Source organism: Labrus mixtus, chromosome 18, assembly GCF_963584025.1.
Source record: "Labrus mixtus chromosome 18, fLabMix1.1, whole genome shotgun sequence".
NCBI classification, from domain to species: domain Eukaryota; kingdom Metazoa; phylum Chordata; class Actinopteri; order Labriformes; family Labridae; genus Labrus; species Labrus mixtus.
Genome location: NC_083629.1, coordinates 12574063 through 12646151, shown reverse-complemented (window position 1 = coordinate 12646151; position 72089 = coordinate 12574063). Strand labels below are relative to the sequence as shown.

Sequence of the window (72089 nt, the reverse complement as noted above, 5' to 3'; positions counted from 1 at the left end):
ACTGTGAGAGCGGTCCTACTCTCAAATGCATTTATCAAGACTTCGACTTTTTTTTTGTCACACTTCAGAAAACGTGCTTAATGTTTGGTTATTTGTGATAGGGCAAGACGAGAGTGCTTCACAAATTAAGAAAGCACTCAGACTGATTTGTTAAATAAACATTGTTGTTTTCTTTCTTTTTAGAGGAGATACTACAAGTTTGTTGTTTTTGTTTGTGTTTTTGTGCACGAACACAATCAAGCAAATCGTTATGCTGAGTGTGCAAAAAGTGTAATCATTTAAGGACCATGACAGACTGGAAATGGTCATACGTTTTTTTGTAAGACAAAAAAATCAACAGTATGAAGACAATATTGACCAAATCCAAGACAAAATCTTGGAGGAAAATCAAATGCAAATGGAAGGCCAAAGTTAACAAAGGAGTTCCTGAAGGTGCACTGGGAGCCCAGTCAGCTGCTGTGGTCCCCTAGCGGATGCTACCGTTCACTTTCTCCTCATATCATAAATACGTGCAGCAGCGACATCTAGTGGGCATCGTGGAAAACGTCAGGTCACATTTTCCTTCCCATTCCTTTCTTGCCCTGCTGCAGCTGTCTGTGCATAGTGACAGTGGTAGGCCAGTGCAGCAGATGAGATAATGTGAGGGGCCCTTTAGTTGATTAAGGATGAGGGAGTTGTGGGAAAGATGCTGTTTGTTTGGTAAAAGGCAAACTCTGACTCGAATTGTTTAGATTACATCATTTTTCACTATCCCCAAGTGCCCGAGCTCATCTTTTACTGACCCAGTTCTGAGAGAGTATTTGGCCCACCCTTTTAATGCAACTGTAGGCATGAGCTTTCAGATGTAGCCTAGTTGGACACCAACTTTTGTCCAATATTTTTGGTTTTATCTTTTTTTTATTGAAAAATTATGAAAATATTGATTTATTAATAGTTAAATATTAATTAAAAAAAAGACAAAACCACTAATATCTCACAAAAGTTGGTGTGTCTTATTCCTCCAAGAGAGTATTAGTTATACATATTGATTTGAGGACAGTCGGTCATAAAACATGGAAGTTATTGAAGAAAAATGATTAAAATATGGATTTTGCCCCTATGAAACAGTAATTTGTTGATGGTCCCTAAAGTCGGTCTCTGTCGGCTAGGGCTCCGGGAGAGGATGTTACCGAGTGAGAGGTTTACGTAGCTGGCTCCAGCGTGAATGTCTGTCGAATATCCGACTTAAAACTAACTTCACCGCAGTTAAACTTTGGCATTTATAATCATTAACACTGTCAAAAGTTTCCAGCAACACTAACGTTAACTGGTGTCAATGTGTATTACACTTAATCATCCTCTGTAGATTTGTATTTACCCGACGTGGACTGGGACATACATGTTCCATGGCATGACGTTCCTACTGTTAATGCTTCTGATTGGCGTTACCATGGAGAGCGTTGCCAAGTGACGCTTGGTGATATCCAGAATGGCGTTGTCCTTGTGCTAGCACGTAGCACGAGAAATGGACGATAACTTTCAGTTTAGAGATGCGGGGTCGGTAAGAAACGTACGTGACTTGTTCAAATCGCAGAAAATGCAGTGTGCAATGCAGCAAGTGCACGGGGAACGTATGTTTGTTGTGCTGCTCATTATATTAAGTAAGAATACGTTCCGACGAAGTGCAGCTAATGGTAGCCGCTAAGCTATTAAGTTAACATAAACGTACTTTTTTAGCCAGTGAGTAGTTAGGATAGCTGTTTAACCTGTCCGTTACTAGCAATGGGACATTGATTTGAGTTACAGAAGTAGAAAAGTGTGTCTACTTGTCGTCTAGCTAGTGTGTCTAGCTACTTCTCGACATGTACATATCAATGTTTTGATGTGTAATCTGTTAGGACCACATTTGTTTTCGCTCTTCGAGATCAAAAACTTATATAAAACGCCCATAACATTTCACATTTACTGTATACATGCCATCATGTATTTTCTCTTAAAAATAACGACTTTCTAATGATGTATTTTTACTCTCGACTTATGCAATGGCATGCTTTAATTGCTAGGAAACTTGAGGGTACATTCGCTCCCCTATTCGTGGGATTAGTGGAAGTTCGTTCCCTTTATTGTCATAAAACGTTATTTCTGGTGCACATTTAAATAATGTTGACCAAAGTGCTTTACAGAGGATAGTGTAGTGTTGGAAACTACTTGCAAAGAAAACTATTTCATGACCTAAGAAGAAATTTACTAAAACCAACTACGGTTCTCATCGATGACAAAGAAATATTACTTCATCTGTGTTGACATAGAAGTAACCAAATGTGTATTTTTTTCAAAGGTATAGAGTAGAAGGTCTGCTGAGGATTCAATGTTTTCTTGTGCTGCCTGCCCTGGCCTTAATCAGTGGTAGAGTCAATTGCTACTATAATGTGTATCTTAAGACAACATGTTTTCATCTCATCAGATGACACAGTCCAAGCAAAGCAAACCCACAAAGTCCTTGACAGTTGTTGGAAATGCCAGCTTCTGACTTTAGGGTACCAGAATCAATTTTCCATTTTTTAATCCTGAACATTTCTTAGGTCGTTAAGTCTGGACGAAGAGCACGCCTGGCAGCAGACCAGTCATCGTTTGAAGATTCCAGATATGTAAGGAAGTCCTCCACCTCAGCTGCAATGGGAGAAGTATGTGATCATAACAAAGACAGTTGATTGTTAGTTACATGTTATAATTTACTCTTTCAATAAGCTTCATCAATATACATTTTTTTTCCTAATACATGAATCACAGGATGACAACGAGGTAGGTAGCATGAAAAATGCTCAGATGACTTTGCATGGCTTCTGCTGCTCATGTTTCAGACATTATGTTTTTATTGATAAAAAAAACAACTGCTCTGTTAATACAAGTTGCCAGACTTTTGCCTGAGTTTGTCTGGTTGAAGTAAATATCAAGGCCTGTTAAGATTCAGCAGCTCTCATGTTGTAGCTCACACACCAACACCATCTTGATACACATGATTCTAAGTTTTAATTGACTGATTATTTAGGTAGTGACTTTGAGTTATTATATATTATGTTAGTGTGTTTTACAGCATAATCAGTCATTGTTCTAAAACTGTGACCGCTCTTCATTATTGTACTGTGTGCATTGGATTTCATGTGCTTGCATGGGATGTTTTGAAGTGTTCCTTCATAAAAGTTCTAAAACTCTTTTATACTTTACAATCACACAACACTACAGTTGATCTCTTAAAAAACTTATTTTTTTTAAAATAAGCAACATACATCACTGATGTCTCTATAACATTTTCAACAACTTTCATAAATTCTGTCCTTATTTTGGAATCATGTTAAGTCTTAACAGAGATGTTGCCATGATGTTTTCTCAGTGATCCTTACCTCCTAAAACAAATTTGAGTAAGTGTTTCTAACTTTGGATTGAATATAGTGCACAAAATATATGAGCGAGGTCAAATTAGAGGTCATCTTTCAAATAGAACAAATAATTGCACTTCACTATCTTTGGCATTTATGGAATCAGTCACATATCCTTGATTGACAAACCATAAACGATCCAACATTCCAAAAGCAAAAAAAATGCAAGCTATTCTTTTGCTTTAGGCTACTTTTCCCAAATTAGGTAAACTTCCCAATGTATGAACCAGCATTCTCGCGCCCTCTCTGACCTGCTGTGCACATGCAATACATTTTTTCAGAGTGTTGTGCGACTGGGTGGGTTTATTTGCAGTCTTAGTTTATCAACCCTTGCCTCTTTGGCCTAAAATACCCAACTGATTGGTCACATTCCTGAAATCCTTTTAAACAAAGACTTTAATATCTTTTATAGGCTCATAGGGTTGGGCCACCACAAGTTTTGTTGCCCTAGGGACTATCAGAGAATCCTAAATTAGAAAGCGAGAGGGCTGATCTAATTACCTTAACAGACATAAACATTTTACTACAACTGTGAAAGTCATATTTGGTCATGAAGAAGTGGAGGCTCAAGTGTATTTTGTTTCCCGTGATATTCATGTTCCTCTACAATTTTGTAGAATGAAATAACTATCAGGAGAAGAATGTTTAACGCTCAAGGACACTGGACCTTATTTTCTTTTCTCATGTGTCAGAAATACCAAACACTAACTGCAGAGGGATTTCACATCACTTGAAGGAATTTTTGTAATGTTGCTGAAAAGGACTCAATTGTCATTATTATAATCCCCCTTGTTGTAAATAAAGAGACAGTTACTAATTACATAAAGTTGAGGGAGCCAGTTCAGCCTCAGCTCTCTCGATTAATGGTAATATACAACAGAGCAGAGTGGCTCCCCCTCCCTCTGGCCTGCTTAATGGTGACATTCAGATTTATAAATGGCTTTGCTGAAGGAACCAGCCATGAAAGATTATTTCCTCTTCCATCATAAACGAAGGAAATTCTTCACGAGCACTTTGTCCTCTGCAGACCCAAGTTAGTAATGAGAAATGTTGTGCCTTTCCCCCCCCCCCCCCTCCTAATTCATTTGTCTAGTGCTCATGCTCGTGTGCCTTGAGGAATTCAATTCATTCAAGTGCTGCTCTCAGGGTCCCGGTCTCAGGATCGAAATGCATACTCAGTTTACTATTTTCAGAATCAAAGAATGAGAGGGAGAGGGTCATTTTTTTCCTGGGGATCTATTTTCGGTATGGACTCACGAGTCCTGGCAGTTCCCACACTCTGCTGCATATGTTCAGCTGAAAGGAAATTGATAGTATTGAAAGGTAAAATAAACAAAACAATGGAGTGCAGTGCATATGGATGACTCCGCTGCATAGACCAGACATATTGTTCATTGTTCAGGAGCTTTTTGGTAGCTTGTTGATTGGAGTATAGGCTCAGAGTTGAACTTCAGATAGAATTGTCCCTGCAGAATTAGCGGGACAATTATACTTGTTATATTACCTTTACATTACTATTATGGCAAGTTTAGGGATGTATTTATTTTCTGACCATTGGAAAGAGAGTCAACTACTTCTTCATTTTCACTTTAACTTTCTTTTTAGGTTTTTGAGGTCTAGACTCTACCTTTATATTTTACACAATACAGGCAAATTGTTACACATAAAACTTGTAAACTTAACAAACCTTTCAGCCATATCTTATAAAAACATGGTATTTTTGTGCTTTATTTCCAAAATTATAGCCTGATAACTCATAGAATGCTTAACAATCTGATTTTTTTTTTTTTATATGTAACTGAGTAATCATTTGAAGAAGCTGTTTACAATCATAGTCATCTCTTCTTTCAGGGCCCTCCCCCGAAACCAGCCCGGCGTCAGGGCGGCTGGGCAGAAGAAAGCTCTGGATCTGGTTCTGCCAAGTACGTATCCTCACCTTTCCTTCCGCCTCCAGTGGCTGCACTGAAGGCGACGGCTGTGAGCCGTGGTCTCGAGTTATATGTTATTAATGAACTCTCATGCTGTTGAATGAGCTTATTTATCAGTGCATATTTGGCACTACGGCTGTGTATCAACAAGGTTAGAGGGAGCCTGTCCGAGCAGGCAACTCTCCATTCATCTTCATCTGTGAGCAAGGCGGTAATTGACATGGTTAATGCATCAGCCACAGGAGGGCACTGTTAGTCAGCTAGCCACTTCATCACAGGGGTACAAGCCACTTAATCAACCCTTACCACCGCACTCTGCTCTTTACACAGGGAGCACAACATGGAGAATTTATAAAATATTTGGAACAGATGGAAAGTGTTTGGCCAAAGCTTGCCTCTACAAATAACTGTTTCCAAATCTAAATGCTTTACATGTATGCATCAGCATAAGACTTTATTGTACTCTGGAACAACCTCTCTTGTTTTCTCTTCCATCTGCCACTTCTTTATAGGAGCTTCGTTGAAGTGAACAGGCTGAGTCAATTGTGCTTATTTGTGTAGTTTACTGCACCGTTAGTGCAAGTAGGGAAAACAGCAAACTCAATAGATCGTTCCTTTCTCACAGAAGGTCAGTGTGTCGCTTTTCTGCTTTTGCGAACCAGCTTGATTCCCAGTCTCAAAGCGATTGAAATACAGGAGGTGTAAAAGGGGTTTGCACGCGCATTGATCCTCTCTAAAACAAAGTAAGTAATGGTCCCCCCTGGAATCGGCAAGGACTTTTCCCTTCAATGTCACCCCTCATGCTCAATCACCGCCGCCCTCCTCCCACTAATCCCAGCGCAGAAATCCCGGGATTTGTCGATCTATCACTTCTAATTGACACTAAATGATCTGTCAGTTTATTGATGAACCTTTGAAACCAGGTTGTCACAATATATTTTATCCCTAACAACTTTTTCCAGACAGTTTTACCATGTCTATCGCTTTGCCTTACATGAGTCTTAATCAAGGGGTCTGTAATGTGTCTTAAGTGTCGCCACCCCCACCCACCAGACAGGACACAGTCCAAGGGCAGGCAGGTAGGCTCTCTCAGCTCCTCTCCGTCCTGCTTGGTTGTACTCTGGCACCTTTTAGGTCATTTGTGGTTAAGACAGAAAATACAGGAGTAAACATTTTTGGCTGTCAGTTAATTGTATTTTTATATCATTCTCTCCTCCTTGAAATAGACCAATCAATTGATAAGCTTCCCCCCTTTTCTGTTGCACATAACAAATACATCTTAACTTAAATGTCTGCATGTATTTAGATTAATGACAGTTAATGTGATGATTATATTCAGATTTACCCGTGTACTCAAAAGGGCATTTCTCTAAGGATTTTTTTTCCTGCTTTTCTTTTGGACTGGATTACGTTTTCCCGTCCAAATTGTTCTATTGCTTGCACTGATAATGAAGTCATTTGAGCCTTGATGGCCTAAAGTCCTGGATAAAAATTCAACAACAATGTAACAACAATAACATAGGGCTTAATAGACTTTGTAGCACAATCTTCAGCAAATCTATGACCAGAAAAAAGGAAGAAACAAAAGGTAACCACAACCTCATCAGAAATAAGGTAGTGGTTTTTGGTTGGTGTACAGGTATAACTTTGGATAAAGGAGCTTGAATTTACTTTATGGCAATTCCTACTTAATTGTGTTGTGAGAAAAAATAATGACATCACAAAGTCTTCAAAAATTTCTTGTTTTTTTTCCCCTGTATTGCCTTGTACAGTATGACAAGAATGCCCTGATGTGCATTGGTTTGGAAATATATATATATACATATATATATATATATATATATAATTTTTCTCATTTTTATGTTGAACTGTATGATCATACAAAATTAACCTATTATATATAAATGTACTTGGCAGGTTCTATGTCTTAATAATTGGCAGGATAAAATGAAAATGACAGCAAGAAAAGAGTGTTGCAATGCTGGATCTCTCCATTTTTACACCAGTAGGGGGCACTACTTAACCAGGAGAAGTTGTAAAACCTTTTTGCGTTCTGAAAAAAGATAGAACCTTTATACACTTTTCAGAAGGTTATTTATTCAAACATTTTAAAGTGTATTGTGCTTTTTTCCCTTACTCATATTATATGGTTATTGATCTGGATAAATACTTAATACTCATATAATGATGTGGTAATGTGTTTTATTTTTCCCCTGATGTCAGGTGTTATTACTACCTTTCCTGAAACAGACACTGAATGCTAAAAATACTGTGCTGAGGCAGAGACGTGTCAAACACAGTATTTTGGTGTCTGGCATGCTCTGCTCAAGCTGAGCTGTGTAAATGAGAAAAGTCTGAAAATAGCTGCATGATCCAGCAGGAGACGAGGCTGAGAAAACAGAGAGGAGTGAAGAAACAACCATTGTAGACCCCAATTTGTCTGATGTAGCAGAATGACTATCATTAGATATAGAGGAGGAGGAGGAGGTATTCATCAAAATACCTCTGTGCCTGGAATACAAAATTATATATGTATAATTGAGTACTGTGCTTTCATGTATGGTATATTGAAGGACTGAATACTGCAGTCTCAGTTTGATATTGAACTTTTTCTGTTCCCTTATAGATCATCGAGGAGGCCTGCAGCTGAAGACCTTGAAGAGTACGTTCACTTGACTTCACGTCTATACGTCTTTGTATTCTTGCAGTTGTGAATAGTATGCAACGACAGTTATATTTTTGCATGCTTGTATAAAAATAGTTTAGTTAAAATGTTTGTTCCTTTTGCAGTAAAGTGGAAATAGCGCTGTGCTTTCCGATTGTCCTTGGTTGCAGCTAATCCTTGCCTTCCAAGAACAATCACTTAACATGATTAAAAAACAGTGTGACTGAGTTGTCATCACTTTTATTGCTATTGGGAGCCAAGTTTTCCTGTTATTCCAGTTTTTTCCCCTTGCCCCCACATCACTCTGAGAATAGAAAGACATCACGAGGAGAGGCAGGTAGAGGACGCAGTTGTCTGTGTTTTACTCATCATCGCAGTCGGGGTCTGGTGCCTGAGTGGCCGTATAGTGAGCCACTGACTTTGTGTCCAAAGTTGTGCCCCTTCAGAAGTCCCTTATCTTTTGCTTCTGTCACAACTACCTTGTCTTAGTTAAACTTATTCAGACTGCTTCTCCAGCTGGGAATATAAAAACAAACAAAAAAAAACAAAACACAGAGGTGATCTTGTCTAAGGCCGCTGGGCTGGAGACCCATACAGCTCAACAATGTCCCGTAGCCCCGTCTGAGGAACCTGTTCAGACTGAGCAAGCAAGTATCCTAACTATCACAGAGACAAGACACAAAACGAGAAAATTCTCGAGGCAAAGTAGCAACCTCACTCACTCCCTATGATGACCTCATTATTGAGCTACATTTTGAATGTATTAAATAATTCATCCTCTCTCACTTCCTGTTTCTACAGCCGCCGCCTTCGACCACAAACACCCCAGGGATCAGATGATGAAGGAGGTAAGAGTCACCCGACTATCCCCAACTCTGTGTCTCACCTCATGGGCAGAGAGCCCTCCGGTGCCTCCCCGCCACATTTATCCTGTGGAAGTAGAGCAGATAAGCAGGCAGTCAGCTCATCACTTTCCACTGATGCTCACACCATATTTCTCCTTGAACCTTTTATAGATTCATGTGTTCGAGCTCTGCCTTTGACCAGTGCTCTTCCTTTTGACCAGTGTGTGACACCATTTAACAAGGCCCTTTTTCTGCAAATGACATTGAATATGCTCATTAATTAAGGCAAGGTCTTTAGTGAAATGAGAAGTGTATGGCACGATTTAAGTGTTCCGTCACCACCCAAATTGTCACAGTTAGTCAAACACATACACACACACACACACACACACATATACACACTCTCACAGGGAGTCAGACAGGTGCTGTTGAATACAGATGTAGCTTTAACTGCATCACCTGAGGGCCCAACTCTGCACACCACAAACAATGTCAGGACTTATGGGGGGGAAATCTAAGGTAAACGCTGCCTAGAATAATTGTTCTATTTTGCAGCAGCAGGCAGCTGGGGAAATAGGGTCAAACTGCCTCAGTAAAGATAGTTTAGAAGCATAAAACGCTCATTCGACAACACTGAAAGACTTCTACACATCAGCACCTCAGGTAGTATTAAAGAATTCTGATTGTGAACAAATGAACAAATGCTGTATTAATCAAACCGTTTGCATACTTATTTTAGCTTATCTTAACTTGACTTTAAAAATATGTGCTCCTGTTATTTTTTTTTCAGAATTTTAGCATAGGAATAGCAAGAGGATAAATGAAGATAATTACAACTCAAAATAAACCTACATGATGTATTACTACCCATGAATTTGAATGTTTTATTTTTTTTATGTAACTTATTATTCTTAATTTTCTTATAAGAACTCTATGTGAACTATTTTAATACTGTCAAATTATAATTTGAGGGAGATATAGTTTAAGTACATGTTACAAGTTAGAAATAAAAATGACGTATCAGTCAGTTCTTGTTGCTGAAATGTTGCCGTGGTTACCAGCAACATTAACATTTCTTTCTGTATTTAAAGTCGGCTTTGCCGGTGATTTCTGTTGAAATGGGAAAATATCATTTAAAAAGAAAAGGTATCATTGTATTTTTATGACTTTCAATAAAATAAAATCTGTTGATTAATTAGAATGAATTGTTCAGTTTAAGGTACTGTCAAATCCATTTATCTGTGTTGTGTGTGTCTCCGTTACAATTATGTTCACCTGCACACAGACATGTTGCCTGTCGCTGTGTAGCATGCACTGGCTCATATGGCCAGTTGAATGAAGAATCCAGAGGTTTGGTTCTCTCGCAGTTAATGCCGCCGGAAAGATTATTACTCTGTGGAGGGAGACCTCTTAATACAGAGCCCGAGGCAGGGGCAGTGGAAATTACAGTGCTGAGGGTTAGTGAGATAGCCCCTGCGATCTTGATTATGTCCCCTACCCTTATCCCTTATGTCCACTGGCTACAAGCACAGAGAGAAAAAGAGAGAGAGAGGGGGCTCACCCAGTCCCCTGCTCCCATCTTCCCATTAGCTGCCCCCACAGCCTCCTGGCTGCTCACTTAAAATAGCACCAGTATCGCAAACACACTCATCTGTTACATGTCTTATTCTGTAGCTGGTGATGTTTTGAATATTATCCCACAAGCCATTCAAATCGATTCTGTGCTAAGGTAATCATTTGACCGGACCCCACGCAGATTATTGAAGTGATGTGGAGAGACGCCCTGTTCCCTAAAGTCGCTGACTGGCAGGTGCCTGCCGGGAGTATGTCCACGCTCACAGCAAATTATCCACTTTTGATATTTACATGCTTCAGCGAGGAAGCTAGATGGGGCTGTGTAATAAGGATACACGTGGCCTGCTCACTTCCAGACTAAAGCCACCTTGATTCATGTCCAGCCAAGGGAAGGAAGTCAGTGTAGGTGATGTGTGTATGGCTGAGGAGAGACAGTGTTTTCTGATGGAACTGCCCTCTGTGTGAAAAGAAAACACTTGCTTGTTTTCAGCGGCTTGGATGCCCCACTTGACCTCAAGTAATGGGTTGCATTTAAAGCTCATTTAAAAGTGTTGTTTCTTCTTCACTAAATAATAGAGTTTGCATATAAACAACATTTGACTCTCTGCTTCGCATTGAACTCTCATGCAGTGTGTTAATAGTGTATTACTGGCTGAAATGAAAAAGGGTGAGCGTGGACGGATAGACAACCCCAGGAATCTGTTTGCAAAGAGCCGGATGGCAAGGCTTTTTGATGTCATTGCACTAAGACCATTAAATTTGATTGGGGGTCCAGGGGGGACGGATTCTGCTGAACGCTGTGCTTTGTAAATGAGAGGACAAAGTGTCACCGGGGCCTCATGAATATGAAATACCAGCGCCCGCATTTATTTGGATATCAGAAACACAGATGAATCTTGTCAGCGGCTAAACGAGCGTGGCATTTTTAATTTGGTTTAATTAAAAAAGAGAAAGAAATAAGTTATCAACAGAGGCTGAGCTTTTGTTATCTACTGAAAGTTGATGGGTTAGCCTTTGAACAAGTTGTATTCAGATGTTTTTTGTCCATCTAAAATATGTTTAGAATCAAAATAACTTTCTTTTCATGTCAAAGTCCTTAACTTTTAAACTTTAGAAAATGTATTGTTCCGTCAAAGATTAGTACTTACCTAACTATGGTTTATTCTCAGGAGTAATTTTCAAGGAATGGTGATAAAGATGCCAAGATATTTCCTCCCATCAGATGCAGACTTCCATCTCTTCACCTCTATTTAGCTCCTCTATTGACTTTCCCCTCAGGGTGCAGTACTGTGGTTAGAGATTACTGACACCCCTCTACAAGCAGTCCAGCTCTCTTTTTTTCTCTCTTTGTCTGTCGGTTCCTCTCTCCCTCTCTCTGTCAGTACTCAGCTGTAGAGTTATTATGGATGCTCAGGCTGTTTTACAAACAGTAAAGATTGTTCAGGGAAACTACATCACAACCAGTGCTACACATTTCATTTAAGAGAAGCCAGTAAAGCAAACTGTTGATAAAACTTATATAATTTATCTTCCTCTTTGAAGTTGTATCCTTCATTCCTCTTTTGTTTCTGTCACTTGTGATGATAACTTTCATCAGACCAAAAGTGAAAGTCTTTAAATATATTTGAATAAGTGTCTATTCAAATTCAACTATTCAGCTCATTTTCATCAAATCTCTCTGCGTTGCTTATTCAGCCTCTCTTATACCCTGCTCCAAAAAATGTCTATCTGAAAACATTGAAAATTTGCCCTGTCCTTCTTGGGAGAGGAGCCATCCTCTGTCCTGTTGTGTTTTGCCAATTAAAGCGGGTTCCCACTGTTAAAGCAGCGGGTTGGCGGCTCCTGGCACCGCAGCTCCTGCCAGGCCGCACTTTGACTTCCGACCCCACACAGATGGGCCCACAAGCAAATACTCTTGCACATGGCTGGATGCCGCCCCAGTCGGAGTGGCAGAGTGGACATGGAGGTCGGCCTACCGGCCACTGCAGGTCCTGGGGGTGGGCGGCGCTGACAGGGCCCAAATGCTAAGGTAGCAGGGGGTGCTTTATGGGGAGCCCCTGGCCAGCGCCCCTCTCACAGCAGGAAGAGCTGCCGCCTTGCCTCCTGAATATTCATGGCCGCATGGCTATTGTGACAGGGCAGCTCTTAAGAGGATGTAGCAGAAGAGAGGGAGGGAGGAAGTGCAACACAGACATGGTCACACATACTCACACAAAAATATGCACTTCTAGCAGACACAGGAGGTTTGCTTTATTTTTCATAAATGATCCTGTCATTTGGCTACCAATCTGGATTTTGATAAAAAATTATGTTATTGGTTTAATGTTTTGGTCTCTCTCTATTTTTTTTTTTCAGATATTCCAGTGATTCCAGACCTTGATGAAGTGCAGGAAGAGGATCTCACCATGCAAATTGCAGCTCCACCAGTGTATAGTAGTGAAAGCTTTTAACTCTTTTAGTTCGTTCTTATTACTAGAAGAACACACACACACACACACACACACACACACACACTTATCCTGACCTATTTAACCTATGTCCGTGCACAGGACACTAGATCAGTAGCCTTCTCAGGTGACTTTGATACTTACCTGTCCTCCACTGGTGCCATTGCAGAGTGTCTTGCTTTATTGGGCTGAAATGGAGAAATAACAGTAGGATGTGATTTATGCAGCTCTGTTACAGGGTCCTGTGTAACCGGGCCCTTTGATTTACAGGGCAGTGAGAGACACGCCGACATGTGTCGAATATGTAGCAAGGCTATGACAGCGGTGGAGGTTATTAGGCTGGGGCTTGCTCTCTGTGCAAGATAATATCCACATTGAACTCATTGCGGGGGCAATGTAGCGTGTAATGTGCAGTAAGTAGGACTGGCATGCACTGCTAGGCCCCGGCCACTTTGAGAGCCCCCCCCACTTAATTCTAACCCACAGATAAGCAGCTGGGTTTCAATTTGAAGCGTTTACCACTTGGCAACCATCTCCTTCTCTCTGTGGTCTTTGCTTCAAGTCTTGGATCTTCATTTCACACAATTTAAAACTTCTGGAAAGCCATTTTTTTAATTCTTGGTTTGCATGAAAGTATCTCAGTCAGGCTGGCTACTTCTTTTATGTGACAAAGTTCCTTAATTGAAATATTAATCTGCAAGTGATTCAGAATCAATTTCTGCCTTTCTGTCATCCTGTCAGTGTCCAGGTGAATCGAGTAATGACCTACAGAGATCTGGACAACGATCTAAAGTATTACTCTGCGTTCCAGACCTTAGTAAGTCCAGTACATTCATTTTTACATACCTTTTTTTAATATTCCTGCCTCTTTCCTCACCAAGGTGGTCCATTTAATTTTGAATTTTACTGCTATCTTTCTTCAGGATGGAGAGATTGACTTGAAGCTCCTCACCAAGGTTTTAGCGCCGGAGCAGGAGGTGAAAGAGGTGAGTCAGTTTTTAGTAAATATAGCTTGTGAGCTCCCAGAGAAGACCTGTCCAGCTGTTTCTAGAGCACCAGGGGAGGTTGCCACTCTGTCTCCCAGGTAATCAAGATTTATGATGTGTACATTAACACCCTCTGCTCTCCTTCCCCATTCTGCTCTCAATACTCCCTCTGTTCCCTGTGCTCTCTTTCTTGGTCTGTCTCCCTCTGCCTCTTTAATTCTTCTTCCCTCCCTCTTCTGTGTCTCTTTTGCTCTGCAGGATGATGTGCGCTGGGACTGGGATCATCTGTTTACAGAGGTGTCCTCAGAGCTGCTGATGGAATGGGATCAAGGAGAGAATGAGGAGCAGGCTGGGTTGCCTGTAACATGAGGAGGAGTTTTGGACTGAGACTTTAAATTACTCCAGTGGGAACTTGGTGAATGTCCATAAAACAGAATGGCCAGTGACTTTGGTTACAGTATCCTTAATTACTGTTTCTTATCGTGAATTTATATCATGTAAAGTGTGTCTTGTATTTTCTAAATAAAATTCACTGTGTGATGAACAGTGTTTCTTTGTTCAGGTGTGTGGTATTTTACCCTCTTTTGTTTGAGAGTTCTGAACTTAAAACAGCTGAAAGGCAAACTGATATTGTGTGGAAAGCTCCTCTAAAAGAAGCTGTCACAGATAAAGAAAAAATAAATAAAAAAGCCCTCCTTGTACTGCCAGCATTATCAACAGCCTTGTACAAGTCCAAGGTTGATAATCAGCTAAGCTGAAATCCAGTTGATTGTGTTCAAATTAACATTCATCATTAAAGCCTACAACCTTATTGTTATTGACTGTGCCATTGACTTTATCTTCCAGGTCTTCGATAGGAGCAACCCCTTCTTCACTATTATCTCAAATGCATTGAACAGAGTTCCTATTGACACCTGGGGGATTAGCATACATTATACCTTTTACTGGATAATGTGGAATGGATGTAGGTCTGAAACAAGACAGAAACTGTTGTCAGGTGTGAGTTCTTTAAAATGAAGGTACACACATTTTTCTCAACAATGTGAGGACACTGAATATAAAGCTGACAGGCTACAGGACGGGATGTGTTCTCAGCTCTGAATATAAAATCAACATTGGCTCAGGCAAATTTGCACAGAATTTGATCTCGTATGAAATGTGTTGTATACTGTGGCCTCAGCTCGTGCTTGTCACATGTATCAGCATTCAGTTTTGTCTTCAGTTCATGTGCGTGAATATAAATGCTGGCCTCCAATGCTGACCAGGTCTATTAGAGAAACAGCTGTAACATTTACAGATTGTGATTAGGTTTATTTCAGAGGCAGAGAGCAATCTCATGACATTTGGAGATGCACAGCGAATAGTCCTCGAGGACACATAATCTTTGCATTTAAAAGCTCAATCACAGCCCATCACAAATAGATCCTGATTTTTTCGTTTGTTGGGCCTTGAATCAACTTCATTAAGTGTAGTTCCTCAGGATGAAGCTATCACATGGGATATTTGTACTCAGAATAATTGTGTGTGTGGAGGAATATTTGAGCTCAGTGCTCAAACGCTGTGAGTGATCTCTGTTTGTTTTTCCATCAGACATACAAACGCACACTTTTTACCGCCTCCACAATTGGCTTATTTAGCCAGACTTAATGAATTCTGCCCATATGCCCGGAGCAGCTGCTATGTTGCCCCTTCCTCCCGCCCCCGCTGAGCTGCGAAGTGCCCATCCATGTAGAGACAACCTCTAGCTGTCTCTCTGGAGAAGGCTAAGCCTGCCACTCCTCTGCTGGCAGTCAGCCGGTGCTGTCTGAGGTGGACTGCGGATGGGCCGAGGGCTCAGATTAGGGCCCAGTGATCACGGGTTGCGTGCCGCCTCAAATGATTGGCCCAAGCGTCGGTGGATCAGAGAGGGGATTAGAGGAAGAGAGAGAGATCCAGAGACGCTGTTTGGCATGTGCTTGCATCCAGCTTCTCAAAGTGACCTCTCTCTACTGCCTAATCCTCTCCTTTATTCCCTCCATGTCTCTTAGTGTATACAGTACATCCTGATGCTGCAGCCAGGCTTCAATGACCTCTCACTGCCTGGGTGCAGTAAATTCAATCAAGTCAAAGCACCTACAATATATACAGTTTTGTTCTTCGAAAGCTTTTTGGTTATAGCGTTAGCTCTCAGATGAACAGAGTCAATGGGAGGTGAGTTGATGCTGTGGATATCAGATCAGACGATACAGGCCTCACATGGGTTTGGGGTGTCATTTGTTTTTTCATGACATTTTTCTATTAAAATAATGGAGCCATTTCTGCTGCAAGAATCCACATAACCACAAAGCATGCATCTATAATCCGATATTTCACCCGAAGTGTTCCAGTAAGGACACAACGCTTGTAACCGTTCGGTTTTGATGGAACACACGCAGCCGCATGTTGCAACAAATCTCAGAAATATGTAGGGAAAGAAGTTTCCACTCGTGCTTATATTTAAGGCAGTATAGTTTGTTTTTGAGGCCCACTGTAAAACCTCAAGGCCATTTAGGTTCCGCTGAGCACAGCTAATTCAGGCCACTGAGTGTGAATGGGTAATTTATCTGTGTTTTTATCAAGTCTCATGGGGGAAATGACTTTTCATGTATTGGCAAAGTAAACATGTCCAAGGAAGTTATTAAATTTAATTTTTAAATTAAATAAAGAATAATAAAGAATTACGCATGCATCATTTATATAATGTTTTTCCTGCTCCTGGTCGACCTGGCTCGCCTTAATGTATTTTGATATTGGGCGCTAATTGGAAGGATAGAATAGAGATAATGTGTTTCCAGTTCCAGCCAATATGATGTGGTGTTGACAGAAGTTTATACATCTTATCTGGTCTCAATATCTGCCTTCCATATGGCCCAAAAGCAATATGCTGAGGTGTAATTAAAGAAAATGGGGAGATGTGGAGATAGCTGGGGCCCAATGACAGGGCCCCGTGGACACAGAGTGAGGGGTGAGGACAGACACGCTAAAGCTCAAGGAGTATTAGGACCAGTTCATTTCACTAGCAGTGGCGTGCCTGTCACGAGTTCCCTGTCGCTGACCCGGTCATCACTGCATCAGTCAGATGCCATGAACCGACCATGAGGGGGTTATAATCATTAGGGAGAAATGGCAGGAAAATAAAAACATCCCCCTTTTAAGCCAGGACCAGATCATGTTTTACACACTAATTTATAACAACACTAACTCAACTATATCATCAATTATATTCAAATGGATCCTGTGCCCTTTGAAACAAGCCTCAAAAAGCAGCCGCAGTATTGATTTGCCTCAAAGACTCCATGATATTTCAAGTTTAAAGGAGAAATTCTTGCCACACACAACTAAGGTAGTCAGATCAATATCATTTTTTGATCAAAAGGGGATTTGCTTTTGAAATAGCTAGATTAGACAGATGTTTTATTTTTCATTAGATACACGGCACTTTAAAAAAAAAAAACCCCGCAGGGGGTTATGGGAGAGGAGGGCGCAGTGCGCCACAAGAGACACAATGAAAGCGGTGTGTTTTAAGACCTAAAGTTTGACGGGTTGAAAAGTATTTTCAGTTTTGTCAGGAGTATTTTGTCCTCTCTTCTTTAGTTAATATTCTATCGCTCCAAGTCCTTTTTTGTTTACCCCAGGTGGGCTTGGACATGAAATGGCTGGGACTGTTGCAGCTTGGAATGCCCCTGGGCATCTTACAGCCGTCATGTTGTCAAATTACCCGGGAGAGGGAGTGAGAGGGCTCAGAGGTTTTTTTTTTTTAAAAGTACAAGCTATGAGAAAAAAAAAGCTTCTGTTCTTTTTTGCAACATTGAGATTGGCTGAATTCATTATTATTATTCCTGCTTCCTCCTTATATGTTTTAGTGAAGCTGAGGCTGGGATGGGGGTTTGAACATGAAATACAGCTGAGCTCCACATTTGTCATGTATTTTATTATTTCCCTTCTTCACCTCTCAGTCCTGTTGGCGAGGTCCTTCATTTTTCACATGACTGGTTTTCTTATCATTGTGGGCCCTCTCCGCTGGCCTATGAGTGACTTAAAGGCAATAAAACACAAAACATTCTGTAAAACACGGATGCCTCTCTGCTTGTGGAGGCCCTGCAATGCCTCTCCGGGAAATTATGATAATAACTCAGTGGCGGCTGGAGTGGTCGGGTCGCTTGTGCGGGGCTGGGGGTTCACCAAGGTCTTGTGTGCAGGGGCAGGTCAAGGTGGCTTGTCGGGCCTCGCCACCCACCCCCCTCTGTCATAAACTCTTTCCATCATACATAATGCCGCCTGCAGCCAGGTACACAGCAGAACCTCTTTGTCTTGTAGCCACTGGCGATAAAGTAAGGGCTGATGGGAGACTGGGTGTGTTGGCCCCCCAGCAGTGAGGAGGTCAGCAGAGGAGGCAGGAAGAGGAAAAACACCTGAGCCAACAAAACTCCAATGTTTGCCCTTTGAGGGTCACAAATACACACCTTTTGCTACTGTACTTTAAGTCTGGTACTTTTAATGTCTTGGTCTTTTGGGAGCATGAAAACGATGTCTGGTTGGAATTTTTTGGTGTCTGAGTTATGTAGGGAGGGGCTTGATGTAACCTCACAACACCTCTCGAGGTGTGTGAATGAGAAGGAGCGAGGACAGGAAGAGAGCACGGGCTCCACCACTGAGGTGCTGACAGAGGGGGATCGAGGGGGCTGAGATTGCACCTGTTCCGGCCCAGCACCCTCCCAGCAGGGCCTCGCGCAGAGTCTCAGCCTTCTCCTGGCATCTGTGATGGGGGCCAGGGCCAGTCCCACCTCCAGCGCTCGCTTCACCTCTCCTTTAGCTCGTAGAAAATAGAAATGAGAGAAACGCTGGAGGCTCCATCTGCCGAGGGGGTTGACACGGTCTCTGCGGCCCGCCTGGGGAAGTGGGTAGCTGGGCCTCTTCGACTCTGCCACGGGGGTCTCACAGTGGTAGACCACAGAGCGGCACATCACACGTCACATGCCAGCTGGCCAGGCTCTCTCCACTGTAAACAGAGACTAATGACCACTCAACACACACACACACACACACACACACACACACATACACACACACTAAACACATAGCCCTCAGCACCGTGGAGGAGGGGGAGACAATGAAGGTGGAAAAAGCTCAGTTCGGACAAAGGAAAGCAGCGTCCTCAGGTTGCTTCCCAGGATCTGCTACTGTAGGAGAAGCTGTTTGAGCCTGCAGAGTGAGCTCACTGTCACAGTGGGACACTGCTAAAGCTTCTCTTTGGGTCTCACTCTGAGTCCACAACATCACAGTCCATCGGTTTCCTGCATGCGCGAGACATCACAGGACTCCCATTGCTCTGTGAACCCCTAGGCTTAAACTGGTCTACCCACTGAGTCTGTAGAGTTCTCATGTTGGATATCTGTCCTAAGGAACTGTATGGAGCTATGAATTCTGGAGGGAAGAGTGGTATTGTAAAAGCCTATTCCAATTGTGGGCCCCATTAGTCGTTAGAACTTTAGCAATCAATTGACATTTATTTACAGAGACCCAACATTAATCCACCAGTGTGCCAGCACTTTTTTCTGCAGTTGCCTAGAAAATGTACTTTTAACAGGCAGAAAACTCAACAAAAGCCGGACTTATTGATGGACAGTCATCATCTGCCATGACGGCCCGGGCTGAAAAAGTTGGGTGTAAAGAAGAAGCTGTTCCTCAACTTAAACTCCATAATACATTTAGTACATGTCAGAGCAGCCTTCAGTTATGTGTCTCCAAGATGAAGGACATTTATGTCTCCATGTTTCCTGTCCTGTCTCATTCAGGATCTCCTCGTCTGGGTTTTTTGAATCTCCGTTTCCCTCTCGTTCAATCAGATTACAATTATTTTTAGCCTCCACCAACCGCATAGTTTCATATAAGTCCTGCTATCTCATTTACTGTATTTACCCTGTAAATAAATGCATTTCTAGATATAGATAGGTATAGAAAAATAAATAAATATATTAAATACAGGATAGAAGTAATGTGACATTGAGTGTTATTCCCCTGTAATGCAGGCTGAGGTAGAGAGGTCACTCGGCTACAATGAGCCACCAGCAGCAGAGGCCCCCACTGGTCCACCAAAGTGACTTGGTTTCATCTAAAAACTCGCAATAAATATCTGGCCATCATTTATTTTAATTCACTCCTTTCTTTCTCAGATGGAATGGATTCTTAACCTTGTAGGACAAGGACACCCGCATGCTGCCTGCCTTGCCTTAGCTGCTAAATTATTCTTCATTCTTCGGGGGGGAATAAAAAAAAGGAGTCCGGCGTTGCTCAAACTGTCAGCTCCAATGAAAAGCATGCCTGAAAATGTTGTCACTGAACCCCTGGACAAGGAAAAGAAGGGGAGTGGGCAGTGAACGACAGGGTGAGAGAAGTGGGGGAGAGAGAAAGAAGGGCGGTAGTGAGCAGCCTCCAGAGTGATTTATTTGCCAAATCAGGACACAATGAGTCGATTATGAGTCCTCTAATAAGAGAGAGTGTTTGGGGACCCACTAATTGGGCATGATTGAGTTGCAGTCTGGGAGCCGGGCGAAAAGGGAACCTGGTCGGCGGCTGTCATGCAATCATCAGCTAATCAGAGCTTTGAAATTAAAACTGCGTGTTTAGGGTAGAGGACGGGATAATGGCAGGGACCTGCCGGGGCTCTGAGGCTGCCTGAGGAGGCTCCTACAGCATGTGTGTTTGTCTCTGTTTGTTTGTGTGTATTTATATGTACAGTATGTGTGTGTGTGCGCAGTGTAGAGAACATATTATTGTATGTGCTCTGTGTGTCTGTTCGTTTGGGGCCTCTCATCTCTGACTGGTCTGCGCTGGGCTTGATGAGGACATTGAAGGAGCTGTAATCAGCCTGGCCCTTGTACTAAGACCTGGATGTTGTGTGTGCATATGTGTGTGTGTCAGGATTTCAATCTCCAGGTTTCTGAAAAACCAATGTATTCATTTGATACGAATGCAGAGCATACATTAAGAATATAATCAAACCAGTATTATTAAACATTTTGCATGGAAAACTCACATTTCTTTTTAAATATGATCTTTAAAGAAAAAACAAACATCTGAATTTTGTCATGTGAAAGTGAAAAACAATCACTTCCTGTTTTTTGGTTTATGAGTTCATTATTTTTGAGGAGACTAAAATGAAAAAAAAAACCTCTCAAAATTTAAGCCAATAAAGGCTTTTTTTAAATCCTCAAAAACGATAGACTTTACACTTGCATCTACAAACCGTTGGTGGACTATGTTTGAGTTTAAAGAGCTGTAATCCCGTGTCGCCACTAGGGGGCAGTGTTTAGCTGCAAAATCGCGAGAGTAGACAGACGGGGCTAATTGATGTCAGGTGCTTTCTCTAGATGTGAGGGTTACCACAGTTTCAAAGCAGAGTATTACAACAAAAATACTGTACGAGAGCATCTGTGTCAGAGGTAAGATGGACAAAATCAGGATTTAAAACAACGAGTAAGCTTTTTCAAACTTTATCACTTGAATTTTCACATTGTATTGGGCTTATGACGACTTCTTAAACCCTTTTTTTTTAAAGTACATTTGAGATGGCTAGTATAAACGCTGATTGTCTTTGATGGTCTGTTACATGAAACAGTATTCATAGAGGTCTTGTTAAAGTCGGGGTACCTTTTTTTTCAGGAATACAAAGCTCTTACTGTGAGACTGAAGCCCTTTGCTCAAAAAGCAATAATTAGATATCAGTTATATTAAAGAAAACACAACAAAATATCCAGTAAATGAGGCAACCAATGGTTCAGTTTTCCTTGTTTTGTTTTTTTTTTGCCCTGAAAACTTTATTGTTCTTACTTTCTCTGAACACCTAACGTGTTTGTTTGCTCTGTAAGACATTGCCATAGTAGTTAATGTCAGTGTACATTTAAAGGCTACAGCCTGCAGAGTATTGAGTTAGGAAAGTGTTGTTTAACATTTCGATTTTTTTTTCTGACAATTTAGAAAAAAAAAATGCTTGGGCATCTTAAGAAAACTATTTCATGACATATTATGGAAGTCATTTTATAGGAGGTATTTTATAGATTTTCTTTTTACATTACAGTGTGTATGTGCTCCTGTCAGCACTGCATGAGATTTGACTGGAGACACCAGGGTTAGTTTCCACATTATGCCTTTACTACTCTATCTTATTACAATAATTCTGGGAAATACGGCTATTGTGATAATCAGATCGACAAAATTATTTTTGGATTATCTGTTTTCAGATGAAATTGTTTGTTTAGTTTGGCTGTGAAAGTTATGGACATCTCTTATTTATATCTCGTGTCTGTTATTTTCTATGCTCTAGTATAAAAATAAAATAATAATTTAGACACTGGTCTAGTTGAGTTTTTAGACAACAGATTATTCCCCTCAAAATAACTGGGTATATTTTATTTCTGTAAGCGTTTCCTTTTTGTCTGTGTCTTCAAGTTACCCACCAAACAAACCAGAACACTGTGTTTCTTTCAATCCTTCTGAGGCCTTGTCTAATTGTAAATGCGTCTTACATCTAAAAGAGGGGCCTCACCATAAAAATCTGAAGTGAGTTTAGGCATAAATGGGATTAATTCCCAAAGAATGTCCTTTGCTCTTCCTCCCATAATTTCATTTGCAGGGTCTACAGGATGAATAGCCAAGCAGGCAGTGATGTGGAACTGGAGGACAGGCCTTGCGGGGCCTGTGCTGCTACACCGCAGCCTTCAGGTTATGTTACCTTGATAATGTCACAGCTGCAGGAACCAAACCGCCCACCGTACAGGACACAGGAAATCCAATTATCCACCTTCTAATGTGTGGGAATTTTACGCTCTTATTTCTTAGACTCCGTTTCCAGCTCTGCCTGGGGGCAAACCCACATGAGAAAGAATTTCTAGGATTGTTATTTTTGTATTTACTTGGAAGAATGTCCACATGTTTTTGACTGAAATCAATATTATGAGAAAGTTAGACTAAAGTGGTGCCCAAAATAGTTTTTGTTGAAAAAAAAAACTGTTTATTTGAGATTCAAAATTTTGTTGATTTAACTTGATTAAATCCTTCTTGTGTTTTAATTTTAACTTTAAAATTAAGTATTTATAGTATACATTTTCAGCAAAATCATATACAGTTACACACAGGAAGAGAAACAGGCACATCTCTGATTCATCCAGGAGTCAGCCAGGTCTTTGTGATGGCTGTACACGGGAGCAGGACCCCCACCTGCCTGGACCCCCGACTGTCTTTGATTTAATTAAAAGAAAGAGGGTGCATCAATTTCAGCCATGTGGCGGGGAGATGACAGTACACAAATTGAAACTAAGCATCTCAGTGGAGCAGGGAGGGGGCCAGTCCATCATTAACATGGAAGACAATTCTGTGTGCTATGTAACAAGATTAGAAACATTATTATCATTCCACCGCTAGACATAAAGCTCTGCCACGGAGAGGGTAAAAAACAACAATCTTTATAGAGCTCTGTACTCAGGACGGAGAGACTGTAGTGGTTGTTATATTGAGCTGAATCAAATACCTGAATAGGCAAGTGTTTATATGCTCTCTGTAAAAATATGTGGCTCAACCCTTAGGCAGGTCTCATATTTACAGATAGTTTACCACACACAGCAGTGATTATGTATCTCACAAGTGATTATATATCCCCTCCTCCAGAAAACACCCAGTGTCTCTATGACAGGGTTTGCTCGCGGTCCGATTCGGAGGAATGTGAATGGGCGCTGAGCTCGAAGAGGAGCCCCATTAATGAACAGTAAAGACAGATGAGTCTCTCTCTTGCCAAGCAGGTTGCCTCAATTGGATTAGTGAGGCTGAGATTGGGATGGATAGCTGTCTATGTGCCAAGTGGCCATTAGCCCGACCAATATGCCAATATGACGCTACACAAAAACAGACCCAGGATTCCCCTCAGTGATTTCAACACTCAGACTGGAAGTCAGCAGCTGATTTCTAAAGCATTAAAACTGTACGCACATACTAATGAGCAATAAACATTTATCCACTGTGATAATATGAAGGTTAAGTGGGGGAGTTAATAGCCAGCGTCTTTAATTTCGAGTGGCACCTGGGCTAGCTTCCTGTATTGCTTTCATTGGATGAGAAATACAAATATTACTATGTAGTACAAGTGATCTGTCAATGGCTGTCAGACTGTACTTTATGAATGGAAAGCTGCTTGTTCCTGGCACGTATTAAAGCGCGGCGTTTCCGAGGCTGATGTCATGTTCTCGGCGAGGCAGTGATGGGCACTGTAGATGTCAGTGGACCAGGGGCCCTTTCTCCAACCTACTATACAAATGGGCATGAGTGTGAAGAGCCGGGGAAATGTTATCAATCACCATGCGTCCCAGTGGTGAAGCTGCTGGCGTTTGTGTAGAAAGTCCCCCTCATACTGATCCATATAAAAGGCTGTGTGATGTATTAGAGCAAATGAGCAGGGGCTGCCTCTGACACATGACTGACAGCTCATTTGACAGTCCCAAGGAAGTGTGCAGGGAAGTTTCAATCTCATCTAAAGCTGCTGGAGGAATGAAATTGTGGTGTGAGATTATGTTTTCATGTTACATCCCCCTTTAGGACAACACAGGCCAAATGGGATGAATATGATGTGGATGACCCCCCCCCCCCCCCCCCCCCCCCCCGGTTGAGAAGGTGGAGATGGAGCCAGACGCCGCAGTGGAGTCCCAGCCGAGACATCCTAACCCGTGACGTTCCGCTCAATCCACTTCTGGCCCGTGAATCAGGTTTGTGTAGAGAAAAAAAAAAAAAACAAGAAACTGAAAACCGGCTCACAGCCACATCTGTGGGTAAACAAAAACATTTTTGTGTCATGCATTATCAATCAGCTGTCTGGTGAGGCTTTCCAAACAGGTAATCTTTGTCATTCAATCCCTTTACCGCAGGAGCAGGGTCCTTCTGAAACAGGATAGTAGCAAAACAGACATTAATATTAAGTGAAAGAGAGATCAGATTCTCCTTTGACTGCTCTCTGTTCTTCATAATATCTGGCTGGGCCTCCTGCATTTTCAAATCAATATTCCTTTTTCTGTAGTATAGGTTTACACTCGTATATTAACTGCTTAGCTACGTTTTATATAAAAGTCATATTTATAAGAAAACGTGAGTCCCAGGATAAAAATAATTTCACAAATGACACTCAAAGGTCACAAAGGTCACAGGACATTTTTTAATTACTCCAGAAATGTAAAATTATTTCACCACTAAACTATTAAAGCCCAGGAGACTCAAACCTCCCGATACATACTCCAACAATGATCAGTCATTTTGGTCTAATTAAAGCGATGTTAAAGCAATAAAAAAGGACAGTGAGCGCTTTTTATTATACCCTGTCTATTTCCACACGATAATGGTCTTTTCTCTTTTTTTGAGACATCTTAAAGTTATTCAAACTTCTCCTGCACTGAAGAACAAATGTTTCCATGTTAGACGCGCCAGGCCTTCTAACATGCCCTTCGTCCAGTGTGTTTTATTCGTAGGATGAGGTCAGCTCACAAGCATTGAGTGTCAGCTGCTGTTTTTCCATTGAAGCAGACTATACTCAGGTGTTTAGCCCTCTGACAGGCCTGCCATCGGCCTCTAAGCAGCCCGCTGACCACAGAACCTGATCTCACACAATCAAGCGCCTGCGTCTGCCAGCTTTAAACTCAACTCTCCCAAACATGTCACACCGACATCTCCCACTTCTGCTTCTTATGACAGCCTCCTTCCCTTTTAACCTCTTTTTCATCTGTGTCTGCTCTGTGCTCACACCGCTGAAAGCTCTTCCAATGTTCGTATTGTCGAAGTGATCATTAAAATTTATGGCAGGCTGACTTCATCCAGCTTGCTAGGCCGCGCCGGCATAAGTCATAATTATGTGATGACACCGTAAGACAGAGCGTCCACGCTGGGCCCCCTTCTTCCAGGCAAGTTAAATGATATAATTAGCCCAGTAAGAGGTGAAAGCTCCGGATTGGATAAGTTATTAAATGTTTGGATGAACCTGAGCACCATTTCCCTAACTACGGCTGTCTTCCTCCCGCTCCCTCCCCCCTCCCTCCATTAGCCCATTAGCAGTTATGTGATACTATATGCTGATGGGGCAGTGGACAGAGAAAGTGGGTAAATTAAGCCTGACCACTGCTTGTGTTATGGGCTGCTCTTTTAAGGTGCCACTGAAGGACACGGCAAGACTCAAGAGAACAGCACATCGCTGAGGGACGCCTGATGGTACAGTAATGTGAGCTTAGCTGAGTTTGTCAACTTGAAAAGTGTCACTCTGACCTTTGTTTTGTTGGTTGCATTCGTGAAGAACTCGTTTAAGCGGTGGAGCTCACTGTTTTCAGCTCATTGAAGTTGGAGTGCTTCACTGTACAACAGACGCAGGTCAGACGGGCAAACTTGTCAAATTTAACCCTTCAGATTGCTCAATTTGTCCGCCGCTAAACTGTAATGGAAGGCAGTGCACCGAAGGTTGACAGGGCGCCCACTGCTGAGCCCTTGAGCCTCAGCGGTGTGTGTATGTGTGCCGCCATTTGCGAGTGTGTGTGTGTTGCGCTCCACCAGAGGGTCTCACCAAGCATGACTGTGTGTTATTCACACTGACGAGTTTCACTGTTCACTGTCACCTCTCATTGTGAGGGGAAATAAGCCTGTGGAGAGGGCTGTAGCCAGGGGAGGGTGGGGGACGGAGAAGCCCCCCCTTCACAACCGCAGCACAAGGCCGAGTTTCTCTTGGAAATATCAGCAGAAATCCAGCAAACACTGAACAAACAGAAGCAGATATTCAGAGGCAGTATGGTTAACAGCCTGGTTATGCTTTCCAACACATTCTTCCAGACAGTGGTAGAGTGGCTGTGTGTGTGGCCGTTGTTTCGGGAGGGGGGTGGGTGTTATGGTGTTTGATTTGTTGTGAAGACTCGAGCAGCAGGACCCAGCAGAGTCCAGGTTGGCCCAGCAGGCCTGCAGAGAGTGACACTTCCTCTCTCTGTCTCGTCCTGCAGAGAGCCCTGACAGCAGGGACCTGGTGCTGATCCACGTCCCCCCGTTCATCATCACCAAAACCAACCACCCACAGCGGACAGGCGGGGGGATAGATGGGAGTGGGGGCTGGGGGGGGTGTGTGGGGGGGGGTGGGGGGGGGAGAGCTCTCTGTTATCTGTGTCACCCCACTCGGCTCCCCCCACCACAGCGCTGTCTTTGGCCCTTCTCCAGAGAGACCAAAAAGCTGGTCACTTTCTCTCTCAGCTCCTTGATTGTTTTTGTTCCTGCAAGCAGACAAATAGAGTTTGGACTCTTACAAAAGAAAATGCAGCAGCTCATTTGATCTTACTGCCCCAAGGAGCGGCCGGCCTGAAGGGCCAGTGATTGGAAAATTACAGGGCTGCTCAAGCTGTATTGTCAGGTAGTCTCATCCAGACTCTTTTCTGCTCTGTTGAAGACCATCAACTGAATGGCCAATCGGGCTCTCTTTTCAATGCATCTATCAATACATTGAAATGATTGACAGTAATTAGATTAGGCGTATTTGTACACATATCTAAAGGATAACTTCTTTGACGAAGATTACAATGTATGTGGACACTAAAAAAAAGATTTTTGCTGGTGCCAACTTTGCATGGCAGATAAAGCCCCCTTTAAAAAAATCTTGTATGATGCCAGTTTGACTTATATTAACGTACATTACTAGAACTGGTCAGCAAAGATTTGCTCTTCGGGTCAAAAATACCTGTTGCGGCTCCAGAATGATGTTCAAGCAACTGTCCCTGCCCCTCAAGTGGCTCTCTGATAAGTGATTACAATTGTTGTGGAAGGAGGAGTAAAACAAGGGCCTTGTCAACACAGACCCTCCAGATTTGAGGTCAATTTCGCCCCCTGATTGCAAGTATTTGCGCTGTGTGTGTGTGTGTGTGTGTGTGTGTGTGTGTGTTGGTGTCTCTGGGGGAGGGAGAGACTGAGAGTTTACTGTTGCCTCATTGAAGCCATCATCATCACCTGACGAGCGGAGGTTGAAGCCTGAATTGCCTCTCCGTCTGTCAGTTTTATCCTTTTGTTTTTTTCCTCCACCTCCCTCTCCTTTATTCCTCCCTGCCTCCCCCCCTCTCCCTCTTCCCCCCCCCCCCATCCCTATCTTTGCTCCTCTTCCACCCCTTGGCCCTAGCCCTCTGCCTGCTCTTTTGCTCACCCCCCATGTTCGCAAATCACTTCTTCCCGTGTCAGCAGGTAAATTGTTTTGTCCTCCCATTCCCTGCTTTCATTACCTTGTGTAAATTAAGCGATATGTCGTCCACCGGTGCGCGCCAGAGCACTCACTGCGCCAACGCCAAAATCATGAGATTTGGCATAATAAATGAAGACAAACTGGCAGTAGCAGTGCTCCTCTCCGCGCGGGCTCGCCTTCATTATTCGCTTAACTTGCCGGAGAAAATGACTTAACCCTGACCTGTGTATTTCGTCCCATATTCACTCCAGATAAAAGCCTTTTTACAGCGCACAACAATTTATATTCTGGCAAAGAGGCTGCTTTTCTCTGTCAGTTTTCCAATCTCAGCTCCTGAACACACGTCATTAAACTTGTCTTGCCTTCCTGTATTTGTCCATCAGTCCTTCTTTTTACATAAAATCTGGCAGCATTATTCTGGGATTTGATGGCACCCACTCATTTTTTCTCCTTGGAATGTTTGATTGGAAGAAATATAGCCGGGCCGGGGCTATCTCCTCTCCTCTGTGGAATCATGCACTTGATGAAATAGTGTTCCCCCAGCAAGAATAATAAAAACAGACTTGTGCATTACAGGGGGCTCTCAATCTGCCAGCCAGGCTTAGCTGAGCGAAAGAACCCACCCTGCTCCTGACAGATTTTTATAGTTATCCCAGTAGATAAATGGAATCAAGTGACCAGGTTGAGGATGGCCACTCTGGAGCCGAGCACTGGATGCAGGGCTGGACAATAGCACAAGGTGTGGGGTGAACATTAAACACTCAAACACAAAAACAAAGGGCCTGGAACAAGAGAGGTCCTATTGTATAGAGAAAAATCTGTGAGAAATGAACGTTTATCTTCATTAAAACAGAAGATGAACGGATAAGACTAAACCCATGCCATTGGCAGAGAGGAGAGTTGAAGTCACACTTCGGTCCAGCTCCATTCAGAATGAACTCCACCTGATGAAAAGTGTGAATGCAGTTGTGTCTTTGGATTGATGGGTGTTCACTCTCCACTTTGCAAGTGTCAGCATTACTCCAATATCCATCTCACTGCAGTGCAAAGAGTAACAGCGACTTGCATAAAGTTAGTTAGTTAGTTAGTTCTTGCTGTCTTGTAGCTTCTTATGATGTGATGTAAAACCAGTCATTAAAGGACTGGAAGCACAGCTTAATTACAATCTTGATTTTAAAAATCCCAGTCTTTAGGAGTCTAAGAGGCTGTATTGAACAAGTCCAAAAGCAATATAAATTCAGTTTATGATCATGTTATACAGAGAAAAGCAGAAAAAACATCTTCTAAGACTAAGAACTTTTGAATTGCTCTGCATTTAAGATTGAAATACTACATATGATGTGAATTCCGTGTTCTGTACTACCAAACAGAAAGAAAAATATTAAATCAGAATGAGTAGGGACAAGAAAATATGTGAATTCAAAACATATCATTTTTTAATTGGAGTTTAGGTTCTAATTTTGAATGCCAGCAAACTTTCTCCCGAATGACTTGAAACTGGCAGATCCTCCTTGAATCATTTGGCTCTATCTTAAAGACAATAAAACCTCATGGACAGTGCCTGTGTTTTTTTTTTTAACTGTAATCTGTGATCACAACTTCTGCACTCTGTCTGTGAACCAATAATCACATTTTAATTGTTTGTGAAGTGTTTCTTAATCATGTAATGTTTGTTATGACGTGTGCTGCTGCCTTCTTGTCCAGGTTCTTGTCCAAGAGATCTCTATCTTAATGGGTTAATTACCGGATTGAATAAAGGTAAAACAAAGTCAATGCATAAATCCATATAAGAGCATAATATCTCACCTATTTGATCATTTGTAGCAAGTTCTCTTTCACTTCATGCATTATAAAAACGTTTGCTGTACACTTGATGATATTTTGTCTCCATAAAATCAAACAATACAACAATATAGATTACAGGAAAAAGAACATGTTCTGATCTTGGACTAAATATCATCTTGGATGGAGTTACAGATATTTGAAAAAGTAAGATTAATCAGGAGCACCTGTGTTTGACTTTAATGACAAATCAAAAGATCAGGTATATGATCACCTGTTATTCTAATAATTTGAACACTCATGCAGGATCTTCTTCAGCCACCTAAGGAGCCTAAATCCTGAAATGATGAAGAGCTCATTCCTGAAGGCTTCTGACTGGTAAGGGATTTAGATGTCTTATGGTCTTATATTTACTTAATGTGGGAGGAAAACACTTAACTAAATACATTTAGGGATTAGGTGTAGAGAAAGCAGGTGTAAGCAGCATTTACATTTTTTTTTTTTTTTTACTGAAGTACTAAATGGAAAGAGCTGGTTTTAAATGGAGGTTGAAAAGTTCCTCTGTGGATTGTACCTGAAGATGTTGCCTTCTGGGAAGATAATCAGCCATAAATGGTGCTCGTTTCCACCTAACAGACCCTGATTAATCAGCCAAAGTGAGCACGCTAATCAGTCTGGCTCTAGTGCTGAATAGCTCCGTGTAGTCTGCATCCTCCTCCTCTATTCAGCAGAGGGCAATGTGAAGAGATTTACAGATGTGGGAAAGGAACACAAAATAAATATGCTGATGACTTTGTAAGCGGTGAGAGTCTTTGTATACACCTTAAATAATGCCTACTTGTCTTTGTTAAATAAGTTATTTTTAATGTTTCTGCATCCTGTTTCATTTGGTTGGTGTTGCTCATGTTTACGCATTGAAATACAAACAGCAAAAATGACCAAACTAATCCAAAAAATCAATATGTTACAATGTAACACATTGTACAAGTGTTGTACAACACTAATCCATTCCTACATCGCCACTGAAGCAGCGGGAGAAATGCAGGGTTAAGTGTCTTGCCCAAGGACACATGGGACATGTTGCTCAGCTGGGGATTTTCCAGGTTTTTGTGTTCATATCCTATCCATCTTATATCAAACTTCTCCCTTTTTTACCGTTGAGTTATTTTTATTTAGTTTTTGATCCTTAGCGAGTTCCTTTTTCTTGGTTTTGTTAATGTAATGTTAATGCTGCTCGCTTACAAAACAGCAACAAAACCGGCTCCTCCTTACTTTAACTCTCTCATCCAGGTCTCCACTCCCTCCCGCCCACTACGCTCTGCCAATGAAAGGCGTCTGATCCAACCTTCACAACAGGGTCCTAAGTCTCTGACTAGACTCTTCTCCTCTGTTGCCCCCCGGTGGTGGAATGAACTTCCAAACTCCATTCGTTCTGCAGAGTCCCTCTGCACCTTTAAGAAAAAGCTAAAGACCCAGCTCTTTCATGAATACCTACTAACTTAACTTAATGATGATGGTCTCCATATTATTGATGATGATGATGATGGTAATGACGATGGTTTTTGTTTGATAACGACGACTTATAAGATGGTTTCTATACTGATTAGAGCTCTCAAGAACTGTCGTCAATGTTGTGCTTTGCCTCTGCTCGCTTCCTGTCAGCACCTGTGTGTCCAATTGGACTCAAAGCTGATCGTTTGCTCTTACTGACTTTGTTCCCTTTTTTCTAGATCCTTGCTTGTGTTGTTCTTACTCTCTGATGTACGTCGCTTTGGATAAAAGTGTCTGCTAAGTGAATTGTAGAGTGTAATGACCTTTGACCTACCAGAAGGTCTTTAATATATTTCAAAATACATAGTACAGAAATTCAAACTAAAAGCCTAAAAATGTTGATTTCTAAATGCAAAATACTCAAATTTCATACACCCGTTTAATTGTGATTAACTATTGAAATTTAGCGATTAATTGTGATTAAAACTTTGATTCGTTTAACCGCCCTAATATCTGTCCTTCTGCTGATGTGCCTTTAAAACCCATTGCACTGCTCCCATCATCATGGGAGATCATTTTTCTGCTGAACTGTTACTATGTACCATGAAATACATAAATGCAGATATCAAAATAGCACATGAGGGATCAACTAAACAGCCTCAGCGTCGACCTTCTTCTTTCTAAATCGACATATCAGACGCACCTTATAGCCGCAGATCGACATGGCTACTCACAGCAGTGATGCAGACTCTGCTTTATTTTCTCTTTTCTTATTTCATCTTTCCATATATTTTATAAACAGTTTATGAAAACTGATGACAGAGACCTCAGGGTTTGATTTTTGACACATAGCAGGTATCATTGTAGTGTGAATAGAAGTAGCAATTATTTATTATTATTTACATTTTTCTGTGATATAATTCACTTTTTAACTCAAATACCGTTTACCATAATTGACTGCTCTAGTTCTTATTTACTAAAACGACAAATTCAAACAAAACATACTATTATCTTATACTGTATGATTCATATAAATTAAAATGCCCAAAGCTTTGTAAAAAAGTGACTGCATTCTCCTGCTTGAAAATCTGCCTCAAAATATAAGAAATATATCCTTTATAAGGGAACACTGTGAGTAATGAGTTATTTTACTTTCGATAGTTTAAGTATATTGTCTTGTCATTGTGGCATTGTTACTTTTTCTGAGATAAAGTATCCTAGAACTTCTTCCAAAACTATAAGTAACTCCTATGAAAGGGTTGTTATCACTTCCTGTCCAGAATTGTCTTGGTTCAAAACCAATTTCAAAGATTTTTAAAAACAGATTTTTTTATGGAATGGTGTCTGATGTGAAGCGAAGATCAGGGATAGAAACCCATAACATCAGAGACATCCAAACACATCTGACTACCAGGACCTCTGTTACTCCTTTCTTGCCTATTTACTGAATTAAAGCCTGAAAAAGACAAATCTGTTCCATATCAGTCAGTAAAAACTCTGACAAAGATCATTTAAAATGCAAAGCGATGCTGTCGTTAGAGCTGGGCAGCTCTGCTCTAAAAGGGAAAGATAGAGACAAACAAAGAAGGAAAAAAAAAAACTCAGGAATTCTACTCATTTTTTACTGTATGAAAGTTTCACAAGGTCGTCGGGAGAGTCATGTTAACACAACACCTGAATACAAATTTGTTTCCTTGTTCTACAAGTCACGGAGCTGCGAGTCTTTAAGCGATCATTATTACCATACAAATAGACAGATCTATTTAACAACCCCCTTTTTATCGCATAACACTTATTCTTTAGTGTTGCTCCCTGAAAGGCACTCAAATGCGTCTCCCCCTCCTCTTCTTCTTCTTCTTCTTTTTTTTTTTTTTTCGCAGGGAAATCGTCTCCGGGTTGATAAAGGCTCAGAGCAATAGAAGAAGCAAGGCTGACATCTTCTTAAGAGATGATAGGAGAGCCAAATCAAATAGGATGGAGCAGTCACTCTTTTCACAGATAGGTAGCTCATTTCTGGTGGCTGAGAGTTTGCATCCCTAGTGGCGCTCTGCCTGGGAAAGATAGCTCACTCGGACTCCATTCATTATTTCATTCCCTGCCTCCTCTTTTCACATCTCAGCTACTCCCTTTTTTTCCCCTTTTTTTGCTTTAATGAGTTGCCTATTTTTCTCAAGTGTTGATGGGGATCTTGGAATTTAGATTTCGAGACAAAATGTTTAATCACAAGCGTTTTCATTTGTGGAGAAGAGGCGAAAATCAATTATTTCTATTAGACAATGCTGATTGGAAATGAATGGAAGTGGTCGCGTTTTGAAACAAAGGCTTCATGGTGGCAAAGATAAGTGTCAGTCTTTCCCCCCCCTGAGGTACAATATGTGGTTTGGCTTAATAAGCAGTTTGCAAACATTTACCGTTAAACCCAAGCAAAGGCTTTACCCTGCCAATACAAACACTGACAAATAATTCATGATAAGAGTTTTCATAATTCAGTACTTGTAGAATATGCGTAATCAATATATCACCGTAACAAAGAGGCAAAGTCAAGCTACAAGTTTTGCAATCTGAGGATTTTTTTAAGCATGATGATCTTTCAGTGTTAATATATCTGAAAGTCCTTTTTTTTTTTTCAAGTTTTATAATTCAAAGTTAAATATCCTGTATTTCCAAAGCACATCATCAGTTCTTCAGGATTTTGAAGTATTAAAACTTGGTTCAAAAGTTGCCGGAACTTTTCCAACACACTATTTACAGCCAGACTTAATCAATCAAGCACAAGCTCCATATGATATTCAGCATGGCACTTCCTGAAGAGCACTTTGCTATCACACCCGTCACATTCTTCACGAATCCCTTTGAAAATTATTTATAAAAATTAACTTCTCTTGCAAAGGACTCATTGAAAAGAAGAATTACATGAAAGATAAAACACTTTATCGCCAGTGAAAGACTAGACAATGTACGTCGAGAAATTGGGAAGATGGCAGAAACAATGAATATTAAGTGCCAAGGAGTCTAAAGCTGCTGAGTAAATTGAAACTGTATATCCTGAGGGGGCAAGGTTTCCAAATTGCTAATTACTGCCTCTGAAAGGGGGCTGTTTCAGATATGTTTGCTTGTGAAAGGCTGCTGCTTAATGAAGGAGTGGCTCAAGTTTTTTTTTTTTTATATATATTCCCACTCTCCAGCTTTCAGGGCTCTCTCCGGACTTTCCTCCCAGGCCAGAACAATGGCAGGCCCAGGAGCCCAGCTTCCCCACAGGCCCCGGCGAGAGAGGGCCGGGGGCTGGGGTACTGAGGGAGCTCCTCAGCATGCTGAAATATGGAGGCGACAGATAAGGTGGCAGAGGCACAGAGAGGCCCTCTCCCAGGGGCCCAAGGGGAAATTTGCAGTTATTAAGAAGAAGATGAGAGCGATTAAATGGCTTTTGTGCTTGTTTTCACAGACTTCTATTTTTTTTATATGGGCTGCCTTCATCTAAAGGAATAAAGAAGTGCTAAATGACTTTCTGTTTTATTCAGCATCACACCGGCTTTGAAAGACAATTGTTCATTACCGATAGCTGTTACATATGAAACAGTAATTCATACACGGTTTTAAATGTTTCAGAGGTAATATAATTAATGCAATAAAAATGTATCAGAACCTTGGCATGGTTTGATATTTTGTTTGAAGATATTAACAGCATGTTACAGATATTACTGTTTGTAATAGGAACTTGTCATACGTTTGTCAGGTTCGACTCAACTTGTGCTTATTTCTGATCTGAATGAACGACTAGTACATGTTTTAATCTGTGATTAGTGGACAACCCATTCTTGCTGCTCATGTGAATTTAATCATGTTGCACTGAACAAGATTGGAAGAGCTTCACTTGACAGGATAATGATGATCATTCATTACAGTAAAGGATTGCATTTTTTAACTGTAATGAATCAATACCTAAGTACGTTCCAACAAAATGTGTCATGGTAAGTTTCACAAAGTGTCACTGAGAAGTAGCTTTGAGGAGGTTTTGAAAGAAGATCTTGTTTCTTTAATATTTTATTTCAAATGTCCCTTGTTTCCTAACATTTTGTCCTCATGATGTCATTTCCTCATATGTTGTCTAAAAGGATGTTTTCTATGTGGACTTATTGCAAGAAATCACAAGTTAGAAACTCAAGCTCTGACACTTTGCTTATTTAGTGGTGTTGAGTTTAGAAAAAGTTTTATTTTTCAGTGGATTGTACTCTATCCCACATACAGAAAATGTAGTCACACATCTCTAAGTGACAAATCAAATGAATTTCCTTCCTATAGGTGGGCTGGGGTCTTTTGTAGGGGTTGACTGGCTTAAAATTGCCTATAGGCTAAATATATTTGGCTACAATCCCAGCTACTGGTCTGATAGTTTAAATTATATACAAGTGGTTATAATAGCCTACAAGGTCTACATTACAGAAACAAACTGTATAGACTAGAGACTATGAGCTACTAAAGAGAATTGTACAGTAATATATGGCCTATGGAAAACTGCATACGGGGCATTTTAGGCTTGTTCTCACCAGTAGAATAATAATTTCAAAGTGGTTTGTATGAGTGTTATGGTGACCGATTGGGGAAGTTAAATGTCTGATCTACATCTCAGCAGACTTCATTCCTATCCGCATGAACACCGCGGTGGAGAGGTGGCGGGATGTTTTGCAGGAGAGTCACAGAGAGGAGGAGACACCTGATTGGCTGGAGAGCGCAGGGCGGAAGTGCGTCTGCTGTCCCAGCTGTACTGAAAACAAAACAAGACAAGCTGCGACTGGTGAGTGCTCACAGTACACTGTATGCCTACACCTACATCATTTTAATACAAATATAAAGAACCATATCGACAAAACACGTTTGCTCTGTAAAACGCTGTTAAACTGTCTTTGTGTTCGCGGCTAGTGAACTGAAGGTGTGTGTGTGTGTGTGTGTGTGTGTGTGTGTGTGTGTGTGTGTGTGCGTGCGTGCCCCGTCCTTGTGCTGAGCTCACGTGTAAGATGTTGTTATGTAACAGCCTGCACACAGCATGCACACAGCTGAGGCTGCCTCTGCTTTGTACTCCAGCAGTGATGTTGTACAGCTGCTAAATATATATATTTAACTTGTATTGCAGAAGCTCACAGTGTGAATTAGACAATCTTACATCTCCAGAACAGAATCTGCCCGTGAATATTTATTTATAAGAGACGCAAAAACGCTATTGTAGAGGTCCATACTGTAGTCACACCTGAATCCAGAGATAACCACCGCAGCAGGAAATCTGTCAACTCCGGTATCAACAACAGAACACAGTCTGTTCAATATCAGGGTCTTCATTGTTTTTGCCTCTTTTGGAGATATGTCATGTCACATTAGTTCAGTTCAGCAGTTCCAATGTACAAAGAAGTGGTTCGTGATGTGAGGCTGACACATTATGAAGACAGTTAATGTAATATGTGTTGAGATTTTAAAAATATTGCATTATTATTTTCTGTGAATCACATGAAACATTGTATGGTTATACCTGAGGCAATAAAACTGGTGTTGTTATTGATTTGCTTACATTGCCCTGAGACTCAGAGTACTGTAAAATAACAAAAGGACTCAAGGAACACCATGGCAAGGTTTCTGACAGTAAACATTTTTTTTTTTTCCTAATTGGATATACTGTCCCATCCTTATTTCATGTTGGCCTATAAATGAAACTCAAAATCCGTTGGTAATGAAAAGGTTATAGAGTCAGTGATGTCACGATCAGTTTTCTTGATCTAATTTTATGCACTAACCCAAATTAACTTGCCCCTCAGAAGCGTTTTAAAGTGTGTAAAGGTTCAGACCCTTATTAACTTGTAATGGAAAACCTGATATCGACAGTGCTCTGTAGAAACTCGCATATTGCTATTTGTTTTGATGTCATCAATGGTGTTGAAATCTTTTCCTTGACATGATTAAGGGCGCACCCACACTAGGCCCTGTTGCTCCATACCATGCTGAAGCACTCCCTCCTCAGTCCCCTGCTGGACTGCGCTCACATTGCACGAGAGCCTGAGCACAGTTACTTCTTGTACATATACGTCATCAAGTCTTTTTTACTAGATGGTCACAGATTTGCCCAAAGACCCCCCCAAGTTCATGTTGGTTTTATCCAACTGACTCTGAACGGTCGGCCCAAATTTGAAGTTAACGCTCGACCTCTGCATCAGACTAACATGAACCCACTGTTTAAGTGATTGTGGATAGGAACACATTGTGAACCCGTGCTTGTAGGCCACTTTTTCCAACCATGCCAGGGCCAAGGAAGTGTACCATGCTTTAGCACAGTATGGACCACTTCCACTAGTCAAACTACTCAAATTGGACTTTTGGGAGTCGAAGGTGCTTGGGCACAGTACGGATTGCTTAGTGTGAGCGCGCCCTTCTGTTCATTCTGTTATATCGTGTGTCTTTGGTTTCCAGCACCATGATGGATGAGCTGGTACAGGACCTGGTGTCTGCTCTGGAGCAGCCCTCAGAGCAGAGGAAACTGTGGGAGGAAATGGTCCTGAGTCCGTTGCAGCGACGCCGACAAATCCGCCGCCGCAGAGGCCGCAAGCGCTGCCGTGACTCCTCCCTCTATTCTCTGGAGCACAGACGATACTGGATTGAAGCCTCTGAGTCCAGCTTGGATGAAGCCAGAGTGTTCAGAGGGAACTCCTCCTCAACAGTCGCTGCCTCATTAGCCAACTGCAGTGACTCGGATGACGTGACATCAACCTGCCGATGGCGCTCCGTCATGAGAGGTCCAGTCAGGACTAGACAGCCCTCCTGGCCAGAGTCTGACTCCTTCACTGAGAATAATCCTGGACGGCAGCTCAGGAGGAGGAGAAAGGTCAAAAGAATGACCCCAGACATCACACTAACGTTGCAGCAGAAGTTGAAGGTCTCAGGTGTAGATAGGAGGCGGAGACACAGGCCTTCTAGGATTCAGCATCTTTCCGGATCTAAGAAGAGGTCTGGTGGTTGGGTCGCAGCAGATCACCAGACTGAGGGAGCAAGGCAGATGGGAAACGAGTGGTGGAAGAGGAAGATGGCCAAGAAACACCGAGATGCTGCAGAAGATAACATGTCTGAGGGGTAATGTTAGATTTCAAGGATGTATATTCATGATTTCCTCATCTTTTTGTGGTTAAGTAAGCAACCAGACCCCTCATTTATTATAAATGTGTTACATTTAAGCCCAATAAGACAATATCCAATCCACCTCTGGCGTCCCTTAAAGGTTTTATCAATATAAATTGCATTCATTATTTGTGAAAAATAAGCAGTTCCAGTTTTCAAAAGTCTAAATTTGATTTGCTGTATTTCAGCAACAGTTAACCCTGTCAATGTGCAAAGAGTCAAGATTAAAAACATGTTGGAGAAGGAGCTCAAAACTCTAAAAGCCCTTTTTACCCTTTAAATGGAAAGTTACAAAGGCAGTTAAACCTACATAAAAGTCATGGGCATAACTAAAATCAGACAGAGGCAATTAAACAAGGCGACATTTAAGATGATCTATACTGCCTGTCTTCATGGAGCCACTTGTCAATATTCAGCCCGTCCTCAACGAGACAAAAAAAGAAAGTATAACAATCATACTAGTCCACTTTAAAGTATGGAGTAGACATTAAAAATGAATGATAGAGTCTCTTCATCTTCATCTCCTATAGCTGAAATGATCACCAGGGAGGATTCTTTGATAGTTATGCCCCCAGGCATCTGCAAGCTCATTATTTCCTTTCGAGAAATATTGTCACAAATAAATAAGTGACTTGGTGTGCTATTGATTTGTTTTGAAATGAATTCTTGTCTCGGGCTGGGTAATTAAAGCTGGGCCTGTCCCAGTGTCCCAAAGTGCACCCTCTTGTGTGCATTCTACTTAGTAAAACTAAATGTGGCTCTCAGTGCTGGCAGATAGGGAGATTATATCATCACTGTGAGGCAGAGGTTATCATATACTGTAGAATGAGGAAGAGAAGAAATTGTCAAGAAGTTGTCTTGAAAAAGGCCCATCATTATATCCTTTAGATCAAATTAAAATTTAAAATTTTTAATGTTTTGTCAAAGAAACAGTCAAAAACTAAAAGACTTAAATTTGCAGGATAAAGCAGCTTTATTCATACAGCAGCTTCCAGTGAACAGTCATCTTGGTCAATAGTTTGTTAAATAATCCCCAAAAAATTAAATTGTGTTGCTGTGTGAGGCTAAACTTCGAGGTAAATGCTTACTTTGGCAACACAAACATCTATTGACAGACTTAATTTCAGTGCCCTCATATGATAGCATGTGCTTATTTGCCCTTACATTTCTTCACAGGACAAACTGAAGTGTCTGTAAAACAAAAATATTTCTCTGATTTTGGGGCACTTAAAAGGCAAAGCACAGCTCAGTATGCACATACAGTAAGAGGCTCTGAGAACAAAATAACAAGGAACTCAACCCCATGGTGGCGCTGGAGGGAAAGACAAAGCTCAATCAAAGTTATTATATGAGAAAGTCTTTGTGCAATGAATGATTGTACCAAATGTTCCAATGCGTAGAGCAAACTTTGAGATGTTTCAGTCATAGTGATTGACCAACACACTGACTGACATCGACAAACAAAAAGTGCTGCTACAAATGTACAAAAAAAAGAAAAGAAAAACAAATAATCTACACATTTTAGCAGTCCAAATCAGGTATGTTGCATACAGATGACACTGACTAATAAAGGATCATAAAAACAGGTAAAGATAAGATAACCTCAAGTGTTTCAGACCTACTCTATCATTACCATCACATATTACTAAGGGGAATGGTTGTATTTTTTCATGGTACAAAAATATGTTCTTGGCTTTAAATATCACCCATGGTCCAAATGTGTAATAATGTAAAATAATCAGATAATAACCGGTGGGCATTGCAGTCGTGTAAGTATAACATTCAATAAGTCTTTTAAGCCAGGGAGCTCCACTACCCAAAGCCCTGCCGTGCTCTGGCCCGAATGTATTTCCTCTGAGAAGAAGACATTTGAGGTAACCGGTAATGGGACAGACAGAAGGCTTTACATCTTCTGGTTTAATTTGTGCTGACCTCTCCAGCCCCTAAATGGTACTTGTTTTCTTACTTTATGGAAAAATCAATAGCCGTTCTGACAGAAAACAGCTCCGGAGAAGAAATAAATGGGAACACCATGGCATGCTGTCAATCATTTCTCACTTACACCAGGCCAACGCTCCTGATTGCTGCTCAGTAGACTGCCACAGTAACAGAGGGCTGAACAATCTAATGGTTAAACTGAGGCAGGGGCAAAGGAAATGAACAAATGGCTGCAGTGATGAGGGGTTGACAGTGGTACAACAGAAGTATTTCCACTCCGACAGTGTATGGTCCAGTGGATGTTGGACTCAGATGCCACTGTTGAAATGTCTTTTAAAACACTCTTTATTTCTGTGCCATTCATTTTATTTACCTTTTTTTTATTGGGAGTGTGCGGCCTCCAAAGCCTCTCCTCAAGGTCACTCCTCTTACTGAGCCGAGCTTTGCCTACAGCCACCCGAGTGCAAGGAGAGCAGATGTTGGCAGCTCCAGTTGGGCTCCACATCCTTGATTAGACCTGGCCCAGCCTGCTGGCAGTGAGGCCACCTGGCGCCCAGGCTGGCCCAGCAAGCCGGCCTCACCTGTGGGGTAGACGCTGTCCCGGGCTCAGCGTCCGTCTCCAGATGTGAGCTGCTACTGGTGACTCCAACCCTGCCACCAGAAGAAAATAAAAGCCCCTGTGTGTGCTTTTCTCACACTCAGCTTCGTCTCGCTGTAATGTATATTTTGCAAACTCTACGAGGAGTTTTTTGGGGGGAAGCAGTGCAGCATTTGCTGAAGTTAATTTTCATAAATCTCTGAGACTAATCCAATTACTGCTGCTCAGGGATGGTGGGATAACCTTATAATCAGACGCCCATGGAAGAGGGCATGGATTCGGGTTGGGGTGGCTTGTTTGAAGAGCCCACAGATCCATTGTTATCAGCGCTTTGCCCCCCTCCGTCTCTGCCTCTTCTTTATTCCTCTGTAGAATGAGCCCCGGCTCAATAAATGGCGGCTAGGCTGTAATCTCTGTGCAAACTGCTCTGCCTCTCCCAGGAGCTGGGGATTATATCCTAATGATTAGTGCTCATCTGGATACTGTGTTTTGCTTCACCTCTTTGGCTTGTATAGAGACAATAGAGCCATGTGGGGTTCGGCTCTAAAATGCTGGAATGCACTTTTAGTTTTTGCCCTTGGCTTTGTTTCACCATGGACATATGGTGCTTTATCTAATTAAGACTTATTTGTTTCTGTAGCACTAATCCACAATAGAATATCTTATTTTTGACTTAAGGGGGGGGAGTACTATTTTATGCCTGCGTGAAAGACTAAGTTTGCCCTAAATGTTTGTCAACTTTTCTTGCCAAAGGTCACTGCTGAAGAAAGCAGAGGTGTTTCTTTTGGTCCCTAAGAAAAATGGTGGTCTCAATTATTCATGGCATTAATTAGCTAGTACTTAATGGAAATGGTCTCACATTGGCCCTGTGCCGCTCCAAGCGACATCACATTACACCTTTAATACGGATAAATTCTTAATGTTTGTCTCTAATTAATTGTTAATACCTGTGATTCTTCTTTCAAACTTTGCAGAAAGAAGCACATCCATATTTCTTAAACTTAGAAAATCGAAGAAGATGTCGCACTTCAGGTCAAAAATCTTTAGACACAAAGTGATAGTTGTTAAAGAGCTCCTTTTTTTTTTTTTTTTTTTTACTGATGCTGGAGTGTTGTGTGCTCCAGTGGCCAGCCAATGTGTCCAGAGGTTGGGTCCAGCTGAGCTGAGGCCTGGGGAATCAGCCTGGGATGACTCGGCCCGGGCCAGACATCTTCCAGATTCCCCGGAGAGGCCGGCTCCCACGCACATCTGCTTCTCTCGGATGTGAGAGGGAGATGATGCAGGACCATCTGGCCAGAAAGACGTGCACGCTTTACGGACGTCTTTCTGATCCGGCCGTCTCTTGCAGGCCTTTGCAATATGGCAAAGCACCGTATCAGCGCATATCTGACCCTCCAGCTTTTTCCTGTGAGCAAGGTCAGCGCTGATCAACAGGAAGCAAAATGCAAGGCAATCAGGAGCATCGGGCTCCACTTATTTTAAAGAGAAGTTTTAATGAGCCTTATTTCATGTTTTGATTGGCATTATTATGCATCTGATAACTGATAATAAAATACAGTTGAAGGTAAAACAACCATGTCAAGATCAGTAAAGAATAAAATAATGTTTAGACACACTCTTAGAAATAAAACAACCACTTCAAAATTCACTGCTATGCACCTCGGTTTTAGGGTTTAGAGTGCGTTTGTTGGTTACTATTTTCACCTGCGGATCAATACACATTAGAGAGAATCAAATATACAGTGTACAGGAGTGAGTGGAAATAAACCAATGAAGGACCTCAATATTATCCTGTCAGCTGTCCTTTAAGCTGACTGATATTAAGAATAGAACTTTAAAGAACACAAAGTGATTGTTAAGATATTTATTGAACAGATGTGCTTGTTGTTACATTTTTTTGAAGGATGCAAAGACATCAATTTGACAATTTGGTATAATTCAAGACAGGACATTGGTTTTTCCAGCTCTTGTCACCCCCCCACCCCCATCCTTCAAATGACCTCGGAGTGTCTGGAGGTCCTTGTTCAAGGTGACGGAGGTGTGAGAAAGGCTAAAAAAAACCCCGGGTGGTCTCGGGTAGCGGAGGGGGCACAGAGGGTGAGGAGGCAGTGTAACAGGGGTTGCCCGGGGGTTGCCGGCAACGGAGCAGTCTAGGCAGGAAGAAGCGACAGCCCACACAGCAGATGTTGGCCAGTTGTGTGGAAGCGGCACGTCTGTGGGCCACTTTGTGTGTGGGGCACACCCAGAGGGAGGGGGGCGGGCAGGGGGGGGAGTGTGTTTCGCTCTCCTGTCATCCTCCACAACGCAGGCCAGATTAGATTGGAGCTGACAGCGGAGGATATTCAATTAGATTGTGCATGTCACTCAGTGGCTTCGATCAGAGCCTCTCCTCATGCCTTTGTGTTTGCCATCGCGACAAGGGAGAACACGCCAGGTTCTGTCTTTTTGTGTCATTTCCATTTATGTCGACCTCTAGCTCTGGACTTCTTCATTATTTTTATTATTGAATGTTACATGTTAAACATTGACATTACGGGGGCTTGTAAATCTAAGATTCACATTGTTCACTTTTCAGATGCTATAACATTGTCTGACCTAAAGATTCAATCCTTTGAAATATGAAAAATCAAAACGTCTTTATTCTCAAATGTCATTCAGATCAAAGAAACAGGTCAGCGAAGATCATTCACATGTGGTGTTTTTTTCTTTCAGGGAAACCAGCAGCACATGCAGCAGTGACCCCGGCCTGTTCACCAATGATGAGGGAAGACAAGGTATAAAAAACAACAACAACTCAGACATAAGGGGAACGACAAACAACAACAACTTGATCTCTTCATTTTGTTCAAACTGGGTTTTACAGCTTGATCTAATGTTGAGTATTCAGAACCCACTTTTTGAGCTTCCTGATCATTGAGAGAAAGATGAAGTGTTGTCAGGTTTGGATGACACCCTGCCCAACTGAGGGAATGCTGAGGCTATACAGAGGGAGGCTTCCATACAATTGTCTGGTTGCTGGGCACCCAGGCGACTCTAATAAGACGTTGTCATGTCGTGTTAATGAGCGCTGAAGCCTTTGCTAATCTCATTAGCCATGGTGGGGCCAGGCGGCCTCTGATTTAACAGTTGTCACTACACCTTGACTGTGAGGAGCATGGTTCCTGCATGTTCCTTTGCTGACTGACAGGTCTGATATGGGCTGGTTGTCTGGGGACAGGACGGGTGTCGTCTGCTGGTCTGGTAGTGTGTTAGGGCTGCAGTTTGTTGTGCACACGTGTCAGTGAAAGCTCCCCTGAAGTTTGTCGGACGCGCCACCAAACATACAGAAGCGTATCTTCTATTGACTTCCTAAAAACACACCCTGCTATCACAGGCTTCATCACTTTTTGCATTAACCAACGAAACACCCGAATGTTAGCCTAATGGAGCAGAGGAATCTTATTGCAGCTCCACACATCACTGTTTTATCAAGTTACAACTAGATAGTTGCTATGTGTTACTTTACAGCTAGCACAGCTAAAACCATGACAAGACATCAGTGCAGGTTTTCCCGAATGACTTTTACCTTAATATTAATAACTCAAAGAAGTGCTAAAATATATTGAAGTTTGAAGGGGCTATATTGTATCCAACAACAAAAATCTTCTTAGGCTGAAAGATTGTTATCTGAGCTTTAAATCTATCTTTCCGTGTAGTTTTTCTGATGTTTTATTTTGCTCAGGACAGTTATTGTAGAGGGAATTCAGGATTTTTGTATTTGTTTTTCCAGGCCAAAGGGACTTTGTAGCGCCTGCCTGATGACATTCAAATTGGGGTTAGTTCAGGGACAAGACTACTTGCTTAAAGATAGTGTTTTGGGCTGAAAGAGATTTGTTGTGTTGTATTATCCAAAAAAAGCACTCTAAGTACTTATTGGAATCATTTTGAACAAGCTTTTTAATGACTGACTTGGTTAATTGATGTGTCTTGAGTGCTGCCATGACTCATGTGAAGCCTTGAGTTTTTTTTATTGTAGCAAAAGTTAGGTTTGTTGAGTATGAATAGGCTTTAACAGTGACGTGGGCTGACACAACATTTCCCCTGTCACAGGCGATGACGAGCAGAGTGACTGGTTCTTTGAAGGGGACTGTGGAGTTGGAGCTGGTGTGGCCGGCCTGCTGCCCAGCTGGGACTCAGACAACCAGCTTTCCCTTGAGGATAATCCTTCGCCCACCTTCCTGCAGCCTGCACGGCCCTCTCAGAGAGGTACTGTATGAGGGCAGTGTTAAAGTAGTTTTATTCCGTGGAAAGGACTACTGTAGTTGAAATGTGTGTGTTGTTCCATAGAAGAAGGGAGCCAGGTGTTGCATGTTGCATTTGTCCTTTAATTAGTACATCGTTTCCAGTATCAAGAACATTACTTTGCATGATAAAAAATGACCTTGCTGCACATTATTTTGTGTGTAAGTCATCACTTGACTGCAGAGCCATCTTGATCTATCAGTGGCAGAGGCGTTTGTTTTTTTCTGTATTTCTGAAACATCTTTTCTGATCCTTTTGCAATTCCAGGGAATCGGTATCATTCACACCTGAAACGAGCGCCTGGCGCTGCCTCCTGCTGCATCAGGAAGGATAGAAGACGGCTGCCCAGCAAGGTTAAAGCAAGCTGACATCTTCCTCGCTAGTATAAAACAATTCAGTTTTTATGGTGTTTGTTTCTTACTCTGGCTGTTGGTTTGTGTTTTTATAGGCAAACAGCATGCCAGTGTTTGTCAAGAGACTCCGACACTTTTCTCAAGATTCGTACCAGAGAGAGTAAGATATACTGCCTTAAAGTCTTTAAAACATAGTAGAACTATTGTGTTATTAAATTCATCTGTTTTCTTTTTTAATTGAATTTCCATTTTCTTCTTTTAGCTTTTGGCTGCCTTCTGTTGGGAAACGAGAACGATCCCAGGTATGTTTTTATATCGTATTTTACTTTCAGCCTTTTTTTCAGACTTAAATGGTGTCATTTAAAAATCTAAATCTTGATACTCTCAATTTCCAGTCGAAGCCTTTGTGTCCTATTGACATGATGTCAGAGAGCTCCCGTCTCAGATGTCCCTCGTCAGTCTGCAGAAACAGGTAGTTGACTAGTTAAACAAAGTCATTACTCAAGGGCCTTTTGGATTCAGTCTTTTTCAATCAAAGTTCAATATATTGATGGACCATTCTGTTGCTGTGTCATTCAAATGAAGCAGAGCACACGTTGTTGTTAACTAGACCAATCTTGTTCAGTGTTTCTGTGTGTGGAAGTCGGTTAGTTGTAAAGGACTGAAAATGTTTATTTAGCTAGATAGATACTTTACAAATAAACATACAACCGCTGTCCCCTCTCCCATACATATATATTAACCCAAAACAAAAATGTAAGTAAGCCCCTACATGAAATAAAATTAAACCTATGCAATTAAAATAGACTAATACAAAGAAAAATGTACATAACCCCGATCAGGAATAAATATATATATATGTGCAATTTAAGTGGAACCTATAAACTGTTTAAGGAACATTGGAAAAATTAGACCTGTGCATAAAAATAAATAAAAGTGTAGACCTTCTGAAGTTTAAAAAAAGGGAAATTTTAGTCCATGAGACTAAACAACTTCAGAGATTGACTGTTAGTCCTGTTTGCTGCAGAATGAAGTGTAATCAATCTATGTCTTAAAATAAGGATACTCATGTTAAATACACTAGAGAAGGATTTTTAAATGTATATGTGATGCATACTCCATGCAGTGGTACATAATTGACATGGATAAACAGATAACAATGTGTGTAAACAAACATCTTGATTCATTATATTTTACAAATAGATGCATTTCTGCAGTTCTTAGTCTTCCTTTTTTTAATAAACTTGCATTTTATTAAGGTGACAAAATGTTGTGTTGATCCTTAAACACGGTTTGGATTCCAAAAAAGGCAGTGTTTCATGTTTTACCAACATTTGAGTAATGCATGGTGTGTTCATTTGTCAATTTGAGCATTATGAGAACAGTAGAACAGTTTAAAGTTGTTTTTGAGCTGTTAAAGAGGCCCTCGGGTCTCCTTGACACCGAACAGAAAATAAGTGTAATGTCAATCCAGGCCTGAAGTATAAACTGAAGTTAAATACGATAATTCAATAGTTCTCAAGGTCAGTGTTCCCAAATAGAGAAATACTTTGTGTTTACATAGTAGTAATGCAGATTCAGAACCCTGTATTTCTGGGACTGCACAAAAAATAAAAAATAAAAAGCTTTATCCAGAAGGTGTTTGTCAAAGCATCTCATGGCTCCCAGTCATCCCTGGATCTGTTGGATCTGCATGGGGGACTGTTGAGAAGCCGCTTAGCTCCCTCAGCCTCAGGACTGCAGGACTCCTCATTGTATTGTTTTCACTCTGCCTATTTATGGTGCATTCTTAATTTTGTTTCACACACTCTTTTTCCCGCCTCTCTCTTGGGTTATTTTACAGAGAGCTCCAGCACTCCTTGATGAGGGGCAAAAACACGACTGCTATGAAAAGCCCCTGACTTCTTAGGGCTTTCTTTTTCTAAACTGGCCTCTTTCTTCTCCACCTGAAAGGTTCCTTCAGATTCCAGTTTGAGGCATTGTGAATACTAATTTCTCTCTATTAAAAAGCCCTCATATCCCTGCCATGCTCTCATTTGAATGGCGGACTCAGGGGAGACCTCTTAATTCCTTTATAGTGGGATTCAAGACCCTTCACTTCAAAAAGTATAAATCATACTCCCAAATGAACGAGGGAGAGAGAGAGGGGGGATTGACGAGAGGGGCTTCTGATGTGTCCCGTCGGACGGCACGAGCTGAATCCATCTCCCCAAGCTGCTCAAATCCCTTCTCCAGTGAGAGAGCGTCTCTGTCCTCACAACCCGGCTCTGCACACATGGCACCCATTCACTTCCTTAACTTTACCTTAACTTCCTCCAAAACACACACTCGCATGCAAACACAACAGAATATAAAGACATGTGTTTGCATGACAACGAATAGTGTTATAATTCCTTTTAATAAACTTTGAAATGTCCACTCCTGATTCAACTTAACTCTATTTTCATTTCTTCAGAGCGCCCTCCCTGCATGATCCATTTCAGGTCTACTAAGCTCCCTTATATTTGATTTTCTTTGTTTCCAAACACCCCTGATAGAAAAGATTTTTCCTCCGTGGGCAGAGTGTAAGCATTAATCTTGTACTGTGGCCAGGTTGAAATGATACTGTATTAATAAAAGCTGTCATCTCCTGTTTGCCGCCGGTTGACGGCCACAATCAGAGATTTGATGCTAAGTGATAAAGGCTGTATGAGGTTGCATGCTGTTTATCCTCATATCGGCTTGTGAACGGGCGCCGTGCTTTGTGGGATTTGGCTGTAATGCTCGGGGGCCGGCGGCCACGTTAAAATGCATAACTGCCTTCCACCTGAGCCAGGCAGCTGCAGCTTTTATCTATTGACTTATTTATTTCTAAATGACACTTGTGCTGTGAGATAAATCATAGTCTTACGCCACTCCCTTCCCAGTTTTCATTTTAATTGTGAGATCTCGGTGTCAGCAGTAAGTATATTGGTGTGAGTGGCCTATTGATTATTGATTTGGGGCTATTGATCATGTTCCCTGGAGACCCTAATCCTTTCTGATTCATTTGAATACCTCTATTAATCTTGAGATCCTGCTCACACCTGAAGCGCTGTGTACCCTAATGAAAATAGATGGCCATTTTGTAACTGCATCTCACTCCTCTTTTGATTTATTATTTTTAATTGATATATTTGCTTTTGGATGTGGCTGCCAAAATTACAATTGACCCTGTGTCAGTGCTGTTTTACTCTGCACCCTTAGGGACCGCACTGCATTTAAAAGTGTCTCATATGACCTGAAAAATCCATCTCGGAGACTTTTTCCTCAGTGTCCTTGTGTCTTCAGAATTCCGTTGTTGTTGGCCGTCTTCATTACATACGAGCTGTGTTTTTTTCATCGCTTAATGCTTCTGAGTCACTCTTTGTTTTCTCATCACAGTGTTTGTATATTAAGGGGACAAAACAACGGGGCCAACATCTGTCGAGCTTTTAAAAGTGATGAAGGAACAGATGTTAAATATAAAAACAGTGTTGTTCATTTTTTACAACTTGTCTCAGTTTTACACTGAGCTGCGTAACAAGCTTATAAAAAGCCTTTGGGTTCTGTTCAGAGATGAATGGTGGTGTTTTGCCTTGGTTAATGAGCCAGCTGATGGTATTCTCATGTTTGATTAGCATTGTGCTGAGCGTCTCTGGGCTCTGGTGGCCCCGCAGCGGCTCTACCCCTCAGCTCTCAGCAGCAGGGGAGGGCCCTCACCTCCCTCCAGGCTGCAGGGGCCCCTGAGCCACTTCGGCCTCGGTGTAATGAGGGAGGAGACGGAGGGATGGACCTCCACACATTAAGACCAAATGCATCAGGGTATTACTTTTAATACCTCAGGCGTGCCTCGTGAAATAATGCGACGTTTAAACGTCGATCGATTTTGGAATTAAAAAGTTAGTTTGCAAAGATTTACTGTGGGGAGTTCAATGCCTGAGCTCTTTATCAGGGGCGCAAATGGCTGGTTATGTGCTGTCCGACAGAGGTACGATTGAGGGATCGATAGGCGCGTGATTTACTAACTGGAGTACAGGTAATCAATAAGTATAAAAGTAAATGAAATATGCATTACTGGGATTTTATTAGAGAGGGGTAGCAGGGAGAGAATAACGGTCACGCCATTTATTTTTATATCTATTGATTATACAACATAGAGACTTCGCTCAAAGCATGCCCGGCACAGCTCCCGACACCCTGTGCCTGCACAGCCGTCATGTGATTTATGGGTGCTGAGGTCACAGAACGCGCTGCCTGTTAAGAGGCTGCCCTGACGGGGCCTGATTGGAGCATGTGTCTGTTAGAGCTGTGAGCTCTTTGTAGCCTGCAGACTAAGATAAGCTGAGCTGGTTAACAAGGAGCTCTCTTCTGTTCTGAAATCTGTCATAAACTCATTTTTACAGGTTCTGTTTTATGCATTTCAAACCAGCACGTAATATTGTTCTTTAAACATTCTCTAGCTTCTAGTTTATTATATCTTACCGTGCAATATTTGAACTCTGTTCCTGCCATCACATCTTGTTTCTTGTTCTTTTCACTCCACCTCCTGTGCACAAACATACCCCAGCACATCAGCTGTCTCTCCATCCCCCCCCACACCCCACTAGTGATGGAACGGACCTTGACCTTAACTTTACATCTCCGAACCCAGTGCTATTAAGCTGGTGAGGGGGCTTTTCCCATCTCAGGGCTTTGACATATGACACAGGAGGCATAGAGCAGGTGTGATTTGTGCAGGCACCACTCCTCATCCAGTAGTCCCTTTGGTGTTAACATGTATTAATGAAGAAAAATGAAGGTGTAATAAAATATGAACCAGACTGAGTTAAAATGTAAGCTGCAGTGATTAAAAACACTTGCGTTTATTGACTTATGTGAAATTATAACATTTCTATATGTTTAATTGGAACTTGTGGGTGCAGCACTATCATATGGTTAGTATTGTTTAATCTTTATATCTGTGTGTCCCACCAGGCAGACTAACGTCTCTCTGGGACTGTTGAGCACAGGAGAGTCCAGGAGGAGGGAAAGAGGAGCTGCAACTACCACAACATCAGGTAACACCATCCACACATGAGCTACTATTGAATCTCTGGCCTCTCCATACCTCTCAATGGAATTACTGTTATCAATTTTCATTCAACACTTCACATAGTATCAGTACTGATGAAAGTCCATTCTCATATAGACTTATTAGGCACCACCATCGGGTCAAAACTTCAAGTCGTGTAAAGCAAGTATTAACATTCTAATATGGTGAACATTAGAAATTAGTTATAAGTGGGGGTACGCCTGAAAATAAATCATGTGGGGGACAAACACAAGCGTTCTTTTTTATAGCTATTTTGCTAACATACGTATTTGATTATTTGCAGGTTGTAGTGGCTTGATTGTTCCCACTCTAGAGGGAGGCCATGACAGAAAAAGTTTGAGAAACAATTAGCTGACCCAGCAGGTTGACATAGTTAAGATCATAATAACAATGTGATCACTATAAGAAAGTATGATGTTAGCATTTGATGTTAGCATTTAGCTCAGACAGTCACTCTGACCTTGTGCAACCCCACACAGCACAGTTAGCGGAGCAGGCATGGAAGTAAGGTCTTAAAAAATAAAAAGAAACAAGTTTTAAGCAGAGGAAAAAGACACCGTTCGACTTGCTAGCTGTGTTCCGTTTATTTGTAATGTGGAAGAAGAATAGTGTGATGTGGAGTTCACCCTATTTGAGGTGGCACTGAGCAGCAGCTGTTGTGTCTGTTTGGACCAGTGAAGCTGCCTTTTTTCATTAGAGTCACAGCTCGGGGCCTTGTGTCGTTCTCGGATTGAAATCTGAATTGGTTTGTCCACCTCTTCTTCTGCTCCGTGCCCCCTCTCCATGCTCCAGCTTCTGTTTGTCATTTAAATAACAAATGCTGGTGGTTCCCTGATTTAGTGAGGGCTACAGACCTGTGATGTATATTAATATCGCTGCACAGTGCACTGTACCAGGGTCCATCATTCATTTGGATAAAAGAGGTGGAATTTAAAAACAGCCAATGCTTTACTTGGATACAGATTGCATCCATTTATTGCACTGAGTGATGGAACGGCTAGCGACTCTGTCCTTCACCTCCCCAGCGCTCAACCACTTCCCATAAAAGTAAAAAAGGATTCACCCCTGGCCCCTAAGGACCCCTCATATTCAACATGCGGAACAAGGGGCATCCCTCAGTTTTTCGACAGTTAACAGACCCAGAGTCAGTTGTTAAAGGTGTTAGAGGGGGACGGGGTGGGGGGACGCTTCCAAAATCTAAAGAGACAGGTACCTGATTCCTTTTCTTCTGAAATATGTTTTTTTGTCATCATGCCGAAAAAGCTAAATGGAAAGCTTTGACTATAAAGGATTGTCCTATAAGATGATTTACTGTCTGGTGTAAGTTTCAAAAATAGAATGCTTTTGCAAACTTGCATAAAGAGACTTCCTGATCTGACCCCCCCCCACACACACACACACACACACACACACCAAAAGCCCCGCTCAGAGTGTTTTCCTGCTCCTCGAGTCTAGTGCCCCCTGTCCACCGTGATTTATCATGCATCCCATGTCGTCCAATGTCAGTTTCTGTAGCTGCAACTGCTCTGTATAAATCTTTACGTTGGCAGCCCGCTGCACCATGTCTCTCCTCAGTAATCTCAACACTACCAGGAAATGCACACTCACTCTGACAAGCTTTCACTCTCCCTGTACAAATTTTATTTTTGTTGCTTTTCTGCCATGAATGTATACAGAACAGATACAAAAAAAATCACATTCAGTGATTTATTAGTGTTGTTTTTTTTCTGGTAAACATCCTGTTTGCATGGAAAGACTCCAATTTGTAGACAGAAAAGCATGGCTCCCTGTGTTGCGCTTAGTGAATACGACAGCTGAGTCTTTGTTGGAGTTGGCCAGAGGAAGTGGATTGTTGTATTTTTTTAGTGGTTGATTTGAAACTCTGTAATCAGGAGTGAAAATAGTCTGCGGCGCGAGGTGTCTCACAGGGCTCCGTTGGGAATTACTGAGGCGGTACCCAGCTGTTGCTTTGTCTTCTTTCTTTACCCTTTTAGCACTTCCACGGCACTGCTGATGCTGGCTGTGAGAAGAAAAAAAAACTACAAAAACACTTATCAAGCCAGGTATCTGTTTGGATTAGATCACCGCTCCATTTCTCAGCCTTAAATTGCCTGTTTTCTGCTTTTCACACCAACATCAATCCAGCAATCCAACTCAATCCAACAGGTGCTGACTAGATCTGGAACAAAAAAATGTTTCATGTTCTGTGTTATCAGGTATTATTTTTAAAAAGTACAGATTAAAATTGTCACTTTAGCTAGATCAATTTGTACATGAGAAATCATTTCTTCGAATATTTATATCTTTTAAAATTTAGAAAAAACAACATGTTTCCCAAATAACTTACAATAAAATCAATTCATTTTACATTCACCATGGTTTAAGAAGAGTTATTTATAAGGCAAAGATGAATCAGTGAGTGTAAAGATCCTGATGGATTTTAATAGCCTTGGCTGATCTCGCTCACAGACTAATTAATTATTGCAATCTTACTCCTCCCCTGCTGTCGCTGATAATGCCCTTCATCTCTATCTCTATAAAGGGATGATGGCAATAAACCAAAACTTGAACTTATCCCGTGTGCTGTATTTCAGTCAGAGTTAGAGTTTGGACTTAATAAGCGGGTTGCAGTCAGTGTGATTGACCTCGTCAGACTGTTAGTGCGTTATCTCTGAATGTCGTACAGAGCCCCATGCTGGTGCACATGTTGAGGCCGGACCCCTCGGTCAGCTTGGCCGCCTCTCCTCTCCCCTCTCTCTTCATGTGTCTCCTTGCCCGAGCAAGACGGCTGCTTGACAGATCACCTGCGTCGGAGGCCCGCCATGTTCCTGCCCGGCGGTCCGGCCCCCTCTCATTAATGCCCAGGCTGGTGCGAGGGGCCGTATGGCAGCACAAGACAAATAACGCTACCACTCAGCCATCACTTCTGCTGACAGAAATGCAGCCCACCGCACTATTTCGCCCTCTCCGGCTCCACTCCACACCCTGCTTGCGTCCTTCAAAGAAAACCCCTACCTCGCCCCCACCCATCTCCTCCGCTTCCACCTGCACCTGCCTGCGCTGCTCCACCAAACTTTCACAGTGTTTTTTTTTTTTAGCTGTAGCTGCAGGGGTGAGCTTTTCTCTGGGACCCACACCCAATTTGACATAGTGTAGCCATGGGCTTTGCTGCTTTTGTCACAACTCTAATTGTTTTCTGTTTTGTTTCATATTTAAGGGGCCAGATGAGTTTAATCATAGCTCAGGCTGTCAGGTGCTTCTTGACTTGTTTGGGAACAGACCCTCTCGCCAGGAGGCCTGATTTGAACGTCCTATTTTGTCAATTGTGCTGTTTAAGGAATCACTCGTTAGTGTGTGTGTGTGTGTGTGTGAGATAGAGAGAGAGAGAGAGTGCCAAGGAGAGCGAGCTGCAGAGAGAAACACAAAGGCTAATCATTAAAGAGCTATTCAACCCTGTTCATTTAAGTGTGGGAATCAGCAGGCCCATTACTGTCAATGTGTAATTAGCTGATTAATAAACAGGGGGAAGGGGAGTGCTCCAGGAAGGCCTGTAATGATTGTTTTTAGAGAGCATCACACGAGAGCTTATTAAGCTGGTACGATGGTTCCATTCAGCCACCCATTATCACCCACAATAAATGCATGTACTGTAATTCTCCCATTGACAGAAAACCTTTACGTTGTAATGTCTTTATTGACCTTGATGTGAAACCAGTTGAGTGGAGGTGTTCTGGCCATCTTTTATGTAAGCGTTTGATTAATGTTTATCACTTGTGTTTCTTATAATAAAAAGATAAATATTTGTAATGAGATGGTGTATGTGAAGGTCTTAAATGGGTTTTTAAATAGCAGAGGAACACAGTATGTTAACTTAAGTGTAAATGAGTGTATTTTTAGATTGCACTTTGTTATTCACTAAACGTCTACTGGCTGCTTTAGTAACTACAACTTCGGTTCATTTCAGAGGATTTTTCTTCTTCTTCTTAAAACACATTGTAAATGAAACAAGTAGTCCTCAAACATTTGGGCCTGTTGGTGTCCTTGTTACTCTGCAAATTTCTGATTTATTTTCTCTAAACTTGTCTGACAGTTTTATTTTATAGACGGTTTGAAGCCCAAAGAGTGATTTCACAAGATTAGAGAGATTATTTCCCAACGTATCATGGAAACCATTCAATAAAACTACATCATTGTGAGTGAAGTAGTTACCAGACTACCACAATTAACCTTCCAAAAAAGCTAAATGCTACTTACCCATGCATGAATCAGTTAAAAAAATCACATAACACAATTTAGAATCAATACACCAGTCACATGGGCCATTTCTTCTGCAGGATCAGCACTTTTATAATACAAACAGTAACCACATGTGAGAGAGTGCAGGACACTTACTTGTGATGTACCATATTTAAATTGCTACTATTGTTGCGCAAGAATAGCACGTGCACGGTTTTTCACTGTACAAAGAGCTTCGCAAGAGAAACTTGAATACAGGCCCAACAATCAGCAGGAATAATGTAATGATATTAAATTATGACTTTCTCTTTTTGAATCATTAAAAGGTTTTTTTTTGTCTATTCTTTCAGTGTAAAAATGCATACTGTATCCTGCTGGTGACCTTGAACTACAGCAGACGCTCGTATCTGCTCTGCCCTGTATATGTTAACACACCCACAAACTAAAATGTTCCCAACCTTTTCTTTGTTTCGGTCTAATAAGAAAAACGCTGAATTTTGATCCAAGCCTTTGACTCTGTTTAACCTGAGTGTTTGGGTTGAACCTCAGCAACGGTTAGTCATCGTTCCCTCAAGAAATATTAATCAATTATCTTGCCCGCCGGATCAGTTTGGGGAAGAAGTCATCTGGAAAGAGGCACAAGCAGATATAATGGGAAGGAGCAAAAGCACATGCCAGTGAATGCTGTAATGCCTAATCCTTTGAGACAGCCCAGAGCCACAATGTCACTTCTAGTTCCCTCGTCCTCTGCTCCCGGGACCGCCTCCCCAATGTCTTGTGTGACCGCCGCAAACTTCTTTTTTTGGGTCGAGATCAGGAAAGATTTATTTATCAGGCGTGTTAGGGACTGCAATTGTTTTAGAGTTCTTCTGTCTGCTGCAAAATTGGCTCTGGTTCACTTTCAGATATTTCCCTTCACTCTCAGTGACTGAAAGCTTTAAAAGTGAGTGAGATTAAGAGAAAGAGGATGTTAAAAAAAAAAAGAGTGCGGTCAGTGAGATGTGAACCTGTGATGAATGGAGTTAAAAACTGTTAAAAACCTACAGCTTCTTCCACACCATAACCAGAGAGGGGGGAAGTTAAGCCATAAGAGCAGCACAGATTGGCCTTTTAATAACCATGTCCACAAGTCATATGGGGCCAAATTGGATTTGGCTCACTTGACCAAAACCTCATTAATATTTAACCTATTAGATGAGGATTGCTTCAAAGTTTTATTTTAATATACCTAAAAGAGTGGGCGATCCATGAGTCGTGGGCCAAATTAGATTTTTATTTGAGAGGCTGTCCATTGAAAATGTGATTTATGTGCTTATCTTTTACTGTTTGTTCTTTGTGTTGTGTTACACGTCTAGAATTCAATATGGGCTTTTTTTTTTATTTATCTCCCTACAGCTAGCAACCCATTTCATAAGGATCACCAGGGGGAGGAGGCACAGGGAGCCAGCAACACCTCCACCCAAGAGGCTGTGGGACCAAACACCAAATTTTCCCAGTCATTCACCTCTGCACACCCTGAGAGTTTATCTTTTCTTACAGCGGGGACCATAAACGAGGCTGGACAGGCACACCTAAGTCTGGACGAGCATGCTGAAAGCAAAGCTACAGAACCAGAGGAAGAAAAGAGTGATCCTCCACTCACTACGGAATCTTAAAGACAAAGAAAAAATACAATCATTTCTCCTAAAATCAGCATGTGACTGCCAGATCCACTCTTTCCTGCTAGTATATTAAGCATGACAAATGTTAATGCAATCAAGCCTTGTTAACCCTCCGCCATCTCCTCAAGGAAGAAAGCAGCTTCAAGAGGCCCCTTGTTTGACTCAAGACTTGACAGCTCCTCCTGTTTCCACACACATGGTCTCCAGGCCACCTGCTACCATAAAATACAGCAATTATGTCCACTCTAGTAGCACAGCGATTGTCAGTGGGAACACTGGGAAGGGAGTCAGGTAAATGTTTGGCGGCTGTGCAGTTTTTTTTTGCTCTAAGTTCAGCAGCACGTAGCTAGCTTCGAGACACATTTGAGCATCAGAATGTTTAGCTGCCACATGCTGCTACAAAGTTCAGAGAGGCAACCACCGGTAGAGAGCCACACAAAGTACAGGCCTCCCATTAACATGGATTTAAAAAGCTACAGTGTGTACAAAGGTGCTCATTAGCACAACACAGAGGGAGTGTAGTCGCCGTCCTCGGAGGCCTGCCTCTGTTCTCCTCAGCTTACCTTCCATATTCAAATTTTGCCCAAATGTATTTAAGTTCAAGGCCGGCTGCAAATCCGTTTGAACAGGCCTTTTTTTCAGTAGTGGTGGATTAGTTGCTTTTGGCGCTGTGCAGAGAGAGGCAAAGAAAAGGAGTCAGAGGAGCTGCTGGAGACAGCGAGGAGAGTCGTACACCGTCTTTTCACCTACCCTTGGGGTATACATTTCTCCGACTCGCGCCCCATCAGATGCATTAAAGGATCAATGGCAGCATACAGTGAGATCAAACGCTAACAATTTTCCAAGCTCGAAAACAAGCAGCATTTTTAGAATTTTTTTTTTTTTTTATTGTAGTAAAGTGGACTCTACAGTATAGGTGATAAGTGTTGAAGTCTTTAAAAAACAGAAGTGCTACTTCTGCACATAACCAGATAGTCTCAGCTCGCTTGCAATCATCTTGAAAAGTATTTTACAGGGGCAGCCGTTTTCTTTTTTGTGTTATTTTTTTTAACATGCCCCCCCCCCCAAAAACTCATATCTAAAATCCTCCTAGTACATATTACACAGGTAAGCACTTACTATAATAAGTGCATAAGAAACCTTTTTAGTGAATCCAACCGTATTACATTCAGCTGCACGCTGCATGTCTTCTTAGACACCTTAAAGTCTTATTTAAGAGAAGAATCTCTTTAGTAGAATGAGATTTGCCAATTAACATGAGTTATACGTCTGCAATAATCCGTCTGAGAAGGCTTTATGTGATCATGTTGGCCAGGGATGACATTTATAAATGCTGTGTGTGCACACTCGTCTAAATGGATGCCTCACACAAGACATCCTGCCACAGGAATCAGTCAAAGTGTAGAGGAAGGGAGCAACCCCCACCCCCTCCTGCCCAAGATACTTTTCATGTATCTGCTGCTCGAGCTGGACCTTGGAGTCCGATTGTGGGCTCTTCCCAGCCCAGGAAACACAGCAGATTGATAGAAATATCAACGTTTGATCGTGGTAATAAAAAAAAAAAAAAACTGGGAGATTTTGATAAATATGTTGGGGACTTCTTTGAGACATATGCCCCTTGATGCTGAGGTATTGAGTGTATGGTATTTTCAGAAGCTCTTCTTGCTGTGGCATTATCTGTCAGTCTGTGTTTCGGTGACAAAGCCTTGACAGGGGAGGAGGACGCAGCATTTCAGATGGTGTTACATGAGAAGTATGCATGGGAAACACCTCACCTGCCTCTCAGGTAATTAGCAGCCACCATATCGACATCTCAGACAGACTGTATGCCCCCAAAATGAATTTCCAATGGCCAGGAAGTTGGGAGAATGGCTTCCGCACAGCCAGTCAATTGCCCTGTTACAGTTAAGGAATCCAGCGGCTTGGTACCACTCATATTTCATCCAAGGTAAAGATTACCTGTCAGGCCCATGGGAGATGTATTGATCTGTTTTCCTTTTTCCGCCAGCAATCACCTGACAAAGGCACCTAGGAGGCGAGTGAATGAGTGATGCCTGGTCTGTCTGCTCCAGCACCGTGGCTGGTAGTGTCCACTGATGGGTGGAGAAGTGATGAGGAAGAGGAGAGATAATGCAGTCATAAACTCTGTTTGAACCTCCTCTGTATGCATGCAGGGCAGCCCCCTCGGTCCCCTTCAGGGTCACAGGTCAGTGGGGAATTTGCTTTTTTTTTTGTGTGTGTGTAGCTCCTTTCTTGTCAGTGGCGTTTGTTCTTGCTGTGTAGACTGTAGTGATGATAGAAACACATGCAAAAGAGGCTCTCTGGTTCCTGCTGACAAATGCATGTTGCGAGTCACCGTAGTTCAACTCACTTTGGGTTTCAAAAGAATCCCAGTTTGATCCGGAAACCCTGCTCACAATAAAATCCAACCTTGTGTGGTCAGGGTTTCTGGTGACTATAAGTGTGGCAATACAGCACTATCAAGAATCAATATATTATACAATATGTAATGTGTTTTGGCAGCTAAAACTGTATATATCTGCCTTGTTCTGTTGAATGTCAATTTATGAGATGTGCATTTAAAGTGATTTCACTGTTTTAAATGTGTTGTATTTAAGCATCATAACAGGTTCATTAATTGAGGATTTTGGGCTGAGGACATAGTATACATAAATTAAATTTAATAATAGATAAAAGTTATGTCTCTGTTTTTTTACTGGCTTAATTTTAAATTCATTTACAAGGATTTAAATATATCTCCATGTTATCAGTGCTCTTAGGCAGCTATCCACATTTGATATGTTGTACAAATAGCATCTTATCTCACAGGCTGTTATCTTTATATTTAATAGGAGCGGAGGCATGCCTAATTGCTTTGCAAATGATCTAAAGAGGATTACTCCTCACTCAGAAAGCCTGCATGTTGTCGCTAGATATTAGAGAGACATTAAAATAAAAAAAAAGTAATCTGACCTGCAGTGCAGCGTTTATGAACTGTCAAAATACATGTCAGTACGAGGTTGATTCTCTGCTGTATACACATAATAATGAGCTGTTATGGGTTCAAACTCTTTCAAGTTTGTAATGTGTTAGACATTTGCCTGTTCTCAAAATGATGCAACAGGATTTTTCTAATGATGTAATGTCTTATCTTCATGTCTTGTGATGTTGAAATAATGTCTCCATGTTATGAGTATTTATAGGAATAAGTACTACAGTATCTATTTATTTCAAATGCTGATTTGTGTGCAATAAATGATTGATCATGATTGTGTGATTTTTTTTTTGTTGAGTGAATATGTTACAAGTACGACAGGGCTTCTAATTATGTTGAACAAATGTAAATCAGATTTTACTCCTAGTTTACGTAGTGACGTTAAATTGAGGCGAGTGATGATGACGTTGACCTGTGCTGCATGTTGTGCAATTTGATTACCTGTGTGTGAGTTTTTAAGTTTGGGACAATATAAAGACACTGCAGTCTTAACTGTTTCTAGTCCAAGAGTAAAGAAAGTCAAGTTGATTCAGTGAAATATGACAATTTGGTGCTAACCAGCTGTTTGTGGGCAGCGGTACTTTAATCATGAAGGAGAAGTGACTACGGATTCATGTACTGCCAATTTGAGAATGCCAATTGCCAACGAGGCGAGACAGTGCGATGCGTAACATTGAAGATAATAAAGACGACAATGAGGACGACGAAGAAAGGGAATTTCCACTGCATAATACTGTAACTTAATGGTGTGTACTTAAAGTAAGCTACTTTTGTAATAGACGTGTTCCTTACGCAAACATACGCTTAAGTTAGCAGGCTGCTGCTAGCTAACTGGAGTTGTGTGTTATTGTTTCAGTAGAAATTTGATTGTAGCTGCTTTTTAATTCTATGAATGCACCAAAATAGTTTTTGTTTGGTACCTTTAGTAGTGTGCATCTCTAAGCAGGACCTAGCTGAGTACCTCCACTTGCGCTAGAAGTAACAATAAGGTCACAAACCATATTTTTAAAAGTATTAGCATGCTAACATTTGCAAATTAGCATTCAAAAATCAACAGTTGATGTTCATGGGAATATAATTAGCCGAGAGCTGTATAAAAGTGTCACCAAGATCAACTTGTGTACCAAATTTCATTGCACTACATCCATTAGATTTGGAAACATTTAGCTCTAAACTACAAATGTAACAGCTCATGGTGGCACAAGAGGAAGAATTGGTAGAATCTATACGGATCAAAATTATAATGGCAACACATCCAGTAGGTGATGAGATATTTTAATGTGGACTGAAGAGGTGGACAGACCCAACGGCTGACAGACTGACTTCACCATCCATAGGGCTGCTTCTGGAGTGACAGAAACCCCACAAGATTTGACAGCGGCCCTGCTGAATACAAATGTTAGTGTGGCTCACAGAGAAAATACTCCCTTGGCTGATGGAGATTATCACTAGATCCCCCACTGTTAATCTTGCGACTGAATGCTGAAGACGGCCGTAGTCATTCGGCCAAGTGTTGAGAGTCGGAGCAATTCTCTCTGCTCACCAGTGGTCCACGGTTACAAATCACATCATCAGCTGTCTGAGCACCAGCAGCCACCTCTTCTCCACCAGATTGATGGTGAAATGGAGGAAAAATCAATGGCTTCCTCTCGTCAGAAAGAGCCAGCTCTGTCATGTTTGGGAGTTTGATGTTACCCTCTCTTACTCTCCCTCGGCAATGGGAAATTGAAAGCTGAGTTTGAACAAGCTGACAGACGTGAACAGACTGAAGTGGCTCAAGTCGATTTAACGACCGATTTCGATCTGCCACTTTTACTTGTGAGGTTATCAGTTCTGCTTTTACAAAACACTTCTAAACCACTGCTGAAGATCACAGTGATCAGGTTGAGTTAGTTGAGTTCCTTTTTAAATGATAGATAGTCTTCAAACCGACTTGTGAGCTCCTGTGTAGGTGACCCTGTGAGTAACAGCAGTCAGCTTTCTTACTAGTCCCCCCCCCCTTGGAGCCCCCCTCCATCACTTCATCCTTATCACCGCTATGACACACTGCAACTGTGAAGCCAGGTTTCCTTTCACTGCCTGCTCTGAAATGAGCAAGCATCACTGAGCTTTTTCACTCCGACACATATACCCCTCTTTAATGGAAAATTCAAATACCACATATCAGCTGAATGCAATATTCACTTAGCGAGAGATAACACTGTTGCTTGATGTGTCTCTTGTATCTGGTTCAGAAAAGGCACTGCTCCGTCGTTTACACCCGATCTGACTGTGAAACTCGGTTTGTAAATTCTGGGTGTGTGGCCTGTTCACTCTGCTTCATTGGTGTGTGCATACATGGTCCTCTAGTGTATTTGAGGGGGAGCAGATTTCAGGGCATCTGTGCTTGTCCTGCGGTTTCTCATGTCCTTACACCAGCACCATCCCTTTTCATTTCTGCTGGCATTCTAATCAGAGCGTTACGAGCTGCAGCGGGTGAAGTACGCAGAAAGTTGTGTTTCTTGACAGCCAATAAAAACTGTATAATCTCCCTGATTCAAGTGGCCCATTTAAAAAAAAAAAACACTAACTAGTGCCATCACTCAGACCACCCCTTCCCTTTTTCTTTAATGCTCTTTTTTATTTAATATATAGCCCATGAAAAATGAGAGACTCCCGCTCCGCTGTGTAGATATTTTGTTGCTGATGATGCGAGACGAATTTCCATCACAGCTTTGTTTCCAGCGGGTGAGCGGATAATCTTTTACAGCACAGGGAGGGAGGGCCCTGCGCCCATCAATCTCCGGGGCTTATAGCTGCTGCATGGTTGCCTTACCTGACCACAACGCCTGCACAGTACCACACTAGTGGCCCACTCAGGGTTAGGAGCCAGAAGGGGATATGGCCACACTGAAAGATCACTCAGAGAGCTGCCACAACCCAAACCCCTCCTTAACCTGCAGCACACTTATGTTCCATTATTCCTTTCATTGTTATTATATCATTTTTCTAACAAGGCGTTCGGTTCGGAAAGAGCAGCATTTCTCTCCTGCTGACAGCGGGGTAAAACTATGTTTGCAGCCAGGGGCCTCAGCTGCTCCTTTGTCTACACAGAACCGCTCCAGAGGCTTTTTAACCATGTGCACGAGGTGTTGTAAGGCAAAAGGTTTCAGTTTTAGTCCTGGCATCCTGCCTGGCCAGCCCCCTCGAGAGGGGCGCTGGTGGTCCCCGTGCTGGCGTAATGGCAGCTTGCTCGCTCTCTGCACCCCGCTGCCCTGGCAATCGCCTGCTGTACAGCTCCTTCCCGTGGAGACGCCGCCGCTCTGATTGACAATAATGGGAAGTGGCAGAATCGATGGGAGACAAGAGAGGGGTGCACGTGAAATTCTCCAGGAGCTTCCAGTCACAGACCAGAGGCTCTGGCACCACTCACCTGTCATCCCCGCTGCACCAGGATTAGGGCCTGTGACAGCGAGAGACGCTCCAAGAGAAAGATGCAGTGGTTGTCATTGTCACTGACAGAAAGGAAGTTGTGCCTCTCCTGCACACTTAAGCTACATAGATGTGACAAACTCTAAAATAACAAGTTACTGAAAAGGACTACAAATGTCACTTGTTTTCTTATCAGGAATGCACAGTTACCCCCTTTTTTTCTTCCTTTTGCAGCATGGAAATGTCACATAGGACTCCAGATAGGACTTTGTAAAATCAAGCAAGCAGATACAGTAGACTCTGGGTTTTGGCTCCGTTAAAATAACAGGGAAATGTTAATGGATCCCAATATGAGGATGGGAATGTCAGATCACCCCTTCTCCCTTCGACAATTACGCAGGGCTGGAAACAGCCAGTTTCTTCAAGTGGTCCATGAAGACCTGGAGGCTGACCAAGCTGCTCAAAATATTTTCTGTCAGATGCAAAAGAGGCCAACATCTTTACCAGGAAAAAAACATTCTTACCTACATTTAGACAAGAAACATTAGTAATAAATAAGCAGTTGACATAGAGTAACATGAAAGAATTAAATCTTTGGGACTACTGGTAGTTGAATAAAATGTATCTGATTACAGGGATTAAAATAGAATTGCACTTTGTACTTTGTCATGCTAAGTGTGTGTCATTTTCTGTGTGCTGCAGCAGTAGATGGAGGCCATGTGTCGTGACAGCAGGGGCACTCTGTTCTCTAATTGATCAGCAAAAGATGCACATGAAGAAGACGTTAAAGCAAAATGAAGTCATAACAGTGGATTGAGACATTTATTAAGTCAGACGAAAGGCCCTCAGAAACGTTGAGATTGTTTATTGATTTTTGTGTTTTGGCTGGCTGCGCAGGTGTAATCGCTCGTGCTGCCACTGCTGCTGCTACTGCAAAGGCTATGGGGGGGGGGGGTCTCCAGTGCAGCCAAATGTTCAGGTGGAGTGGAGGTGTTGACTTCCTCCTAAAAGAGGCAACTTTAACCAGTAGAACACAGAGCCGTCATTACCCCTGCAGTTTTTTCATCGTTTGTTAAAAGGTCCTGACCTGGCATGATGTCAGTCAGTTAGTGAAGAATGAGGAAGGTTGCTGGTATGTTGGTTGCTGCTAAAAGTTGTGCTTTCAAAACATGCTTCAACAATAGAGTAGCCCACAGATGTTTACACGGACTGGTTGCAAATAAGCTATTTCTGTGTATGTTCTTTATGACTATGTATAGGCTAAACAATCAAAAAAATCATAGTTCAATAATTGACTTAAATTTCAAATAAAACATTTGTTTGTTGCAGGTGTATTTAAGAATATAAATAACTGTAAACAACAGTTCCTATTTTATTTCTTAGGGGAAATAAAACAACTGTCCCTCCGTACATATATGTGTGTCTATGTGTGTGTGTTTTGAGCGGAGCTGCTGAGTGTTAGGTAGAGTTCAACCATACTAGTGACATCAATCTGCCTGTTCTTTATTAGACGGAGCAGTGAGGTGTAACTGACTGCATTGTCCACAGATGGACTGGGCCCCGTAGCACACGGGACCCTGGTCAGCCACCCTGACAATACAATCAATAACCACACACTCATTATGGGAGCCCTGCCTGCCTTCTTGCCGTCCTGCCCCGTGGAGCCTCCCTCCATACTTCACCCTATCTTTAACTCTGTGCTGTTCAATCGTCAAGCATCTTCAGTTATGTTTTCCTATTTCTTACGTTCATAACAGCCTTTTCTTATCCTCTCAGACAACGTCAAAGAGGAAAGAGGAACAGACATTCGGACGTCCCAGCTCCAGCTACTCCTCCTCTGCGGTATTCAGAAGTCGGCCGGACAGTGGTGGATGACAGTGATCCAGCATGGAGCCTGGGGCCTATAAATGGTAATGCCCTCCACTTGCCTTCCTCATAAAGCATAATAAAAGAAGGTTATAAATCCTACCAATTAGCTGCGTCCATCAGTCGCCTTAATTGGAGTGTCGTGACTGGCTAGGGGATGACCTTGTGTGCCAGAGAGCCAAGACAGACGATGTGGCCTGGAGGGGGGGAGATCTATGTGGATGTGGAGGACTCTGGCTTCTTTAAATCAACTGTATCTAACAGGCCATACTGTAGTTAAGGGTCGAGCCATACGGTGGTGGAGTGCTAATGCTGACTGGTCATGTTGATGTCGTCAGTGTTAATTTGCTGGGTTAAATGTGTATGAATATGCTTCTGGCCATCACCTGGTCATGGTTAAACATAAAGGAACAGCACAGCAGAAATGTATGATTCAGGTAAAGAAAATGTTAATGGAATGGTCATTGATGTTTGCATGTGATGTATTTATATCAGCTTTTTCCTTTACAATTTGTATAAGAGTGTCCATTTTCCAAACCAGATGGTGGAGTATGAGAGGAGTGAGAAGTTGGCGGACTCTGAGTTATACTATTTAGTTCTCTTGTTTATGCTCCAGGCCTGTTCATGAACTGCCTTATAAGCTTGTTAGATACAGTGTTTCTTCTTGAATAGGATTCTGTTGGTGTTGGGAGCTTACTGGGGTGGTTCTGTTGAACACACTAAGAAGAGAAGAGAGCTTGTGGATTGAAGTGAACTTGCAGCTTCATGGCCCGCCCAACATCTTTGGTGGGAGGGTGAGCAACTGGAGAATGAAATGTATCAGATGATTGTAAAGAAGCAGTCTTTTCGTTACTACAGCCAGATATCTTGTTTCAGCAGGAAGAGGGGCGCCGGTGGTCCCCGTGCAGTTGCCTGTAACTTTCTATAATAGAAATTCATTTGCGTGTTCAACATCGAACACTGATTGATAAATTAATTAGGCTTACTGCTCATTCAGAAAAACGTCAACACTGCACCAGGTTAGATGTAAAACCTTCAGTCTCTTTAGCTGCGTTCTCCCTGACTCCTGAAGGGATTATGAATTACACATGAAATAACTCAAATTTATGATTAGATTATTTGGCCTTAGCTTAAAGTCTCTTACCTCTTTGCCTCTGAGTTTTCTCAATGCCTTGATGAGCAGTATCTGCGGCTACAAAGAGTTTTATCTTGTTTCATATCCATCAATTATCAATATGTATAATCTATGATATGTCCTGCAAGGTAATGCGTCGATTGCCAGGTCAAACTTTTTAAACACATGCTCACATGCTGAAATGTTATCATTTAATAATAAGTGTCCCTCCAAAACGGAATAATATTTCAGGAATATTAATAAAAAAAACACTGCCGACATGTTAGAGGTTTTTAGTGTTTGTGAGTGCTGAGTTAATGTCTGTGTCACTGTGTCCGTGGAATGATACTTTCGGCTCGCGTATGTTAATCTGAGAACGGCACAGAATCCAACATATTAGAGAGGACTAGCCACTCACTGATCATGGCGCAGACTGAAAATGGTCCAATTCCTACCACCAGTTGGTCAGTCAGTATACCTCTTAATATGTGTGATACTTGCATACTTGCAATAAGCATCTGCAGAATTTCAGGCAATCTGGCCACAACTTTAGTTCTGTCTAACTTAAAGGTTGGGTCTTGTTATCAATTTTCAGTTACATTTCTTCAGTTCATTGTTCTTGTATGTCCTGTTTTATTTGACTGTTTCTGACTATGTACCAATAGAAATGTAAGTGGAGCTCTGAGAATTGTATTTAAATGTTGTACTTCAGACACAGGTGTTTTCTAACCATCAACATTATTAAGTTAAGCATCTCTTAAGCTACTATGAAGACAGTGTGGCTGTTTTAGAACCATACCATGGACAAGAAGACATTACATTTGATCTGGGACCACAGGTGTTCTGGGTTCAATAGGCTCCACTCATCCTATAGTGCAGCAAAATCTAGACTCCTGTGGGCCTGAACACCACACCTTTCCTCTCAACACCTCAGTCAAGCGCTCTCTGTGGCCACTCAAACCTGAGACCTCTGCTTCCGCTCTAGCCAAGAACATCCACTATCCCATGACACCGCTCTCTCTGAGTAGAAACAGTGGACCTGTTTGTCTCAGTCAGACGCTGATGTGTCGTTAGACCACTCTCCCATCCCTCCTGCTCAGGATTAGGCAGTAAAGACCAGTTAACCAAGCAGCTGTCGGAGAAGAGTGTCTCTCCGGCCAACGGAGAGCTGCCGACAGTTGTTTCCTTTCTCTCTTACCGTCCGGAGATAATTCAGTCATCAGGCTTTGAACTGCCGATAAGGGAGGAAGAGGATGGGCCAGGGGCAAAAGGGTAGAAGGGTAGAGAAGCTGGGGCAGGCGTATTGGAACTGAAGAAAGCCAAATAAGATAAGGCATGGGATGCAACTGTGCAATTTACAGTTCCCTCTTTCATTTATGTGGTTTAAAATGGATGTTGTCTTTAATGGCTATTTTTATAGTTTACTTTTCTTACTTCATCCATTATTACATCATGTATTTATTGTTCCTCATTTGCTAAATATATGTAATTAGCAAATAGCACACATCTATTCAAACACACAAATATCTAGACGATTTGTGCAAAAGATAATCTGTTTTTTTAAACTGACTTTATGCCAGTGAGTCTTGTGATTTCTTTCCGAACTTGTTGCTCGAATCCTCTGTGACTTCTCGTGTTTGAGTACTTCCCCCTGTAATCGTGTCCTCTTCCGTCCTCAGTTTTATGAATGCAAAAAGATGGGGGAGAGGAAATTAATTTCCAATAAACGCCTGACAGAGTGTCTTTTGTTTTGTCTTGGGCACGTGGGTTTGCATACCTGCCAGGTGTTGTGCAGCACGATCCCCCTCCCTGGTCCTCGTGCCCTGTGGCAAGGTGCATGATGAAAGGCCTCGGGTGGCCCATCAAAGGGCCCATTGAGATGAAGCCACGAGCAGGACAGAGGGCCACAGTGTTGACCGTGGAAATTTGACACCCTCTGACAGAAGCTCCATACAGCCCACTCAGGGCCACGCTGACAGCCTCGCTCGCAGCAGATCAGGCGGCCGCTCGTTCACTTCTACTGCTGACCCCGGGCAGGGAGACGGTTAGAGAGATGTACAGTCAGGGAGAGTGACCTGTAAAGAACAAACATAATCTGGTGTCTTTAAATGTCTTTATCTTACAGAAAACAATAATTGACTGATAGGATCAAAATTATTCAGCAGAACCGGCATTAAGATAATGTTATCTTTAAGAAAGATACATATTTAAAAGAGAAAAATGCAATTTAAAACATAATATTTTACCCAGCAAACTGGCAGGTTTCCTATCAAAGATTCTGTTCGACTTGTGATTTTGTGAAATGATTATTAGGTCAAAGCCTTTTTGCAGAGTTCTGATCTTGACATAATTTTAATGTCAGGTTGTTTTTTATTAAGTATATCGGAAAAGTCAAGTTTATAAATGCAATGTGACTATTGATGTAGGAAGGTGTTAGGAAAAACAATACAAGGAGAATCTGCAGTCTGCAAAGGGGATCTTTGTTGCACTCATTGAATCTGTATCTGCACTACATCTTTCATGGTGGCCTCTCTTTCTCTTCTTGGTTAGTTAAACAGGAATAAACTCGTACTAATACACGCTGTCTAAGTAGTAGCAGTTACTTAAAGGTCACATATTATCCTCCTTTTCAACCAGTTTAAATAAGTCTCAGAGATTCCCAAAACAAATCATGAAGTTTCTTGCCAAAAATAAACTCTGATCCTTTATTTCATCATGTCTATAAACCCCACTACTTCAGCCCTGCTCACAACAGGCTGTTTATGTGTTTGTAGCTTTAAATGCAAATGAGCTGTGTCTATCCTCTGGTGCTGGCTTTCTTACACCATGCAAACTCCTAGTTGTGGGAGTGTCACCCACCTAGGCGAGGGGTTACTGCCCTTTGTGATGTCATAAAGGGAACATTTCCAAACAGACAGTTTGAGCACACATTTTGGGAAAAGTGGAGCAGGCGAAAGATGCAGATGACAGTGTGTTTTATGGGAATGTTGACAGTTTTGTTTTGGCTTTTAGCATCATTTTTCTCATTTGCAGCACCTTTCTGTTGCTTTTGTTTTTTGTGAATAGTGAAAATAGTTTCGGCTTTTACAGCTTGTTTGCATTTGTCAGCCACTGTAGAGAGGTACAACCTCATTTAAAAACATCCTAATTATCCCTTTAAATAACTGCTGTGTATATTCTACCAATGTACTAAGTTGTATATAACATGCATACATCAAAGCATGCATGGAAATGGTTATGTGGCAGATTTTAAGACTAAGGATTAGGTAAGCATCTGCAGCTGTAAGCTGCAGAATGCCTATACAAAACTTCAAGGCAATCCTTACAAATATTTTTGACATATTTAGAGGTGGATTACTGACCCAAAAGACCTGCGATGTCTTCCTCAGAGCCTCTTACATGGCTAAAAAGTTCCACACTGGTTGTTTTCACGGTGAAGTGAGAAAAATACTTTCCAGACCTATTTGCACAACTGAGGTTTGCCTCTGTACCACACTATACATTCACTTCAAAGTTAAGGATCTTTCAGCAGCATGATCTTATTAACCAAGCGCTTCCTGAATGTCATTCCTGCCATGATAAAAAAAAACGGTTTTAATGAAGTGTAATATAATTTTAACTGTGAGTCTCTCAAATTAGCAGCGACTGGGTCATGACTGGGCTGCTGCTCTCATTGATGCCCTCGAATAAGCCTCACCTGTCGGCTAGTAAAAGGCCACGCAGGGCCTTCAATCACCAACGAGTGAGCAGTGGACATGTCTGTGCCCCCCCCCCCCCCCCCCTCTCTGTGTTCAGGTATTAATAGACCCAGGCAGAGGCGTGATGACAAACAGACTCTTACTGATCAAATAATGAGCTCACCTGTGTGTGATTAGTCCTTTTTATCAGTTGCTTTTTCACACTGTATCTATTGACGCTCCAGGGCAAAGGAAACTGTTTGGTTTCTAGTTAATCTCAATCCATATGAGCTGAATAAAACAAACTAATTCAATTTCTCGACCCCTCAGTTCTCGTAAATATTGTGACCAACATTGAGGCCCCAAACTTGATTGCACCATCCCAGCCATTCAAGCTCATCACCTTTAAAAGACACAGCCTTAAATAATAAGAGTTGTTCGGGTTGACACCCTGGCTGATGTTTGTTGCTCAGTAATATATTGCATCGGCAGAGCGGAGCAGTTGTCTGCTCTCTGCACCTGCACCAGCCATTCAGCCTGAAGTCTATAAATCCTACCGCGGAGCCGAAATGTTCCCTGGACCCTCGGGTTGCCTCTTGTCACCTTACACCATGTGATCCCTCAGATATGTGTTTTTGTTGGTGCATTCGTGTGCCTTGGTGTGCACTGGAACCGATGCATGTGGCGGCACTTTGATTAGCTGCCCCAGCCACACATGTAGATTCCACCCGTGATCCCTTCCTCTGTGTCCCAGCCCCCATCGCCATGTGCCGCTGGGGTGTGCATATACAAATCACTACAGCCTTGTTAGCATAGTTTAGTGAAGATGTCAGCTTTATGAGGGCTGGGATGCTTGCTATGCGTGTCAGGGACAGCAGGGGAGGGGCTGACCCACAAAGAGGGGGAGTACAGGGAGGTACACAAGCCCTGTGTTGTAAATTTAGGTGTGAGGCATGGGTGCTGTGAAATGACAGGTCCGGAACCTCTGTGTGAGCCCGTGCTGCACTGTGTGGTTTAACAGGAACACAGACAATAGGACTCCTGCATCAAATAAAAAACGCTCTGTGTTTTCTGATACATCATAAATTATGATTTGATCATATATCACAGGAGGCGCATTTCCCCGTGCTCATAATCACAGCCTCGATAAATGGACATTTGCTCATGAGTATTGTTTTGCGTGTGTGTGAGTGTGTGCGCACTGGCATCATTAGATTGTTAATCTCATTTCCTTTCTGATGATTGAAAATGGAGAGAAGCTCTGAGTTTATCAGGCAGATAAATGGACGGCCCATCCTCTGAGAAGATCTAATCTGTCATGCGCCAAGGCGAGGGTTCACCTGCTGCCGGATAATAACCATGTCGAAGGGCAGCCGTGATTTAGGAGCGCGCTGCTCTTTGTTTGCCTTTGCAAACACCTGACGGTTTCATTAATTAAGCGAACCACAATTAGCGACCGACGTCACACCAGGCGGACGCCTTCAAGAGAAATATGGGATATGAAAAAAAAAAAAAGGGAGGCACTCCATTAGAGCTGACCTTTTCTGTGAAATTACTGATATTTGAGATTTAATTCCGAATTCAATGAAAACTTCATTTTTATTCTTATGGCTCAGGCCCTTTCTGTCTGCGGTCTGAAATGGGGTCTTGTGCAGCCTGCAGGTCGTTAATTATGATCTTTATAAATTAAATTAAGAGGTTGTCACTGCTTGATTTTTTTTTATCTGCCTGTCTTACAGGTTAAAGAGTAGATAAGATATTTATCACCTCTCGACTCATCTCCCACATATTAATTCTAAAAAGGAGCCATTTCCCAGCTTGCTTCATGTTATTGTCTGCTTTCCGTTAGCAGGTAAACATTTATTACTTGTTATAAGAATGCATCTTGAATATTCTCCACATCTAACTCTGTTACAAAAGAAGACATTGTAATTCTGGACGTCTCGACTTAATACATAAAGATGTTATAAGTGCAGTGATTTTTGTTACACACTAGAAGAAGTGGAACACCTCACATGATTCCACAATCACTAGAGGAAAGGTTCAGTCACATTTCTATGTTTGAGTATTATGTCTTGCTCCATCTTTCACTTCCTTTTAAACATTAACAAACCAAAAAAATCCAGCACACTCATCCCTCTGAGTCTCCTTTTCCCCCATCTCTCACTTTGACTCTGGGCAACCTCATCTGCTCTCATCTCATCTTATCTCTTACTCCCTCTTTCAGACACACACACACACACACACACACACACACACACACACACACACACACTCACTCAAATACACACAAAAAAAAAACACACACGCAGCCACCGCCACCCGCCTGCATTTA

General features: G+C 41.9%; 2 protein-coding genes across 3 annotated transcripts; both read left to right on the top strand.

Annotated features, from left to right (window-relative positions):
• Positions 1-1189: 1189 nt before the first annotated feature.
• LOC132993276 (intraflagellar transport protein 43 homolog A) lies at positions 1190-14411 on the top strand. 2 transcript variants are annotated; one of them, XM_061063021.1, is made up of 9 exons: positions 1190-1540; positions 2562-2663; positions 5268-5338; positions 7971-8006; positions 8811-8857; positions 12785-12857; positions 13618-13693; positions 13800-13862; positions 14121-14411. In XM_061063021.1, exons 1-9 carry the CDS (start codon positions 1505-1507, stop codon positions 14229-14231), a joined length of 615 nt encoding a protein of 204 aa, XP_060919004.1. In that variant the 5' UTR covers positions 1190-1504; the 3' UTR covers positions 14232-14411. The 2 variants fall into 2 exon arrangements, with proteins under 2 accessions (XP_060919004.1, XP_060919003.1); XM_061063020.1 differs by having other exon boundaries at positions 1192-1549.
• Positions 14412-36085: 21674 nt separating this feature from the next.
• LOC132992949 (G patch domain-containing protein 2-like) lies at positions 36086-59960 on the top strand. The gene is made up of 10 exons (XM_061062550.1): positions 36086-36172; positions 37831-38487; positions 43781-43842; positions 45158-45313; positions 45617-45702; positions 45798-45862; positions 45965-46004; positions 46098-46174; positions 50677-50759; positions 56426-59960. The coding sequence occupies exons 2-10, from the start codon at positions 37835-37837 to the stop codon at positions 56683-56685; spliced, it is 1482 nt and encodes a 493-aa protein (XP_060918533.1). The 5' UTR covers positions 36086-36172; positions 37831-37834; the 3' UTR covers positions 56686-59960.
• Positions 59961-72089: the final 12129 nt, after the last annotated feature.

Bases quoted from the DNA above. Each gene is read 5' to 3' on its own strand.
- LOC132992949 (XM_061062550.1), top strand. From the start codon at position 37,835: ATGATGGATGAGCTGGTACAGGACCTGGTGTCTGCTCTGGAGCAGCCC. The intron at 45,863-45,964 runs GTAAGATATACT...TTCTTCTTTTAG, and splicing joins CAAGATTCGTACCAGAGAGA to CTTTTGGCTGCCTTCTGTTG. The intron at 46,175-50,676 runs GTAGTTGACTAG...GTGTCCCACCAG, and splicing joins TCGTCAGTCTGCAGAAACAG to GCAGACTAACGTCTCTCTGG.
- LOC132993276 (XM_061063020.1), top strand. From the start codon at position 1,505: ATGGACGATAACTTTCAGTTTAGAGATGCGGGGTCGGTAAGAAAC. The intron at 8,007-8,810 runs GTACGTTCACTT...CTGTTTCTACAG, and splicing joins GCAGCTGAAGACCTTGAAGA to CCGCCGCCTTCGACCACAAA. The intron at 8,858-12,784 runs GTAAGAGTCACC...TTTTTTTTTCAG, and splicing joins GGGATCAGATGATGAAGGAG to ATATTCCAGTGATTCCAGAC.